Source organism: Moschus berezovskii, chromosome Y, assembly GCF_049115385.1.
Source record: "Moschus berezovskii isolate FMDL1 chromosome Y, NW_MosBer_1.0, whole genome shotgun sequence".
NCBI classification, from domain to species: domain Eukaryota; kingdom Metazoa; phylum Chordata; class Mammalia; order Artiodactyla; family Moschidae; genus Moschus; species Moschus berezovskii.
The window spans coordinates 76,331,581-76,403,669 of record NC_142489.1 but is presented as its reverse complement, the minus strand read 5'-3'; the positions used below and the strand labels follow the sequence as shown (position 1 = coordinate 76,403,669).

Sequence of the window (72,089 nt, the reverse complement as noted above, 5' to 3'; positions counted from 1 at the left end):
TTTTTAAGATTAAAAATTATAAAGAAGAACCAAAATATAGAAATAATGCAACTGATATGAAGAACTGACTCATTGGAAAATATCCTGATTCCGGGAAAGATTGAAGGCAGGAGGAGAAGCGGACTACAGAGCAGATGGTTGGATGGCATCACCAACTCGATGGACGTGAGTCTGAGTAAACTCCGGGAGATGGCGATGGACAGGGAGGCCTGGTGTGCTGCAGTCCATGGGGTCGTAAAGAGTCTGACACGACTGAGCAACTGAACTGAACGCAACAAACAATATTCAGATAAAACGTACTAGACAATTAACAATTCTTTCATTGCAACTTATGCACAATATATTCTTGTTAAAAACTCATACTGCTTGCCCAACATTATTAACGTGTTCAAGTTTCTCCTGTTTTTCAAAAACCAGAAATACATAACCATCATGATGCAAGTCAGATGAAAAAGTCACTGCTTTTGGTAAAATATTGGACGGGTTATTTGCAATATTTCCTTTACAGGGGACAGGGGAGGACAGTGGATATGAAGTCCCCTCCTTTAAGCAGAAAAACAGTGAAAAGTATTCTGGGAAAAAAAAAAAAAGGCTAGATGAGGTGGTCAACCCTGCTGTAGGTAGTGCACAGGGCTAATTCCAGGGAGAGCTCCCTCTACAGTCTGGCTCAGTTCAGTTCAGTTCAGTCGCTCAGTCGTGTCCGACTCTCCGCGACCCCATGAATCACAGCACGCCAGGTCTCCCTGTCCATCACCAACTCCCGGAGTACACTCAAACTCATGTCCACAGAGTCGGTGATGCCATCCAGCCATCTCATTCTCCGTCGTCCCCTTCTCCTCCCGCCCCCAACCTTTCCCAGCATCAGAGTCTTTTCCAGTGAGTCAACTCGTCTCATGAGGTGGCCAAAGTATTGGAGTTTCAGCTTTAGCATCAGTCCCTCCAATGAACATCCAGGATTGATCTCCTTTAGAATGGACTGGTTAGGGGATTGCAAATCCCTGTTAGTCTTTTATTTATTTTTTCTTTTTTTAATGTTGATGGTTTGGAAGTCAGGGAGCTAGGTGCATGTTGGGTTTGTGTGTGGGGAGGGGTTTCCTAAAGTCGAAAGTTGCCAGGTGGGTATTGAATCATCTGCCACTTTTGAGTTCCAAAGGAAAAGTGTCATTCATCTTGTAAACAGAGAAAACCACCTCAGTGATATAGATGGTAACGATATTAAAGGCAGTGATTTATCCTTGGAGAAAAAGTCCCCAAAGTCGTCTGCAAAGATAACGAATTGCAGAAGCATAGCAGCTGGCATGGATAAAAAACTTGCCTATTCCCACGGCAACTGCATACCTTTATCAAGGATCTCTGCATTAAGCCAGCACGTCAATATAGCTTTTGATTAGCAAGCAGAGCTGGTGAACTAGGGCCGCCCGGTGCTATGGATAGGCACAACTCAACTCAGGCAGATGTTTCACGGTTCCCTTGAACGCACACAGGTAAATCAGGAGCTGATTTTGGTGTTACGAAAAGCACCACCTGCTTGGGACTCCAATTCAATACACAACTCTTTTTTTTTTTTTTTTGACCATGTAGGTGATGTAATGATTAGAAATGGATATCTTTATATAGGAAGGACACACTGAAAATCTAACAAACTCAGGAAGGCTCAGAATTCTCTTATCTTGTGACTCAGCTGTCACAGATGAGCATTCTAAGCAGGTGTTGGCTGTAAGCTCAAGGAGCCAAAGTCGTTAATGTTAGTTGACGGGAACATCTTTCGTCTATGATTTCACTCTGACCAATTTCAAGAGAAACATTTCACTTTCCAAGAGCTGCGCTAGTGACTGGCTCATTCCAGGACGATATACCCAAGTGTAAGGAGAAATGCTTGATTACTATTATTGAAGAAGTGTGCTAGAACTTCCCTGGTGGTCCAGTGGCTAAACCCTGGTCAGAAAACCAGGTCCCACACACACCACAACTAAAATTTCATGTGCAGCAACTAAAAAGTTATATCCCACGTGTGGTAAATAAGACCCAGTACAGCCAAAAAAAAACAAAAACAAAAACAAAAACAAAAAAAGTGCCCGCATCCATGGACTCACAGTTGTATTGAACACAGACTTCCTGTGTATCCCCTAAAAGCAAGCCTACTGGCTGAGAAGTATCTGATTTATTCTGGGGTGTGTAGAGTCTGGGCTCCGCAGACCTTAATGACAAAATCAGATGTGACATTGGCTGAGAAAGTCTCAACCAAGAAGATACCATCAAGACCTGTCAGACTCAACTGCAGGTCATATTTTTTTGTTGTTCAATAGCTGTTATGTCCGATTCTTTGTGACCCCATGAACTGTAGCCTACCAGGCTCCTCCATCCATGTGATTCTCCAGAATGAATCCTGGATTCTCCAGACAAGAATACTGGAGTGGGTTGCCATTTCCTTCTCCAGGGGATCTTCCCAACCCAGGGATCGAACCTGGGTCTCCAGCATTGGAGGCAGACTATTTAACCTCTGAACCATTACCCAAACTCATGTCCATTGAGTCAGTGACACCATCCAACCATCTCATCCTCTGTCATCCTCTTCCCCTCCCGCCTTCAATCTTTCCCAGCATCAGGGTCTTTGCCCATGAGTCAACTGTTCACATCAGGCAGCCAAAGTACTGGAACTTCAGTTTCAGCATCAGTCCTTTTAATAAATATTCAGGACTGATTTCCTTTAGGATTGACTGGTTTGATCTCCTTGCTGTCCAAGGGACTCTCAAGAGTCTTCTCCAACACCACAGTTCAAAAGCATCAATTCTTCAGTGCTCAGATTTCTTGGTCAACATCAAATATTCTTTTGGACAAAGGTCTCATAAATGTTGTCATCAGGCATGTCATACCCAGCAGGGTCCACACCGTCCTGCATGATACTCAGAGAAGTAGAATGGAGAAAGTTGGTGAAGCTGTTGACCTGTTTTCAAAATTTAATTCGCTAAGTAACAATTACTAGCATTCATGAGAAGGCAGTTTCAGGATCTGAAACAGTGATGACATGTTCCCTGCATACATGAAGCAGAGGAGATGAGAGACTTCAGTACTGGAAAACTTAAGTTGTCCACGTGGAAACACAGTGTAGTTCTATTTTAAAGAATTTTTACTGTCACAGCAAAAGTAAGGAATTCTCTCAGTTTGGGGACTTACCTAGGGTTCCAGTGGATAAGGTTCTCAATACAGGGGATATGGGTTCAATCCCTGGTCAGGGAACTAAGGTCCCACATGACCTGCAAGGTGGAGCCAAAAAATAAAATAAATTTTAAAAGAAAACTTTGACAAGAGAGAAATTCTCTCATCCTAAGACTCTCAAGAAGAATCATGCTTACTCATATGGTGTTGAACATGACTGCAAAGTAACCCTTGAAAGCCCAAGGAGGGCATTCTACTCAGTTTCCTTTGGAAGGAAAATAGCCCCCCGAAAGTTTCAACTCATCAGCACTGTGTTCAGCTGCTCAGTCACTTCTGACTCTTTGCGACCCCACAGACTGAGCCCACTAGGCTCCTCTGTCCATGGAATTCTCCCGACAAGAACACTGGAGTGAGTTGCCATTCCCTTCTCCAGAGGCTCTTCCCGACCCAGGGACTGAACCCACATCTCCTGTATTGGCATGCAGATTCTTTACCATCTGAGCCACCAGAGGACGGCACAATTTATCACCCAAACCAGGACACCTGAGAGGAGAAGGGGGTGGGCTTATCACCTGGGACCTGGGCAAGGGGTGTTGGCTGTAACCATTCTGGGTAAACAAGAGGCTGCCATGATTATTGATGAGATGATTGGATGGCATCACTGCCTCAAAGGACATGCTGCTGCTGCTAAGTCACTTCAGTCGTGTCCGACTCGATGCAACAGCACAGATAGCAGCCCACCAGGCTCCTGTCCCTGGGATTCTCTGGGCAAGAACACTGGAGTGGGTTACCATTTCCTTCTCCAATGCATGAAAGTGAAAAGTGAAAGTGAAGTCGCTCAGTCATGTCCAGCTCTTTGCGACCCCATGGACTGCAGCCTACCAGGCTACTCCACCCATGGAAATTTCCAGGCAAGAGTACTGGAGTGGGGTACCATTGCCTTCTCCCCAATGGACATGAGTCTGAGTAAATTCTGGGAGTAGCTGATGGACAGGGAGGCCTGGCGTGCTGCAGTCCATGGGGTCACAAAGAGTTGGACACAACTGAGCGACTGAACTGAAGCATGATTATTAGAAAGAAGGTTGTGAGATCTGTTCAGCCATTCTTGCCCCCAACTACACACTAGAATCATCATGGGTGAACAAACACAAGCATAAACCTATATTACATCAGCATACACACATTTACATGTACACACACATATGCGTTTGTGTGTACTGAGATGTCTCATCTCTACTCCAGACCAGTTAAATGAGATTTCTGAAAATGGAATGAATCTTGAGCATAGATTTTTAACAGGTCCCCCAGGCGATATAAATAGGCAAAGGACAGAGAACCACTGACCTGGACACCCTCCGAAGACCTTCCAGCTCTCAAAACTTTGGGATCCTAATTTCTGAGCATGAAGCTCTCACCCTTCCTATGGTCAACTGCAAACTACTCTCCTTTCTAGAACGCAAAAAATTTCACACTAGTACAATAATAACCAAGAGGATAATAATAACCAACATATATTTACGAAGAGTTTACACTTTACCAAGACATTTCCCCTTTACAAAAACACGTTTTCAACATTATCTTTTTTTCTTTGCATTAACGTTGCATAAACTCTATGAGAAAGTCAGGTTGGTTATTATGATTACTGACTTTCGACGGGTGAAGATATTGAGATGTCAGAGATGATGCACACTGGCACAAGGCATCTAACACAAAGAGCCTATGGAGTAATCTCGCCCATGTCTTGATTACAAATGGTATGGGTTAGGAGCACACGCCTGGGGATCCCTGCCACGTGGGTCTGGCTTTCACATCTGTCATTCACTGGCTTGATGAGCTGGGGCAAGTTACATAACCTCTGCATGTATCAGGTCTAAAATTAAAGTTAACACCGACACTTGCTCTGCAGCAGCGGTGTAAGTATTGCATAACATTTCACATGCCACATCTCAGCAGCAGGTCCCAAAAATAGTAACAATGTGATTATTGTTGCTGTTGCTACTGTTACTCCTTCTGTTACTCCCTTCCCCACCTGCTTTTACTGCTATAATTCCCCCTCCTCCTGCTCCCTCCCCCTCCTTCCCCACCAGAAATAATAATAACATTCAGTGCCAAAGGCAGAGCCCTTCAGAGAGACAAGGTTAATCATCGTGAAACCCCCGGAGCTAATCTTTACCGGCCTCTCACACACGCTCCCAAAGAACCAGAAGGCAACGTGACTCATCCTCAGAGAAGACACTCGGTGAAACCGGACACCCCAGACGTGTGTCCGTGTTGAACCCTGAACGTCTCTGGTACAAAGAGCAAACGATCAGTCTCTAGACAGATGCTCAGCTGGATTCAGAAACCGGGGAGAGCGGCCTCAGAGATGCGCAGCTCACATCTGCCTTTGAGGAAGAGCCCATGTTCTGTCCCGTGCAGGGAGGAGGACACCGGGTGACGGGCCTCCAGCGACATCCCCTGGGATCTGCTCCCAGGCTTCGAGAGGCCCCACTCTTTGAGGGAAGGCCCCAGCCAGAGGGAGACCAGACTTATCAGTACAAGCGTCTGGTCATGTCTGCCCCGGAGGTGCCTCCGGACCAGCATTGTAGCCTGTGGTTTTCCCCCTCCATTTCTCCCCCATCCCTCCTTCACAATATCAGATTCTATTGCTGAGTAGAGACTCCTCAATGAAAAATAACACGAAACACCCCCATATGTGTCAAACAACTCTGTCAAGAATGGCACAGTGGTACCTTACTCAACTGAGATGCCGTGAAAACCTTACAAAATGCTTTTTTCCAAACTGTATTACTGCATCACTTTCTAAGAGTTTATTTGGAAGGCTTTATAGAGTTACAAAATATGTCTGACTTGTCTCTCTTTCTGATGAAGTGCCTACAGCGTGAGGCTTAAAAAAAGTGATTATAGATCGTGTTCTAGTCATGTCATCTTTGTTGTGCAAATTAAATTTGTTATGCCACATTAGCTGAAAGATATGAATATTTTAATAACACTCAATCTATAAATGGCAAGGAAAATGAGTTAGAATTTTAAAATATAGTCAATTGCAAGGAACTGGATTTCTTGAGGACACGTTTCATCTAGAGAGGAAAGGTATTCTAAATTACTGCATTTCCAAAGTAACCATTTAATTTCATTCTCATTTTGATAATTCAGGTTTTTCTACATACTGAAAATATTAAAAATAATCAAAACCATTAAAATGGTAGTTGGATCCAGTAATCTAAGTGTTCTTAATGTTAATATTATTACATATAACACTATTAAGTTAAGGATAACAAAAATAATAGTTACTATGTGACAAAAGGTATTCTACACTCTATATATTAACTTATCTGGATTCAGAAATATTTAAAATTTTAAGCATAATAATATTTTCTTATACATATTAACAATTTAGTGATTATCTGGTAAATTAAATATTTCCAATGTTAATATTGTTATGGTGGAAAATAATAACAATGCAATAGTGAAACAGTTCTTACCATGTGACAAACAGAATTCTAGGCTCCTTATACACATTAACTCACTTAGCCTCACACACATTCTATAATTTAGGTGTTAATTACATTGTGTTATCCATAATATATAATGTAAAGAACTGAAAAACAGAGAGGTTAAGTAACCTTCCCAAGGTCACACAGCTATATGTGGCACTTCCTGAATTTGAACCAAACAGTCTGCATGAATGAGGAAAAACAAAATGCTGACTTACCTTAAGCCAGAACCATTAAACTTTCACTCTGTGAGTGGGTGTCTGTGTGTAAAGCTATCAATGTACATGCGAACTGAGTTGCTGTAAATCACACTGATGTGATTTAAATGCACTGGAATTTTAAAATCCGAATATGTATGGTCCTTGCTGAGTACTCACACTGAGTATCAGAAGCACGTTCAGTGGGCTTTGGCAGCCTGCCTCTCTTGTCCAAGGGAGTCTATCATCTCTGAAGAGTTTCTGGAAATGACACAATGAATGAAAAATGCCACTAGTAAAGCTGGGTCAGCACAGGCCTGTCTGTTTTTAGGCCAGCAACAGAACTTTCCAGGTGTACGTCAATCATTTTGTCAGACCTCTCACGCAATTAGCAGCAAATAGTCACTAAGGGCCTACTGTATGCCGTTCCCTTTACCAAATGCCAGAACTTTTAAAAGGTTAAGCATGGGGACTTCCCTGGTGATCCAGTGATTGGGACTCTGCCTACCAATGCAGAGTTGAACCAAGGTTTGATTCCTGGTCTGGGAAGATTCCACATGCCACAGAGCAGCTAAGCCCATGAATCACAACTACTGAAACCTGTGTGCCTAAAGTCACTGCAATGAGAAGCCTGCAAATGAAGAGGAGCCCCTGATAACCACAACCAAAGAAAGTCCACTCAAAAGCCAGCCACGGCCCAGCACAGCCAAAAACAATAAATAAAATGACAAAACAAAATGTTTAAGTATGACTCTAACACTGTTCTCAACTAGCAATACTCATATGAAAAGAATCCAATTTACATGAAATGTTTATCATTTGTCCCTCTAAGGAACAGTCAATAAAATACCCTAAACTTTTGAAGAGAATTCCAAGAGCATCCCGCTTTTACAGCGACTATGATACAGTTATGATAACGTACTTTTTGAGATGTGATTAGAATACAGCACTGTGTAAGTTTGAGATGGAGAATGTAACAATTTGACTCACACGTCATGAAATAACCACATAGGTGATTAACAATGGTGTGTTAGTTTTAGGCGTACAGCAAACGGATTCAGTTCTGCATACACATGTATCTATTGTGTTTCAAATTCTTTTCCCATTTAGGCTGTTAATAATATTGGGCAGAGTTCCCTGTGCTGTCCAGCAGGTCCTTGCTGGTTCTCTATGTTAGATACAGCAGTGTGTGCATGTGCATCCAAAACTCCCTAACTATCCCTCCCCCCATCTTTCCCGCCAAGCCCCCACTGCACACACATAACCATACGTTCATTCTCTAAGTGAGTCTGTTTATGTTTTGTAAGTAAGTCCATCTGTATGATTCCTTTTTAGATTCCAAGTATAAGCAATATGATATCACATGCTATTTCTCTTTCTCTGTCTGACTGACTTCACTCAGTATGACAATCTCTAGGTCTACCCACGCTGTTGCAAATGGAACTACTGATAATGAATGAACTTTTAAACCCTTTACTCATAATCTGGAATTCCAATGGCCAGGATTCACCTTAGGAGTCTTTTTTTTTTTTTTTTAGTTCTACCAGTTTATTGCTACCAACCCATCTCCCTCCACTCTCATGCATGTAACCGCATGGAGTGTAGCCCACCAGGCTCCTCTGTCCATGGACTTTTCCAGGCAAGAATACTGGAATGGGTTGCCATCTCCTTCTCCGAGGAGTCATGTTGTTTTAACAAGTGACCTGACTCCAGGGACTAGGTTGGGTAGGGTTTCACATCATCAGTGCCAACTGAAGGATTACACCCCTGTCTTGCAATGGCTGGGCGCCATCTTTCTTTCTCATGAGACTTTAGCCTACCTGCCTCATTCATTATTACACCCACGAGCCATGAAAAATGTCAAACACAGAGCACTCACAGGCGACACTGCTGAATAAATATATTCATAGATGAAGGAGACGGTTAATCAGTTCTTAACAGGACTGTGTTGAATAAAACACTTACTTGAAAGTATCAGCTCTGATGGGTATGTTAAAAAACTTTATCATGTTACTTAATAGACAGCCTAGATCTTCGTGTATTTAATACTTCTAGCACTGACACCCATGGCAAGTCATAAATTATAAGTTTATTAAAACACAAATTCAGATAGCATGGTTGTAAAAGCCAGTGGGAAGACCCCATTTAAGTGGTGAAAAGCCTAAGCAAATCATTAAACCTCCATATCTAACATAATCTTTCCCCTCTTCACATCATTCACAAGTGGACACTACCAGAAGTTGATATGATGTTCACAAGTCTAGATTATTGATAAGATGTCTGGAAGTGAGATATGCAAAAGGGAGTAATATATACACTTAATGTTAGGCCATTGACTGTATAATCCATCAAGTTACTGGCAGCTATTAGGTTGAAAGTGTTAGTCACTCACTTGTATCCATTCTTTGAGACCCCATGAACTGTACCCTACTAGACTTCTCCATCTGTCCAGGGGATTCTCCAGCCAAGAATACTGGAGTGTGTTGCATTTCCTTCTCCAGGGGATCTTCCTGATCCAGCAATTGAATCTATGTCTCCTGCATTAACAGGCTGATCCTTTACCACTGAGCCACCAGGAAGTTATTAGGTTAGATGATCTCATTTGATGGCTTTTTATATAATGTTTTGTACCAAGTTTGAGATAGAAATTTTTATACAGTAAATTATACATTCCATTTACCTATGAGTGTATGGTATATATATCACATATATTAATTTTTACATGGGTAGTCAATTTTTGTTTCTCTAAATTTGTGTCTGTATTCTCTAAATACTCTAGGAAGAATGTGTTTCTTTAGAAATAAGAAAAATGTTATTTCTTAAAATGTAAACTCGTACAGGAGTACAAATAACTTACACTTCTTCTATGAAATAATGATGCCGTTTTGAGAAAGCTGAGCACCAAAGAATTGATGCTTTTGAACTGTGGTGTTGGAGAAGACTCTTGAGAGTCCTTTGGACTGCAAGGATATCAAACGAGACCATCCTAAAGGAAATCACTCCTGAAAATTCATTGGAAGAACAGATGCTAAAGCTGAAGCTCCAATAATTTGGCCACCTGATGCGAAGAACTGATTCACTGGAAAAGACCTTGATGCTGGGAAAGATTGAGGGCAGGAGAAGGGGACAACAGACGAAGAGATGGTTGGATGGCATTACCAACTCAATAGGTGTGAGTTTGAGAAAGTTCTGGAAATTGGTGATGGATAGGGACACCTGGCATGCTGAAGTACATGGGGTCGCAAAGAGTTGGACATGACTGAGCAACTGCACTGAACTTGAGTGTGAGTTTGTCCATCCACAAACGAAATTCAAAAGTCTACTTTCATGACCTACAAGTTTCCCGCTGTTATTTAGTCACTCAGCTGTGTTTGGCTCTTTGTAAACCCCCTGGACTCTAGCTCACCAGGCTCCTCTGTTACATTAGCAATAGCTCTAATTATGAGAACTCATTAATAGAGAACTACACTCATTAATATATAAGTTAAATTTACTTTAAAAATGGAGTTTTCTTCACTAAAAACATGGTTCATTCCAAAAACTGCAATTTAGGAGGCCTGAAGACCCCTTCCTCAACTGCAGGTATGTGCCATCTCAAGAATGTTTATTGGAACTATAAAGGAGTTAGGATGTAAAGAAAAAAGAAAACACCTTTTCTTCATAAAGATTCTCTGTCTCTTACTACCAATCACTGTCAACAAATGGCTCCAGGTACCTATGACTTAGAAAATTAAATTCAGCAACACATTGGAAGAGACCCTGACGCTGGGAAGGACTGAAGGCATAAGAGAGGGCGCTAGAAGATAAGCTGGTTAGATAGCATCACTGACTCAGTGGACATGACTTTGAGCAAACCCTGGGAGATGCTGAAGGACAGGGAAGCCTGGTGTGCTGCAGACCTTGGGGTAACAAAGAGTTGGACAAGACAGTGACTGAACGCACACACATGATCCAACAATTCCACTTACATGTATATACTCAAAGGAATTGAAAGCAGAGTCTTGAAAAGATATTTGTACACCCATGTATATAATACCATTTTTCACAACAGCTAAAAAAGTGGAAGCTCCCCAAGGATCTATTGACGGATGAATGGAAAAACAAAGTGTGCTATTTGCAGATCAGTTCAGTTCAGTCGCTCAGTCGTGTCAGACACTTTGTGACCCCATGGACCACAGCTTGCCAGGCCTCCCTGTCCATCACCAACTCCCGGAGTTCACTCAAACTCATGTCCATTGAGTTGGTGATGCCATCCAGCCAGATCATTCTCTGTCGTCCCCGTCTCCTCCCACCCACAATCCCTCCTAGCATCAGAGTCTTTTCGAGGGAGTCATCTCGTCGCATGCGGTGGCCAAAGTACTGGAGTTTCAGCTTTAGCATCAGTCCTTTCAATGAACACCCAGGATTGATCTCCTTTAGAATGGACTGGTTGGATCTCCTGGTAGTACAAGTGACTCTCAAGAGTTTTCTCCAGCACCACAGTTCAAAAGCATCGATTCTTCGGCGATCAGCTTTCTTCACAGTCCAACTCTCACATCCATACATGACCACGGGAAAAATCATAGCCTTGACTAGATGGACCTTTGTTGACAAAGTAATGTTTCTGCTTTTTAATATGCTATCTAGGTTGGTCATAACTTTTCTTTCAAGGAGTAAGCGTCTTTTAATTTCCTGGCTGCAATCAGCATCCACAGTGATTTTGGAGCCCCCAAAAATAAAGTCTGACACTGTTTCCACTATTTCCCCATCTATTTCCCATGAAGAGGTGGGACTAGATGCCATGATATTTGCAGATAATTGAACATTATTCACTTAAAAAGAAAGAAATTTTGACATATGTCACAGTGTGGATGTACTGATGCTAGTAAAGTTCAGTTCAGTTCAGTCGCTCAGTCATGTCTGACTCTTTGCGACCCCATGAATCCCAGCACGCCAGGCTTCCCTGTCCATCACCGACTCCCAGAGTTCACTCAAACTCATGTCCATCGAGCTGGTGATGTCATCCAGCCATATAATTCTCTGTCGTCCCTGTCTCCTCCCACCCCCAATCCCTCCCTGAGTCAAATCGTCCAATGAGGTGGCCAAAGTATTGGAGTTTCAGTTTAGCATCAGTCCTTCCAATGAACACCCAGGATTGATCTCCTCTACAATGGATTGGTTGGATCTCCTTGCAGTCCAAGGGACTCTCAAGCGTCTTCTACAGCACCACAGTTCAAACGCATCAATTCTTCGTGATCAGTTTGCTTCACAGTCCAACTCTCACATCCATACATGACTACGGGAAAAACCATAGACTTGACTAGACGGACCTTGGTTGGCAAAGTAATGTCTCTGCTTTTTAATATGCTATCTAGGTTGGTCATAACTTTCCTTCCAAGGAGTGTCTTTTAATTTCCTGGCTGCAATCAGCATCTGCAGTGATTTTGGAGCCCCAAAAAATAAAGTCTGACAGTTTCCACTGATTCCCCATTTATTTACCATGAAGTGATGGGACCAGATGCCATGATTTTTATTTTCTGAATGTTGAGCTTCAAGCCAACATTTTCACTCTCCTCTTTCACTTTCATCAAGAGGCTTTTTAGTTCCTCTTCACTTGCGGCCATAAGGGTGATGTCATCTGAATATCTGAGGTTATTGATATTTCTCCCAGCAGTCTTGATTTCAGCTTGTGCTTCTTCCAGCCCAGCGTTCCTCATGATGTACCCTGCATAGAAGTTAAATAAGACGGGTGACAATATACAACCTTGACGTACTCCTTTTCCTATTTGGAACCAGTCTGTTGTTCCATGTACAGTTCTGACTATTGCTTGCTGATCTGCATACAGGTTTCTCAAGAGCCAGGTCAGGTGGTCTGGGATTCCCATCTCTTTCAGAATGTTCCACAGTTTATTGTGATCCACACAGTCAAAGGCTTTGGCATAGTCAATGAGGCAGAAATAGATGTTTTTCTGGAGCTCTCTTGCTTTCTCCATGATCCAGCGGATGTTGGCTATTTGATCTCTGGTTCCTCTGCCTTTTCTAAAACCTGCTTGAACATCTGGATTTCACCGTTCACATATTGCTGAAGCCTGGCTTGGAGAATTTTGAGCATGACTTTACTAGCGTGTGAGATAAGTCCAACTGTGCAGTAGTTTGAGAATTCTTTGGCCTTGCCTTTCTTTGGGATTGGAATGAAGACTGACATTTTCCGGTCCTGTGGCCACTGCTGAGTTTTCCAAATTTGCTGGCATATTGAGTGCAGCACTTTCACAACATCATTTTTCAGGATATGAAATAGCTCAATTGGAATTCTATCACCTCCACTAGCTTTGTTCATAGTGATGCTCTCTAAGGCCCACTTGACTTCACATTCCAAGATATCTGGCTCCAGGTGAGTGATCATGCCATCGTGATTATCTTGGTTGTGAAGATCTTTTTTGTACAGTTCTTCTGTGTATTCTTGCTAACTCTTCTTAATATCTTCTGCTTCTGTTAGGTCCATATCATTTCTGTCCTTTATTGAGCCCATCTTTGCATGAAATATTCCCTTGATATCTCTAATTTTCTTGAAGAGATCTCTTGTTTTTCCTATTCTGCTGTTTCCCTGTATTTCTTTGCACTGATCGCTGAGGATGGCTTTCTTATCTCTCCTTGCTATTCTTTGGAACTCTGCATTCAGATGCTTATATCTTTCCTTTACTCCGTTGCTTTTCGCTTCCCTTCTTTTCACAGCTATTTGTAAGGCCTCCTCAGACAGCCATTTTGCTTTTTTGTATTTCTTTTCCATGGGAATGGTCTTGGTTCCTGTCTCCTGTACAATGTCACGAACCTCCATCCATAGTTCATCAGGCACTCTATCTATCAGATCTAGTCCCTTAAATCTGTTTCTTACTTCAACTGTATAATCATAAGAGATTTGATTTAGGTCATATCTGAATGTCTAGTGGTTTTCCCTACTTTCTTCAAATTCAGTCTGAATTTGACAATAAGGAGTTCATGATCTGAGCCACAGTCAGCTCCTGGTCTTGTTTTTGCTGACTGTATAGAGCTTCTCCATCTTTGGCTGCAAATAATATAATCAGTCTGATTTCACTGTTGACCATCTGGTGATGTCCTTGTGTATAGTCTTCTCTTGTGTTGTTGGAAGAGGGTGTTTGCTATGCGTTCTCTTGGCAAATGTCTATTAGCCTTTGCCCTGCTTCATTTCATGCTCCAAGGCCAAATTTGCCTGTTACTCCAGGTGTTTCTTGACTTCCTACTTTTGCACTCCAGTCCTCTGTAATGAAAAAGACTTCTTTTTCGGGTATTAGTTCTAAAACTTCTTGTAGGTTTTCATAAAATCATTCAACTTCGGCTTCTTCAGCATTACTGGTTGGCGCACAGACTTGGCTTACTATAATATTGATCGATTTGCCTTGGAAACAAACAGAAATCATTCTGTCGTTTACGTGGGTATAATAACACCTTTAGGGCACATGCTAAGTGAAATAAACTAATCATAAAATGACAAAATAAATAAATAAAAATAAAAACATGGTTCAAACAGTAGACTCAACAAAGTCATGGCTATTTAGAAACTCAGTGACCATTTTAGGTAAGAATAAACAGAATCATTCTAAACAAGTAACATACTCCACAGCCACTTGACTTTTATGCAGAGCAGAACTTAATTCATCAGTACTCTACAGAGTAAACAGCTTTCCTGGTAGCTCAGCTGGTAAAGAATCTGTCTCCAATGCAGGAGACCCCTGCTCGATTCCTGGGTGGGGAAGATCCCCTAGAAAATGGATAGGCTACCCACTCCCAGTATTCTGGGGCTTCCCTGGTGGCTCAGACAGTAAAGAAGGCGCCTGTAATGCGGGAGATGTGGGTTCAATCCTTGGGTAGGAAAGATGCCCTGGAGAAGGGCATGGCAACCCACTCCAATATTAGAATCCCTTGAATAGAGGAGCCTGGTGGGTTGCAGTCTGGGGAGTTGCAAAGAATCAGACACAACTGAGTGACGAAGCACAGCAATCTAAGTCAGGAGTCCCCAACCTCTGGAGACTAATGCTTGATGATCTGAGGTGGAGCTGTTGTCATAATAAAAATAAAATAAAATGAACATTAAATGGAATGTGCTTCAATCAACCGGAAAGCATCCACTTGCACCCCCAGCCCATGGAAAAATTGACTTCCACAAACCACTTCCTGATTTCAAAAAGGTTGGGGACTGCTGGTAAGTCCCACTCTCTAATGGCTGGCCTTATTCTCCCAGCATTTCTAGGACTGTTGTCAAGAAGCTGTGCAGAATCTTTTCTATCTCTTAATGATGAAAAGTGACAGTGAAAGTCTCTCAGTCATGCCTGATTCTTCGCGACCTCATGGACTATAGTCCATGGGACTTCCAGGCCAGAATAATGGAGTGGGTAGCTGTTTCCCTTCTCCAGAGGATCTTCCCTACCCAGGAATGGAATCCAGGTCTCCTGCATTGTGGGTGGAGTCTTTACCAACTGGGCCACCAGGGAAGCCTGATGATGAAGCTGAGGCTTATTTAGCCCTGGCTTTCTATTTAGGCACCTCCCTCTCCCAAACCTGCATTATGGTTCTGGTAACCTTGTGACCCAGCTCCCCTGGTGGCTCCGCAGCAAATAATTTGACTGTCAATCCAATACAGGAGACTGGGGCTCTATCCTTGGTTCGGGAAGGGAATGGCAACCCACGCCAGTATTCTTGCCTGGAGAATCCCATGAACAGATGATCCTAGTGGGCTACAGTCCAGAGGGATCTCAAAAGAGTCAGACACGACTGAGTGCCTGAACCACCACCACCATCACCACCACCCGGGTGGCCACAATGAGAACTTCTCAAAGATCATTCGTGCTCATCCTTGTCTACATCTTAGATTCCCCTGCCTGGAACAGTGGTCTTCAGCCTTGACTCACCTGGGAGCTGTCTGTCTCTTCCTGATGATAGTTTTGATGTCCAACCTCCATCATAGACTGATCAAAAGCAGAAGATTGACGCTGGAAGGTTGTACACCCTACACAGTAGGAGGGTGTCCCAGGTCCCAAGACTGAATATGGGGAAACGGACGTGGTCTGCATTGTCTGCAAACCCCCTCCCAACTTGCATGCAGAACCGGGAAGAGCAGGTGGCTCTTCTACCTCAGCACCCTGTCCTCTCCTTCTCAACTGTGCCCGTGAGCGGGAAGGCCTTCCTCCCTGTACTCGGGCAGTGACTTGCCCTAAATCATGTCCTGAGCCCCCTTCCTCCACAGGATGAAAGAACACCTCTGAGTCTGTCTTGAGAACTCCCGTGCTTAATGGTTTGCTGCAAGACAAGACTCTCATACTGGCTGCTGCAGCTAAGTCGCTTCAGTTGTGTCTGACTTGTTGCGACCCCATGTACTCTAGCCCATCAGGCTCCTCCATCCATGGGATTTTCCAGGCAAGAGGACAGGAGTGGGTTGCCATTTCCTTCTCAAAAGTGAAAAGTTGCTCAGTTATATCCGATTCTGCAACCCCACGGGCTGTATAGTCCAGAATCCTGGGGCCAGAATCCTGGAGTGGGTAGCCTTTTCCCTTCTCCAGGGGATCTTCCCAACCAAGGGATATAACCGAGGTCTCCCACATTGCAGGCTGATTCTTTACCAGCTGAGCTACAAGGGAATCTGCCAAATGCATACATATGACCCCTCCCTGTTAAGCCTTCCTCTCCTCCCCACAAGCCACCACTCTGGGTCATCACAGAGCACCGAGCTGAGCTTCCTGCACTAGACGGCATTTCCCTACCAGCTGTCCACGCTACACAAGTCAGTGTATATAGGTCAGTGCTATTCTTTCAGTGCATTCCACCCTCTCCTTCTCCGTGGGGTCCACATATCCGTTCTCTGCGTCCACGTCTCTATTTCCACCCTGCACACAGGTTCACAAGTACCATTTTTCAAGTTAAACTGCCTTGGAAGTTTGAAGATACTTGAAGCCGAATTTTCTCTTTGCCTTAGCCAGTCAGATACACCAACTAAAGACTGTATCAAACAACCTAAAGATTCATAACTCTTCTAAACAGGTATTACATGTTAACTACGTTCTAGATGCTGGCAGCAACCAGTCCGGACGAGACAGTCCCTACCCCAAATCAACTCTGAACACAGAGGGTGGAGGCTAAACATATCACTCACCAAAATAAGAGGTGATAAATGCTGTCACAATGCCCCATGCCTGGCAGCAAAGAGAAGAGTGGGATTAATATTGACAGAATTTGTTTGACTTTAATCCAAAAGGGCAGCCTGAGACAGAAGGGTTGTTTAGGTCTTGAAGGATAAGTAGAATGTAACAGAACAGACAAATGTGAAAGTACGTTCCAGCAAGAAAAGACAGGGAGATAAAAATGGACAGTTAATCCATCAGGATTTTTTTTTTTTTTTCAAATGCCTACTCCAGTCTTTTTCTTGTATTAGACACTAAATACAGAGAAGTCAATGGCACCGCACTCCAGTACTCTTGCCTGGGAAATCCCATGGACAGAGGAGCTTGGTAGGCTGCAGTCCATGGGTCACGAAGAGTCGGACACAACTGAGCAACTTTACTTTCACTTTTCACTTTCATGCATTGGGGAAGGAAATGGCAACCCACTCCATTGTTCTTGCCTGGAGAATCCCAGGGACAGTGGAGCATGGTGGGCTGCCATCTGTGGGGTCACACAGAGTCGGACATAACTGAAGCGACTTAGCAGCAGCAGCATCAGACACTAAATAAAGTTTATTTAAAGAGTGATGAGAGGCACAAAGAAAAATTGATTCGATACATGGTATATCAGAAAGTAGGACCTTGGCCAAAGACATGACCCGCACTTATAACACCGTTCCTAATGCAAATTTTGTTCTCATTACAATAACCAACTTTACGACACAACTTTCAAGAAAAGCAGTTATCAGGGTTACCACTGTAACTGATAAGTGAAGGAAGGGTTGCTTTCTTTTTTTATATTTATTTATTTATTTTTTATTGGAGGCTACTTACTTTACAATATTATATTAGTTGGTTTTGCCATACATTGACATGAATCCACCCCGGGTGTACATGTGTTCCCATCTTGAAACCCCTCCCACCTCACTCCCCATCCCATCCCTCTGGGTCATCCCCATGCACCAGCCCCGAGCATCCTGTCTCATGCATCGAAACTGGACTAGCGATGCATTTCACATATGATAATATACATGTTTCAATGTCATTCTCCCAAATCATCCCACCCTCGCCCTCTCCCACAGAGTCCAAAAGACTGTTCTACACACCTGTGTCTCTTTTACTGTCTTGCATACAGGGTTATCGTTATCATCTTTCTAAATTGTATATATATGCGTTAGTATACTGTACAGGTGTTTTTCTTTCTGGCTTACTTCACTCTGTATAATAGGCTCCAGTTTCATCCACATCATTAGAACTGATTCAAAAGTATTCTCTTTAATGGCTGATTAATATTCCATGTGTATATGTACCAAAGCTTTATTATCCATTCGTCTGCAGATGGACATCTAGGTTGCTTCCATTTTCTGGCTATTATAAACAGTGTTGCGATGAACATTGGAGTATATGTGATTCTTTCAAATCTGGTTTCTTCACTGTGTATGGCCAGGAGTGTGATTGCTGTGTCGTATGGCAGTTCTATTTCCAGTTTTCTAAGGAGTCTCCTCACTGTTCTCCAAAGTTGCTGTACTAGTCTGCATTCCCACCAACAGTGTAACAGGGTTGCCTTTTCTCCACACCCTCTCCAGCATTTATTGCATGTAGACTTTTGGATAGCAGCCATTCCGACTCGTGTGTAATGGTATCTCATTGTGGTTTTGATTTGCATTTCTCTGATAATGAGGGATGCTGAGCATTTTTTCATGTGTTTATTAGCCATCTGTATGTCTTCTTTGGAGAAATGTCTGTTTAGTTCCTTGGCCCATTTTTTGATTGGGTCTTTTATTTTTGTGGAATTGAGCTGGAGGAGCTGCTTGTATATTTTGGAGATGAATTCTTTGTCAGTTGTTTCATTTGCTATTATTTTATCCCATTCTAAAGGCTGTCTTTTCACCTTGCTTATAGTTTCCTTTGCTGTGCAGAAGCTTTTAACTTTAATTAGGTCCCATTTGTTTAGTTTTGCTTTTATTTCCAATATTCTGGGAGGTGGGTCATGGAGGATCCTGCTGTGATTTATGTCGGAGAGGGTTTTGCCTATGTTCTCCTCTAGGAGTTTTATAGTTTCTGGTCTTACATTTAGATCTTTAATCCATTTTGAGTTTATTTTTGTGTATGGTGTTAGGGAGTGTTCTAGTTTAATTCTTTTACAAGTGGTTGACCAGTTTTCCCAGCACCACTTGTTAAAGAGATTGTCTTTTTTCCATTGAATATTCTTGCATCCCTTGTCAAAGATAAGGTGTCCATAGGTCCGTGGATTTATCTCTGGCTTTCTATTTTGTTCCATTGATCTATATTTCTGTCTTTATGCCAGTACCATACTGTCTTGATGACTGTGGCTTTGTAGTAGATCCTGAAGTCCGGCAGGTTGATTCCCACATTTCCATTCTTCTTCCTCAAGATTGCTTTGGCTATCGAGGTTTTTTATATTTTCATACAAATTGTGAGATTATTTGTTCTAGCTCTGTGAAAAACACCGTTGGTAGCTTGATAGGGATTGCATTGAACTTATAAATTACTTTGCATAATATACTCATTTTCACAATACTTATTCTTCCAATCCACGGACACGGTATATTTCTCCATCTATTATTATTGTCTCTGATTTCTTTCACCAGTGTTTTATAGTTTTCTCTGTACAGGTCTTTTGTATCTTTAGATAGATACATTACAAAGTATTTTATTCTTTTCTTTGCAACAGTGAATGGAATAGTTTCCTTAATTTCTCTTTCTATTTTCTCATTATTAGTGTGTAGGAATGCAAGGGATTTCGGTGTGTTGATTTTATATCCTGCACCTTTGCTGTATTCATTGATTAACTCTAGTAGTTTTCTGGTAGAGACTTTAGGGTTTTCTGTGTATAGGATCATATCATCAGCGAACAGTGAAAGTTTTACTTCTTCTTTTCCAGTTTGGTTTGCTTTTATGTCTTTTTCTGCTCTGATTGCTGTGGCCTAAACTTCCAGAACTATGTTGAACAGTATCGGTGAGAGTGGGCACCCTTGTCTTGTTCCTGAATTTAGGGGAAATGCTTTCAGATTTTCAGCATTGAGGATAATGTTTTCTGTGGGTTTGTCATATATAGCTTTTATTATGTTGAGATATGATCCTTCTATTCCTGCCTTCTGGAGGGTTTTTAACATAAATGGATGTTGAATTTTGTCGAAGGCTTTCTCTGCATCTATTGAGATAATCATATGATTTTTATTTTTCAGTTTGTTAATGTGGTGTATTACCTTAATTGATTTGTGGATATTGAAGAATTCTTGCATCCCTGGGATAAAGCCCACTTGGTCATGGTGTATGATCTTCTTAATGTGTTGTTGGATTCTGATTTCTAGAATTTTGTTAAGGATTTTTGCATCTATGTTCATCAGTGATATTGGCCTATAGTTTTCTTTTTTTTTTTGTGGGATCTTTACCAGGTTTTGGGATTAGGGTGATGGTGGCCTCATAGAATGAGTTTGGAAGTTTCCCTTCCTCAGCAATTTTCTCGAAGAGTTTGAGCAGGAGAGGTGTTAGCTCTTCTCTAAGTTTTTGGTAGAATTCAGCTATGAAGCCATCTGGACCTGGGCTTTATTTTGCTGGAAGATTTCTCATTAGAGATTCAATTTCCATGCTTGTGGTGGGTCTGTTCAGATTTTCTATTTCTTCCTGGTTCAGTTTTGGAAAGTTGTACTTTTCTAAGAATTTGGCCATTTCTTCCAAGTTGTCCATTTTATTGGAATATAATTCCTGGTAGTAGTCTCTTATTATCCTTTGTGTTTCTGTGTTGTCTGCTGTGATCTCTCCATTTTCATTTCTACTTTTATTGATTTAGTTTTTCTTCCTTTGTTTCCCGATGAGTCTGGCTAGTGATTTGTCAATTTTATTCACCCTCTCAAAGAACCAGCTTTTGGTTTTGTTGATTTTTGCCCTGGTCTCTTTTGCTTCTTTTGCATTTATTTCTGCCCTAATTTTTAAGATGTCTTTCCTTATACTCACCCTCGGACTCTTCATTTCTTCCTTTTCTAGTTGCTTTAGGTGTAGAATTAGGTTATTTAGTTGACTTTTTTCTTGTTTATTGAGGTATGCCTGTTTTGCTATGAACCTTCCCCTTAGCACTGCTTTTACAGCGCCCCCCCCGCCCCAGGTTTTGGGTTGTTGCATTTTCATTTTCATTCGTTTCTATGTATATTTTGATTTCTTCTATGAGTCGTTAGTTATTAAGCAATGTGTTGTTCATCCTCCCTATGTTGGCATTTTTAATAGATTTTCTCCTGTAATTGAGATCTAATCTTACTGCATTGTGGTCAGAAAAGATGCTTGGAATGATTTCAAGATTTTTGAATTTACCAAGGCTAGATTTATGGCCCAGGATATGATTTAATCTGGAGAAGGTTCCGTGTGAGCTTGAGAAGAAGGTGAAATTCACTGTTCTGGGGTGAAATGTCCTATCGATATCAATTAGTTCTAGTTGGTCTATTGGATGATTTAACGTTTGTGTTTCCTTGTTAATTTTTTGTTTAACCGATCTATCCATAGTTGTGAGTGGGGTATTAAATTCTCCCAGTATTATTGTGTTATTGTTAACTTCCTCTTTCATACTTGTTAGCATTTGTCTTACATAATGCAGTGCTCCTATGTTGGGTGCATATATGTTTATAATTGTTATATGTTCTTCTTGGATTGATCCTTTGATCATTATATGGTGTCCTTCTTTGTCTCTTTTCACAGCCTTTGTTTTAAAGTCTATCTTATCTGATATGAGCATTGTGACTCCTGCTTTCTTTTGGTCTCTAATAGTGTGGAATATCTTTTTCCAGTTCTTCACTTTCAGTCTGCGTGTGTCCCTCGTTTTGGGGTGGGTCTCTTGTAGGCAACATGTATATTTGTCTTGTTTTGGTATCCTTTCAGCTAGTCTTTGTCTTTAGGTTGGGGCATTCAACCCATTTACTTTTAAGGTGATTATTGATACGTATGATCCCATTGCCATTTACTTTATTGTTTTGGGCTCGAGGTGATACACTGTTTCTGTGTTTCCTGTCTAGAGAAGGTCCTTTAGCATTTGTTGGAGAGCTGGTTTGGTGATGCTGAATTCTCTCAGCTTTTGCTTGTCTGTAAAGCTTTTGATTTCTCCTTCATATTTGATTGAGATCCTTGCTGAATACAGTCATCTGGGCTGTAGGATATTTTCTTTCAACACTTTAGTATGCCCTGCCATTCCCTCCTTGCCTGAAGAGTTTCTATTGAAAGATCATCGGTTATCCTTATGGGGATCCCCTTATGTGTTGTTTGTTGCTTTTCCCTTGTTGCTTTTAACATTTGTTCTTTGTGTTTGATCTTTGTTAATTTGGTTAATGTGTGTCTTGGGGTATTTCACCTTGGGTTTACCCTGGATGGGACTCTCTGGAATTCTTGGACTTGAGAGATTATTTCCTTCCCCATTTTACGGAAGTTTTCAATTATTATTTCCTCAAGTATTTTCTCATGGTCTTTCTTTTTGTCTTCTTCTGGGACTCCTATGATGCGAATGTTGGGGCGTTTAACATGGTACCAGAGGTCTCTGAGATTGTCCTCATTTCTTTTACTTGGTTCTTCTTTTTTCCTCTCTGTTTCATTTCTTTCTACCAATCTATCTTCTAACTCACTTGTCCTATCATTTGCGTCTTTTTTCTACTGTTGGTTCCCTCCACAGTGTTTTTGATCTCATATTGTATTCAGTTCAGTTCAGTTCAGTTCAGTCGCTCAGTCATGTCCGACTCTCCACCACCCCATGAATCAAGCATGCCAGGCCTCCCTGTCCACCACCAACTCCCGGAGTTCACTCAAACTCATGTCCACAGAGTCGGTGATTCCATCCAGTCATCTCATTCTCCGTCGTCCCATTCTCCTCCCGCCCCCAACCTTTCCCAGCATCAGAATCTTTTCCAGGGAGTCAACTCATCACATGAGGTGGCCAAAGTATTGCAGTTTCAACTTTAGCGTCAGTCCTTCCAATGAACACCCAGGATTGATCTCCTTTAAAATGGACTGGTTGGATCTCCTTGCAAAACAAGGGACTCTCAAGAGTCTTGTCCAACACCACGGTTCAAAAGTATCAATTCTTCGGTCATCAGCTTTCTTCACAGTCCAACTCTCACATCCATACATGAACAGGGGAAAAACCATAGCCTTGGCGTAGACGGACCTTTGTTGGCAAAGTAATGTCTCTGCTTTTTAACATACTATCAAGGTTGGTCATAACTTTCTTTCCAAGGAGTAAGCGTCTTTTAATTTCATGGCTGCAATCAGCATCTGCAGTGATTTTGGAGGCCCCCAAAATAAAGTCTGACACTGTTTCCACTGTTTTTCCATCTATTTCCCATGAAGTGATGGGACCAGATGCATGATGTTTGCTTTTTGAATGTTGAGCTTCAAGCCAACCTTTTCACTCTCCTCTTTCAGTTTCATCAAGAGGATTTTTAGTTCCTCCTCACTTTCTGCTATAAGGGTAGTGTCATCTGCATATCTGAGGTTATTGATATTTCTCCCAGCAATCTTGATTCCGGCTTGTGCTTCTTCCAGCCCAGCGTTCCTCAGGATGTACTCTGCATATAATTTAAATAAGCAAGGTGACAATATACAGCCTTGACGTACTCCTTTTCCTATTTGGAACCAGTCTGTTGTATTAAACTCTAAGAGGAGAACATAGGCAAAACACTCTCTGACATAAATCACAGCAGGATCCTCCATGACCCACCTCCCAGCATATTGGAAATAAAAGCAAAAATAAAATAATTGGACCTAATTAAAATGAAAAGCCCTGCTCACCAAAGGAAACTACAAATACGGTGAAAGGACAGCCTTCAGAATGGGAGAAAATAATAGCAAATGAAACAACTGACAAATAATCAATCTCTAAAATATACAAGCAGCTCCTGCAGCTCAACTCCAGAAAAATGAACGACCCAATCAAAAATTGGGCCAAAGAACTAAACAGACATTTCTCCAAAGAAGACATCCAGATATCTAACAAACACGTGAAAAATGCTCAACATCCCTCATAACCAGAGAAATGCAAACCAAAACCACAATGAGATACCATTTCACACCAGTCAGAATGGCTGCTATCCAAAAGTCTACATGCAATAAATGCTGGAGAGGGTGTGGAGAAAAGGGAACCCTCTTACACTGTTGGTGGGAATGCAGACTAGTACAACCACTATGGAGAACAGTGTGTAGATTCCTTAAAAAACTGGAAATAGAACTGCCATAGGATCCAGCAATCACACTCCTGGGCATACACACCGAGGAAACCAGTATTGAAAGAGACACATGTACTCCAATGTTCATCGCAGCACTGATTATTTTAGCAAGGAAATGGAAGCAACCTAGATGTCCATCTGCAGACGAATGGATAAGAAAGCTTTGGTACATATACACAATGGTTATTACTCTCAGTTAAAAAGGATACATTTGAATCAATTCTAATGAGGTGGATGAAACTGGAGCCTATTGTACAGAGTGAATTAAGCCAGAAAGAGAAATACCAATACATCAGTTGAGCTATTTCAAGTCTTGAAAGATGATGCTGTGAAAGTGCTGCACTCAATATGCCAGCAGATTTGGAAAACTCAGCAGTGGCCACAGGACTGGAAGAGGTCAGTCTTCATTCCAATCCCAAAGAAAGGCAATGCCAAAGAATGCTCAAACTACCGCACAATTGCACTCATCTCACACGCTACTAAAGTCATGCTCAAAATTCTCCAAGCCAGGCTTCAGCAGTATGTAAACCGTGAACTCCCAGATGTTCAAGCAGGTTTTAGAAAAGGCAGAGGCACCAGAGATCAAATTGCCAACATCCGCTGGATCATGGAGAAAGCAAGAGAGTTTCAGAAAAACATCTATTTCTGCTTCATTGACTATGCCAAAGCCTTTGACTGTGTGGATCACAATAAACTGTGGAACATTCTGAAAGAGATGGGAATCCCAGCCCACCTGACCTGCCTCTTGAGAAACCTGTATGCAGGTCAGGAAGCAACAGTTAGAACCGGTCATGGAACAACAGACTGGTTCCAAATAGGAAAAGGAGTGCGTCAAGGTTGTATATTGTCACCGTGCTTATTTAACTTATATGCAGAGTACATCATGAGGAACGCTGGGCTGGAAGAAGCACAAGCTGGAATCAAGATTGCTGGGAGAAATATCAATAACCTCAGATATGCAGATGACACTACCCTTATGGCAGAAAGTGAAGAGGAACTCAAAAGCCTCTTGATGAAAGTGAAAGAGGAGAGTGAAAAGGTTGGCTTGAAGCTCAACATTCAGAAAACAAAGATCATGGCATCTGGTCCCATCACTTCATGGGAAATAGATGGAAAAACAGTGGAAACAGTGTCAGACTTTGTTTTTTTGGGCTCCAAAATCACTGCAGATGCTGATTGCAGCCATGAAATTAAAAGACGCTTGCTCCTTGGAAGGAAAGTTATGACCAACCTTGATAGTATATTAAAAAGCAGAGACATTACTTTGCCGACCAAGGTCCGTCTAATCAAGGCAATGGTTTTTCCCGTGGTCATGTATGGATGTGAGAGTTGGACTGTGAAGAAAGCTGATCGCCGAAGAATCGATGCTTTTGAACTGTGGTGTTGGAGAAGACTCTTGAGAGTCCCTTATACTGCAAGGAGATCCAACCAGTCCATTCTAAAGGAGATCAATCCTGGATGTTCATTGGAGGGACTGATGCTAAAGCTGAAACTCCAATACTTTGGCCACCTCATGAGACGAGTTGACTCACTGGAAAAGACTCTGATGCTGGGAAAGGTTGGGGGCGGGAGGAGAAGGGGACGACGGAGAATGAGATGGCTGGATGGCATCACCGACTCTGTGGACATGAGTTTGAGTGAACTCCGGGAGTTGGTGATGGACAGGGAGGCCTGGCGTGCTGTGATTCATGGGGTCGCGGAGAGTCGGACACGACTGAGCGACTGAACTGAACTGAACTGATACTATCGCATCTATGTGGAATTTAGAAAGATGATAATAATAACCCTGTACACGGAACAGCAAAAGAGACACAGATGTACAGAACAGTCTTTTGGTCTCTGTCTGAGTGTGTGAAGGCGGGATGATTTGGGAGAATGGCATTGAAATATGTATAATATCATATGAGAAACGAATCGCCAGTCCAGGTTCAATTCATGATACATAATGGTGTCATGTTATTGGGAAGGATGTGGGAGAGAGGTTCAAGATGGGGAACACATGTACACCCGTGGCGGATTCATGTCAATGTATGGCAAAACCAATACAATATTGTAAAGTAATTAGCCTCCAAATAAAATAAATATTTTTTTAAAGATATTAATCCAACTTCAAAAATGCAAAAAAAATAAAAATTGAAATAAAGTAGGGTCTTCTTTTGGCAAGGTACAAGTAGGTTTAAAAATGAAAATTAAAGGAGTAATAGAGGACTTATAAAAATTTTTAAAATGATAAACATAAATTTATTATCTAGGAACTTCTCTGGAGCTGTTGCAGACAGTGTGGGGTCTGTTCAGTTTCAGATAGTTCCTTGATCCGTGTTATAATTCTCAAGACCTATAGGCCCCTTCCCACGTAGTCGGTGCTAACTGCAGGGTTTTGATCTCTTGCACCTGCCACTTCGAAAGTAGTTCCCTCTGTTTATTTTAGCTTCTCTTTGCTGGTCTCTTCAGTGTCTAACATCCACCCTGACACAACGGGGCAAAAGTGGTCACTTTTTTAGTTTCACTTGTTCAGTCCTGCTGTGGGGAGGGAGTAACACTGCAAACAAGTATCACTGGTGTGTGTGGGGAGTGCTCGCAGTGTTTCAGCCGCACTGGGTTTGTGCTCATGGCATGTGTGCTTTCACGGTCTACCCTTTTTAGTCTCTAGGTTGCTCTGCCAGGAACTGTCTGGGGCGGGCCCTGGGTTGCGTGCACTTCCCAGGTCTAACCTGCTCAGGTTCAGGTTCTCAGGTACTCCACAAAGGTGCAGACTAGGTTGGGCCTGCGTTTTATGCCCTTCCCAGGTCCCAGCAACTGTGGCGACCAGGTTCTTGGTGAGCACAGTCTCCCGCAGGTGTGTGTGTGTGTCTTATCACCTCCCCCATCTCTGTGTGTGTGTGTGTGTGTCTTATCGCCTCCCCCATCCGAGCTGCTTGGGTTTCTGGGTTGCTGTGGGCACATCCCTCTCAGGTGTGCACTGTGTCTCTTCTGGGGAGCTGATCTCTGGCCGCAACCCTCCCAGCAGATGTCAACCGTCCAGAATCCCAAGAAGTCTTGGTTAGCAACGGAACCTATTTTCAGTTTGGTACAGGATGCCTCTCTGGGGTCAAGATTTCCCCTTTCTGGCTCTGGATGACCCCTGCCTGCCTGTCTTCTGACAGCGGATGGGCTGGTCTGAAGCCTGCTAGGTCTCCTCTGGCATTCACTCAGTCCTTTGTTCTGTGTGAAGGCCTGGCAGAGACTGAGGTTAGGGCTTTCACGGGATAATTCTCTGTTTTGTTTTGTTTTTTTCCCTCTCTCTCTCTGGCTATCCCACAGTTTGGGTGGCTATCTCATGTTAGTTCCATCAGATTGCCCTCAGGGCATTCAGGCCTGATCCTTACCCTAAGCAATACAGCCCACGCATCCCTGTTCAGCCCCCATTTGCTGGTGGTGGCTGCGTGTGCCAGGAGTTGCCGTTAGGCACGGCGCAATCTGTAGGTTTTATTTATTTTTCCTCCTGTTTATGCTGCCCTCTGAGATTCCAAAACTCCCCACACACCCGCTAGTGAGAGTGTTTCCTGGTGTTTGGAAATTTCTCCTCTTTTAAGACTCCCTTCCCGGGATGGATCTCCATCCCTACCTCTTTTTTCTCTCTTTTTATCTTTTATATTTTGTCTTACCTCCTTTCGAACACAATGGGCTACTTTACTCGGTCCTGATGTCCTCTGACAGCATTCAGAGGTTGTTTTGTGGAATTTGCTCAGCGTTTAAATGTTTTGTTGTTGTTTTTTTGAAAATGAATTTCTGGGGGAGAAAGTGGTCTCCCCATCCTATTCCCCTGCTATCTTAGGGCCACCTCTCCTGATGACCTTTAGGATGGATTGGTTGGCTCTCCTTGCAGTCCAAGGGACTCTCAAGAGTCTTCCCTAACACGAGAGTTCAAAAGCATCAATTCTTCGCTGCTCAGCTTTCTTTACAGTCCAACTCTCACATCCATACATGACCACTGGAAAAACCATAGCCTTGGCTAGATGGAACTTTGTTGGCAAAATAATGTCTCTGTTTTTTAATACGCTGTCTAGATTCGTCATCACTTTCCTTACTCCCAGGAGTAAGAGTCTTTTAATTTCATGGCTGCAATCAGCATCCGAAGTGATTTTAAGCCTACCCAAAAAGTTAGCCACTGTTTCCCCTTCTGTTTGCCATGAACTGATGGGACCGGATGCCATGATCTTAGTTTTCTGAATGTTGAGCTTTAAGCCAACCTTTTCACTTTCCAGTTCTTCTTCACTTTCTCCCATACTGTATGTAAAAGTTTTGAGCAGGATTTTGGCCCAAAAAATAAAAGTAAAACATCCTAAAAGCAGCTTTATTTTATCTCTGACCTGAAGTTTTGGGTGTGGGCCATAATCACTCACCTGGCATCCCAAAGCCTAACCATTCTGGAAACCATAGGGTATTTTGGGTGAAGGGGAGGAAGTGTATATTTGGGGCCAAATTCATTTGGAAAGAAGAAAATATAAATCCAAGCTGAAGTGATGAAAGTGTGCTGACAGTGTTCAATCATCACCATGGCTATAAACAGGTATGATTTTTGCCCCCTTCCTTTGTCAATGACACAACAGTGCCTGGAGACATTTTGGGTTGTTTCTCACATTCAGAGGGTAGAAGACCAGGAATTCGGCTCAACATCCCAGACGGACAGGACAGCTGTCACCACAGCAAAACATATGGCACCAATGTCAGTAGCTTCAAGGCTGAGAAATCCTCATTTATCAAACACAACAGGAACAACTGTACTGTATTAATGAAGAAATGTTGTATCTAATTGTGGAAGGGAGTTACACTTTACCTCGTTAAAATCTGGAATATTCTGACACGTGATAGTTGCAAGGTTTCAGGTAACTCCACATCAATTAAATAAACAAAAAGAATGAAGCATGGCGACAGGTCAGGGTGAGGGAGAGGAGGTTTTTCTAAAAACAGCATTTGGCCTTGTTGTTTGACATCACCGCATAATCATGAAGATGGTCACATAGCAAAAATATCTAAAGAGATTCATTGATTTCTGTCGGTACCTCCCTGAAATATTTGCATTCACACTTGGGACTCTCTTGGGACTTCCCTGGAGGTCCAGTGGTTAAGCCTCCATGCTCCCAATGCAGAGGACACAGGTTCAGTCGCTGGTCAGGGCACTAGGATACCATATGCTGCTCAGTGTGGCCAAAAAAAAAAAAAAAAGCTGAAGCACACGGTTCGTCGGTTAAGGCCCGTCAGAACATCTTCCTGGAGACGTTCCCCTCTTTTTTCTGGGTGCCAGCCTCACTCTGACTGTCTTCTCACATCAATGGTTCCACTTGGGATTCCCCTCACTTATCCATCACGGCGTTCAGTGCTCTCAACAAGTCCTGCGACTTGTCATTTCCCCTAGAGACCCATTTGAAACTGGCTTGCACTGATATTATCCTAGGAAGAAAATTCAACGAGGCTTTGAAAAAAAATAAGTGGGTCGCTTCAGAACTGGACATTTCAATGTTTTAACCACTCTTTTCTCTAAGTAATCACCTAAATTCAGGAAGCTTGGGATACTACCTCTTGAACACCAAGAGCACTCGAATAAAAAAGTCCAACTTCAGGAGAAGACAAAGCAGCCAATTTTACATGGGACCCAAATAACTGGTTTCTTGGTTTCGCCAGTGGGTCAACCACTCAGGCTCTGGCTTCAGGCGTTTGATTAGAAGTCAAGAGGGAGCACATGTACACCCGGGGTGGATTCATGTCAATGAATGGCAAAACAAATATAATATTGTAATTAGCCTCTAAAAAAAATAAAGAAAGAAAGAAAGAAAAAAGAAAAGAAAAAAAAAAGAAAGAAAGGCATGATGTTGAGAGGGAAATTAGATTAAATAAACATTGTTATCTTCTAAATGTTAAAAAAAAAAAAAAAAAAGAAGTGAGGTGATCACACAGGGCAGGGTGGGTCTCCACAGCAGCAGTTTCCTACCCAAGTGAAGAAATACCCTCAACTGCCACCATCAAGGCAGAGTGAGCCTGGTAACTGGAGCCAGAACCCGACAGCGGTCTCCGGAGAACTTCTTCAGGGGCCTCCACAGCAGCCCAGAGAAAACACCCTTAGCAAACAGGGAATGAAGAATAGGAAGGAAGCTCAAGAGATTGGAGACACATATTTACATACAGCTGGTTGACACTGTTGTACAGCGGAAACTAACACAACATGGTAAAGCAATTTTACTCCAATATTTAAAAACTTAAAAAAAAAAAAAAGTGAAACACTCAAAACAACCACAAAACAAGAATGACAATTGTCATCTCTGACTTCAGCTATTGTGCTACCAGTAGTGTTCTTAGAACACTTACGATTGTTATATAATTCCATCATCATGCATTTTACTGCATCCATCATCTGAGAGATAAACAATTCATGTTATCAACTTCCCTGAGGCTTTTGCTAGGTGACATATATCTAAATCTATCTGTATAAAGCAAAGAAAATCATAAACAAAACAAAAAGACAACCTTCACAATGGGAGAAAAATTTGCAAATGAAACAACCCACAAGGAATTAATCTCCAAAAGGAATTATAAGCTCATGGACATCACCAGATGGTCAACACCGAAATCAAATTGATTATATTCTTTGCAGCCAAAGATGGAGAAGCTGTATACAGTTAGCAAAAACAAGACCAAGAGCTGACTGTGGCTCAGATCATGAACTCCTTATTGCCAAATTCAGACTTAAATTGAAGAAAGTAGGGAAAACCACTAGACCATTCAGATATGACCTAAATCAAATCCCTTATGATTATACAGTGGAAGTGAGAAATAGATTTAAGGGACTAGATCTGATAGATAGAGTGCCTGATGAACTCTGGACGGACGTTCGTGACATTGTACAGGAGACAGGGACCAAGACCATCCCCATGGAAAAGAAATGCAAAAAAGCAAAATGGCTGTCTGAGGAAGCCTTACAAATAGCTGTGAAAAGAAGAGAAGCAAAAAGCAAAGGAGAAAAGGTAAGATATAAGCATCTGAATGCAGAGTTCCAAAGAATAGCAAGGAGAGATAAAAGAGCCTTCCTCAGTGATCAATGCAAAGAAATAGAGGAAAATAACAGAATAGGGAAAACAAGAGATGTCTTGAAGAAAATTAGAGATTCCAAGGGAACATTTCATGCAAAGATGGGCTCGATAAAGGACAGAAATGGTATGGACCTAACAGAAGCAGAAGATATTAAGAAGAGGTGGCAAGAATACACAGAAGAACGGTACAGAAAATATCTTCACGACCAAGATAGTCACGATAACGTGATCACTGACCTAGAGCCAGACATCTTGGAATGTGAAGTCAAGTGGGCCTTAGAAAGCATCACTACGAACCAAGCTAGTGGAGGTGATGGAATTCCAATTGAGCTATTTCAAAACTTGAAAGATGATGCTGTGAAAGTGTTGCACTCAATATGCCAGCAAATTGGGAAAACTCAGCAGTGGCCACAGGACCGGAAAAGGTCAGTCTTCATTCTAATCCCAAAGAAAGGCAATGCCAAAGAATGTTCAAACTACTGCACAATTGCACTCATCTCAAACGTTAGTAAAGTCATGCTCAAAATTCTCCAAGCCAGGCTTCAGCAATATGTGAACCGTGAACTCCCAGATATTCAAGCAGGTTTTAGAAAAGGCAGAATCACCAGAGATCAAATTGCCAACATCCGCTGGATCATGGAGAAAGCAAGAGAGTTCAAGAAAAAAATCTATTTCTGCTTCATTGACTATGCCAAAGCCTTTGACTGTGTGGATCAGAATAAACTGTGGAACATTCTGAAAGAGATGGGACTTCCAGACCACCTGACCTGCCTCTTGAGAAACCTGTATGCAGCTCAGGAAGCAACAGTCAGAACTGTACATGGAACAACAGACTGGTTCCAAATCGGAAAATGAGTGCGTCAAGGCTGTATATTGTCACCTTGCTTATTTAACTTATATACAGAGTACATCATGAGGAACGCCTGGCTGGAAGAAGCACAAGCTGGAATCAAGATTGCTGGGAGAAATATCAATAACCTCAGATATGCAGATGACACTACCCTTATGGCAGAAAGTGAAGAGGAACACAAAAGCCTCTTGTTGAAAGTGAAAGAGGAGAGTGAAAAGGTTGGCTTGAAGCTCAACATTCAGAAAACAAAGATCATGGCATCTGGTCTCATCACTTCATGGAAAATAGATGGAAAGACAGTGGAAACAGTGTCAGACTTTATTTTTTGGGGCTCCAAAATCACTGCAGATGCTGATTGCAGCCAGGAAATTAAAAGACGCTTACTCCTTGGAAGAAAAGTTATGACCAACCTTGATAATATATTGAAAAGCAGAGACATTACTTTGCCAACCAAGGTCCGTCTAGTCAAGGCTATGGTTTTTCCTGTGGTCATGTATGGATGTGAGAGTTGGACTGTGAAGAAAGCTGATCGCCGAAGAATTGATGCTTTTAAAATGTGGTGTTGGAGACGCCTCTTGAGAGTCCCTTGTACCGCCAGGAGATCCAACCAGTCCATTCTAAGGGAGATCGATCCTGGGTGTTCATTGGAAGCACTGATGCTAAAGCTGAAGCTGCAATACTTTGGCCACCTCATGCGACGAGTTGACTCACTGGAAGAGTCCCTGATGCTGGGAAAGGTTGGGGGCGGGAGGAGAAGGGGATGACCGAGAGTGAGATGGCTGGATGGCATCACCGACTCTGTGGACATGAGTTTGAGTGAACTCCGGGATTTGATGATGGACAGGGAGGCCTGGCGTGCTGTGATTCATGGGGTCGCGGAGAGTCAGACACGACTGAGCGACTGAGCTGAACTGAACTGAACTGAACTGAAGCTCAATATATAAAAACAAACAACAACAACAAACAAAAACCAAATAACCCAATCAAAAAATGGGCGGGGGCGGGCGGAGATCTCAATAGACATTTCTCCAAAGAAGACATACAGATGGCCCACAAACACATGAAAAGGTGCTTAACGAAACTAATTATTAGACAAATGCAAATCAAAACTACCGTGAGGAGTCAACCTGACACCAATCAGAATGGCCATCATCAAAAAATCTGAAACTATAAACGCTGGAAACAGTATGAAGAAAAGGGAACCCTCCTAAGTAGTTGGTGCGAATGTAAACTGGTATAGCCACTAAGGAGAACTATATGGATGCTTCTTAAAAACTGAAAATAAGCTACCATGTGACCCAGCAATCCTACTCCTAGGCCTGTATCTGGAGAAAACCATAATTCAAAGGGATGCACGCACCCCAGTGTTCACTGTAGCGCTATTTACAATAACCAGGGCAGGGACAAAACCAAAAATGTAAATTGACAGAGGAATGTATATAGAAGATGTACATATATGCAACAACGTATTGCTCACCCATTACAAGGCATGAAACAGTGCCGTGTGCAGAGATGTGGGTGAATCTGCTGCTGCTGCTATGCCGCTTCAGTCATGTCCGACTCTGTGCCCCACCATAGACAGCAGCCCACCAGGCACCTCCGTCCCTGGGATTCTCTAGGCAAGAACAATGGAGTGGGTTGCCATTTCCTTCTCAATGCATGAAAGTGAAAAGTGAAAGTGAAGTCGTTCGGTCGTGTCTGACTCTTTGAGACCCCATGGACTGCAGCCTACCAGGCTCCTCCGCCCATGGAATTTTCCAGGCAAGAGTACTGGAGTGGGGTGCCATTGCTTTCTCCGTGGGTGAACCTAGAGACTGTCAAACAGAGTGAAGTAAGATAGGAAGAGAAACCATATTATCCAACGTCGCTTATATGTGGAATCCAAAAAGATGGCAGAGATGAGAGTCACAGAAACAGAGTCACAGATGTAGCGAACAAAGTTACGGCTACCAAAGTAGGGGAATGGGGATTGGGGAGATTCAGCTTGGGAGACTGCGACTGACATATGCACATACTGTACATATACACTACTATGTATACAAGCGATAACTTATGAGAACCTACTGTCCAGCACAGGGAACTCTAATCAATGCTCTCCGGTGACCTAAATGGGCACATACCTGCCACCCCCTCCCACATCACAGGAGGGACAGAAGGGGATGGGAGAACAAACCAGGTCTCAGATCTGGCCCAGCCACTGCCAAGACATCGCTGTGCTATGCAGTTTGCTCCAATTCAGCAAGAAAATAGGACAAGGAGCACCCTTGCATCTGATGCCCGAGTTTGTTCCTGCAATTGTATCTTATCATCCACAGCTCTCTCTGAGCCCCATTCATAAAGCAAGAATAATAACAGTGCCCCCTTGTAGGGTGTGCACAAGGATTAAGTGAGAAAAAGAGGAGACCGTGGTTCACAACCTGCTGAGGAGTTCATAAAGAAATACCTGTTTTCTTATTTTCACAAAGGAATTAATTCTCATAAACATGTAATCGCAAAGTTGCTGCCAACCCCCAAAACAGTAACCTCCAAAGAACCCCCAAATAGGCAGAAAATGAATAAAGAAAGTATCTGTTGAAATGTTGCTCCTACCCTTTGTTGCAGAGACCACAGGGGGAGGCTGCCAGCAAAAACACTTTGTGCTTTACGGTCCGTCATACTGCAGGGATCTCCCTGCTCAGGCCCATTTAAAATATTCAAACAAAATGAGAAAACTCTAGAAAGTGGATGAAAGTCAATACTTTACTAATGCCATAGTTACATTTCATTTTAAAGAAATCATGAATTTTTGATCTGACCTTCATTCTCACTTCCAAATGCAGCAAAGAACTCAACATTAATAAAAAAGAGCCCTTCTGCCAAAACACACAACTCTGGGTCACCTCAGACACAAGCAAGTTGCCCAGGTCCAAAACTATGTCTCTGTATTCATTTTCCTAACAGCGATGAAAATGCCTATCCAAAAGCTCATTCCTCAATTTTGTTCCACAAGTAAAGCGGAGGGCTATAGGAGATGGAATAAAAATGGCTACAGGAGAGGAGAACACTGGCTTGGCGTGAACACTAGCCAGAGCTGCGTGGCAGCCTCAGTTTTCTCATCTGTCAATAGATGACTTGGACCAAATCAATGGGAGGCGATACAAGAAGTGCAACCAATGGCAAGCAAACAAGAAGCCATCTGGGGGGACTCCCCTCATGGTCCAGTGGCTAAGATTCTGCACCTCCAATGAAGAGGGCCTGGATTTGATTCCTGGTCAGAGAACTAGATCCCACGTGTGAACTAAGAATTTGCACACAACAACTAAAGACCTGGGTCAGCCAAATAGATAAGCAATTAAAAAATGAAAGCCATTTGGGCAATACCGGACATCTTAAATCAGTTAATTTTAAAAATTACCCTCTTTCAATTCTCTTGTCATTCTACAGCAGCTCTTGTTAGGAAGAAAGGCTCCAAGTGGTACCATTAATTCTTTAATAAATTTTATTTATGCATTTATTTTTGGCTGTGCTGGGTCTTTGCTGCTTTGCAAGGTTTCATCTAGTTGCAGTGAATTGGGGTTACTCTCTAGTTGCAGTTTACGGGCTTCTCAGTGTGGTGGTTTCCCTTGTTGTAGAGCATGGGCTCTAGTCACAGGTTTCAGTAGTTGCAGTTCCCAAGCTCTAGAGCACAGGCTCAGTAGTTGTGGTGCGTGGGTTTACTTGTTCCAGGGCATGAGGGATCTTCCCCAATGAGGGACGGACCCCATATCTCCTGCAGTGGCTGGAGGATTCTTTACCGACAAGCCACCAGGAAAGCTTGTATTAATTCTTTAACACTTGCATGCTAATCACTGGTTTTTAACAGAATGAAGATGGACTTAGGCTTCAAGCCTTGAAGAATAGGATCTGGTGAGTTTAGACTTAATTTTATTTCTGTTAAGTCACTAGAAAAAAAAATATGAAGTCAATCCTAGTTCAAGGTGATGAACAGGTAAGTAAAAAACCTTGAGGCTGCCACTACACCTAATAGTTGAACACTTCTTGTTCTGAAACTCAGGGATTTGATAAAAATTCTTGTTGTGTTCAAAACGGGGGGACAGAAATACTAACTAAGAGACGTAACCCCAAGACTTGGATTTTATCTATTTAGCCACACTGACTCTTAAGCGGGGTGGTTGCTTTAAAAAGCCACATGTAACAACAATCAGTTTGTAGACACCGGACAGCTGTGGTCAGCAGGCCTGGTGTGAATTCACAAGTCAGCTCAAAGCCAGGTCAAGAGGATATTCTAGATGCTGGCTGTTACCATTCAAATGCCAATTAGACATTCACGGATTACGCAACCCTGGACAAGCTGTGTGACCTGGCCAGATCTCAGTATGCTCATCTATAAAATGCGTGTGAGGACATCCCTGGAAGACCAGTGGTTAAGACTTTGCCTTCCAATGTTGGCGGCAGTACAGGTTTGATTCCCTAGTCAGGGAGATAAGGTTCCACATGACTTGTAGTCAAAACACCAAAAGGTTTTAAAAGAAGGACAATAAAGCAATATTACAACAAATTCAGTAAAGACTTTAAAAAATGTTCACACTTAAAGAAAATATATTATTAATAAGAAGCCCAGTGAGAAGTTAGGCAGCAACCTGCTTTCATTCTATGTATACATAGAACATAACTATGTATCAATTGCTGTTCAAGGCACCAGCAGGGAGCAGAAGGGACTCCCCAGAGAGCTGCAATTCTGGTGGTGATTTTCACTCCCTGGGTTCCAAAGACATGAACCTGAACATCACTCGAGAGCGCCCTCATCCGACAGCAAGGATATCTGCAAGGTTTACTTGCCCAAATTCAACAGTGAGCATAAAAGCACTTGGCAAATTAAGAGAGAAGTAGAGAGGAGGGCTGGGGTGGTGGATGGGATACATTGGGAATCTGGGATTAGCAGATGCAAACTATTACACATAGAATAAACAATAAGGTCCTCCTGATAGCACAGGGAACTACAATCAATATCCTGAGATAAACCATAATGGAAAGGGATGTGAAAAAGTATACGTGAATATAACTGAATCATTTTCTTATAGAGTAGAAATTAACAGAACATTGTACACCACCTATACTTCAATATAATAAATTTTAAAAGACAGAAGACAGAACCTAAATGGAGAGTGTGCCCACAAGTGAACACACAGCAGGCAAGCCTGCCCACCACATCCCTAACAAGGAACATGCCAAGAGGACAGGTGAGTTGAGGAGGGACTCCACCACTTCCTGGTCCCCTTTAATTCCTGTAAATATCCAAGGCTGGTCCTCCCCTATCACGCAACTGGCACTCACGTGGCTAGTGTACTTGGTGGTCTCTGCATCGACATCAGCTGAAGCGGTGGTGATGGGCTGCTCTGACAGAGGATGCAAGGGTGCTTGTGGAACCTGAGCTGGTGACCAGGGGAGACAACAAGGTGCTGGTCTCCGGAGTGATGGTGGAGGTGGATGGGTTCTGTGTGATCACTTTCTGCTGGACAGCAGGGAAAGCAAAAGTTCTTGGTCACCCCACTGCCTGGGGAAGGCGGTCCCCGCTCGAAGATGTGGTGGGAGCAGGGCCCAATCCACACTCTTTGAGTTTCTCTGCTTTCAAGGGACAAAGATTCTCCCATTGGCCAAACTTGAGCAAGGCTCCATGGAGTCCTTTCTCAGCAAGGCCTACACCTGGGTCTTTAAGGAGTAACACAGTTTCCAACAGCTCAAGGCTGCATCCCTAGCATGAACCCCACCCCTTTAAAGTCCCCACCTAAGAAAACTCACGATAATCACGATAACGTGATCACTGACCTAGAGCCAGACATCTTGGAATGTGAAGTCAAGCGGGCCTTAGAAAGCATCACTACGAACAAAGCTAGTGGAGGTGATGGAATTCCAATTGAGCTATTTCAAAACTTGAAAGATGATGCTGTGAAAGTGCTGCACTCAACATGCCAGCAAATTTGGAAACCTCAGCAGTGGCCACAGGACCGGAAAAGGTCAGTCTTCATTCCAATCCCAAAGAAAGGCAAGGCCAAAGAATGCTCAAACTACTGCACAATTGGACTTATCTCACATGCTAGTAAAGTCATGCTCAAAATTCTCCAAGCCAGGCTTCAGCAATATGTGAACCGTGAACTCCCAGATGTTTTAGAAAAGGCAGAGGCACCAGAGATCAACTTGCCAACATCCGCTGGATCATGGAGAAAGCAAGAGATTTCCAGTAAAACATCTATTTCTGCTTCATTGACTATGCCAAAGCCTTTGACTGTGTGGATCACAATAAACTGTGGAAACTTCTGAAAGAGATGGGAATACCAGACCACCTGACCTGCCTCTTGAGAAACCTGTATGCAGGTCAAGAAGCAACAGTCAGAACTGGACATGGGTTCCAAATAGGAAAAGGAGTATACAGTATAATGTTGTATACTGTCACCCTGCTTATTTAACTTATATGTAGAGTACATCATGAGGAACGCTGGGCTGGAGGAAGCACAAGCTGGAATCAAGATTGCTGGGAGAAATATCAATATCCTCAGATATTCAGATGACATCACCCTTATGGCAGAAAGTGAAGAGGAACTCAAAAGCCTCTTGATGAAAGTGAAAGAGGAGAGTGAAAAGGTTGGCTTGAAACTCCACATTCAGAAAACAATCATCATGGCATCTGGTCCCATCACTTCATGGGAAATAGATGGGGAATCAGTGGAAACAGTGTCAGACTTTATTTTTGGGGGCTCCAAAATCACTGCGGATGCTGACTGCAGCCAGGAAATTAAAAGACGCTTACTCCTTGGAAGGAAAGTTATAACCAAACCAGATAGTATATTAAAAAGCAGAGACATTACTTTGCCAACCAAGGTCCGTCTAGTCAAGGCTATGGTTTTTCCTGTGGTCATGTATGGATGTGAGACTTGGACTGTGAAGAAAGCTGATCGCCGAAGAATTGATGCTTTTGAACTGTGGTACTGGAGAAGACCCTGTTCCTTGTACTGCAAGGAGATCCAACCAGTCCATTCTAAAGGAGATCAATCCAGGGTGTCCATTGGAAGGACTGATTCTAAAGCTGAAACTGCAACACTTTGGCCACCTCATGCGACAAGTTGACTCACTGGAAAAGACTCCGATGCTGGGAAGGATTGCGGGCGGGAGGAGACGGGGACGACAGAGAATGAGATGGCTGGATGGCATCACCGACTCGATGGACATGAGTTTGAATGAACTCCGGGTGTTGGTGCTGGACAGGGAGGCCTGGCGTGCTGTGATTCATGGGGTTGCAAAGAGTCGGATACGACTGAGCAACTGAAGTGAACTGAAGAAAACTCAAGGCTGCCAATAGAATGGCCTGCTTGATCCAGTCAACACCTAACGATAGGGCCCACTGCCCAGTCTCTATGGGAGGGCAGAAGCCTACCTTTAAGAGGGAACAGAGTTAGCAAACCCAGATATTTCACATGGACCAACACCCCCTTCCCACTTTTTGTAAAACTTTCATTTTCTGACTCTATAGAGTCCCCATGATTCCCACTCCCTATTCCCAAATGCTCCCTTTAAAACTCCAGTGCCCTGTGTACACACTGGAGTTGACTTCAGTTCATGCTGGACATTTTGCCCTATGGCAACAGTAAACAGCAGATTGAAATCTATCCTAACTACTTCATCTAAAGGCCAGTTTTATTTATCTTTAACAGGACAATCTGGGAATTAGGAACCATACCATCAATGAGTTCCTTCTTGCCAACTCCCAAGTTCCCCTGGAAGGATCATTATACTTCAGTTCAGTTCAGTCGCTCAGTCGTGTCTGACTCTTTGCGACCCCATGAATCACAGCACGCCAGGCCTCCCTGTCCATCACCAACTCCTGGAATTCACTCAAACTCAGGTCCATCAAGTCGGTGATGCCATCCAGCCACCTCATTCTCTGTTGTCCCCTTCTCCTCCCGCCCCCAATCCCTGCCAGCATCAGAGTATTTTCCAGTGAGTCAACTCTTTGCATGAGGTGGCCAAAGTATTGGAGCTTCAGCTTTAGCATCAGGCTTTCCAATGAACACCCAGGACTGTTCTTTTTTAGAATGGACTGGTTGTATCCCCTTGCAGTCCAATGTGTATATGCACATACATAAATATATATGCATACATGAATTAGAAAAACATCTTATGGTTAACAATACCTCTGAGAAAGGGTGAAGAATGAAATAGAAAGTCAAAAAATACAGTAGATGTTTGTGCATTCAGGCATCCATTTCACCCCCTTCTAAGAAGACCTGTGTATAGCGTTTATAAAATGAAAAATAAAAAAGAAAAGTACAAAAACAAGCTGCAAAATAATTTTTCAGAATAATGCCAAATGGAATGTATCAGACCTCCAGAATACAGTGGCCAGGCAACCAAGGGTAACTAAATAAATAAAACAAGGACTATTTTTCCCCAGTCCATGCGGGAAAAAAGGAGCGGGTGCCATGGACAGCAGAGCGGGGAGGCACGGTACCTTTCACAGCCTGTCTCTTCTGATATCTCGTCCCCTGGGAAGACTGAGGCTGCTGTTGCTGGCTTTGCTGCTGCTGCTGGCGCTGCATCTTCTGCATGTGCCACTTTTGGGAGGACGTTTGAAACTTACTTAATGAGTTCCACAGAAGCTGCTGCACGGCTGGGGCAGTCTCCTTTGGTAAAATCGGCCTCTGCTTTTTCACCGGGTTACCCGTGGTGCTGGTGGTAGTGGTGGCGGAGGCTGCGGCAGCAGCAGCGGTCGGGCCGTGACCGTGCAGGTGGTGCTGGTGGGGGCCATGACACCAGCCGTGCGAGTTTGGGAGGATGAGCAGGTGAGGACCGGCATTTCCGGCGGAGACTGGCTGCCTGCTGTTGTGGATAGGGGAGCTTTACCTACAATGGAAGCCAACACATGAAAAAACAAAACAGAAAGTAGACGGGACTCAGGCTGACCTGCAGGGTCTCTAGGCCAGTGAGTTCTAGGTGACCACCCCAGGCTACCATGCCAAGGACCTCCCCGTGAATTAGCACATTCTCACTTTATATGCTTAGGCCACTTCTGCAGCATATTCTAGCTTAAAACATCAGTCTCCTTGGGTTAGGTGCTTGCTCACATTTGAGATACTTGCCAAGGCCTCTGGGGGACTGAGGTCAACATGACCCAGCCCCTGGCCTGGAGTTGCCAACCTGCTAGTCCATGACCCAGTGGATGAACAGAATCATTGCAAGTACCTTGTTTTACAAAGTTAGAGTTCAGTCAGCACTTTGAGAAAGACTTAGCCAAAGTCCATCTGGACATTAACAGGAACCCTTTCCTTGGCCAGGACACCTACAGAGCACATATCCCAAGGAATCAGACAGCCTCCCAAAGGCCAAAGCACTGAACAACAATGAATCACCCAGAAAAAAAAAAAAGAGTATTTTCTTCCATCTCTTCTAATTCCTTTCAGAATAGTCTCAGTGTGGTCTCGGTACCTTGACATCTAACGCTCAAGGGAACTCCACACCAAGGGCAGTCTCATCGCCAGGATAATGGTATTTATGGAGAATTTAGAAGCCCTGCTTTTATTTTGACTGCAGTTATCCATAGTGCATCTTTTATGTAGAGCACAAAATACTGTTTACCTACTGCCTTGTAGTCAAGTTTACGTCCAAAATTGAGTTCAATTTAAGAGCTGCTGCTCCAGATAAAAAATATATTAAGGCAGTAATTGTACAAGCAGGTCTTGGGAATGACAAAAATAATGAATACAAGTGACTAGAGTTTGAAAAACGCTGCCGTTCGGAGTGTATCTACTGGGAGGAACTGAGTTATGAGGGTGGAGGGCAGGATTTCAACAGGCAGCAGGGAAAATTTGGAGGAGAACAGTTTTAGCCAAGACATGCCCAGGAATAGACAGAATTTTGGTGCGTGAGGACAGGCAGTGAGAAGGGCTGGCCGGAAGGCAGGTTAGAGCCAGAAGCACTGAACAGAGGAGAAGGGGTGACCACATGAGTATTCATCTGTGAGGGGAAGGGAGTCAGCTGTGACTGCAGGGGCCCCAGGCACAGGAGAGATGAACATGCACCCCCAAAGAGGACCCCCTCGGGTTCACACAAAAAACACTGGTGCCAGTCAGCATCCTTGATCTCAAACAACGTGCCTGGACATCTAACTCTTTTTAATAAGGACTGAAAGTGAAGTCGCTCAGTCGTGTCCAACTCTTTTGCAACCTCATAGACTGTAGCCCGCCAGGCTCCTCTGTCCATGGGATTTCCCAGGCAAGAATGCTGGAGTGGGTTGCCATTTGCTTCCCCAGGGGATCCTCCCGACCCAGCGAAAGAAATCTGGGCCCCCAGGATTGCACGCAGATTCTTTACTATCTGAGCCACCAAGGAAGCCCTTAATGACAACACCTTTTGTAGGGGCCCAGCATGCTTCTGCTGCATGACTCCATGCCTATCATTTTTAGATTTCTATCACCCAGAAAAGACAGGAGTTCTTGATTATTCTAGGGGAAATTTTCAGTTAACTGTCGGTCTGGGAAAACCAAGGAATGTGAAAGGGAAAGAGTGCTGACAGGCTGACTTTTCTTCCTGGGGGTGGGGCTGTCTTGGCGGTTACACAACTGTCTGGCCCTCTTGCTCCTCTGGGGAAGAATTCAGCCAAAGTCCTGGGCAAGAACCCAGGGTGGGGCTGGAAGAAGATCTCTACCTAGAGTGAGGACACCCCTATCCTTGCCTAGGACAACCTTCCAGATATCGGTCACAGCCACTGCCCCTTCCCCTTGAGGGGGCAGAAGTGGCTTTGAGCTTGGCCCTTCTAAAAGGCAGAGATGCCACAGGCAAGGCTTCTCACCTGAAAAAGCAACTTTAGTGCCTCACTTTTCTGACATGTGATTAAAAAGTGTACTTTTCTTGTTGATTAGCTAGTCTGATACCTCCTTGGGCAAAGGACAACCACAAAAAGGTCCTTTCTCTCTCTCATCTTGCAAGAGCAGATAGCTGGCTTTGTAGCTTGTTGCTGCTCTGATAGAGTCCCACCGGAGCTCTTTTCCAAATTAAATCAAACAGACAAACAAACAACAACAACAAGAACAGAAGTATGCAATCTGAAAACATTCCAGGCTTGACACACTCTTGGGGGCTTTTAATTTAGACACGACAACATTCTAATTTCTAAAGGATACTGATGGTTTACTTGGGGCAAGGGGGAGTAAAGGCCATGGGAAATTTCATTTGTCCTAAAAATTTGGAAGGATATAATCACCTGCAGTCTCAAAAAGAAGTGACTTTCTTACAGGTCAACACTCCAAAAGCGACCCCACCCAACTAGCCTACTTATATCCGACTGAGGTTACTGTCTTGTACATTAAAAAAAGGACTTTTTAAGAGAAGGCTGGAAATGACTGATGTGACACAGGTTAAGTGTAGCCAAGGTCCGGAAGTGAGTTCCCTTAGCCTCTACTCTGGGATCTCTAGCTAGAAAAAACAGCTTTCTGTTTGAGGATTCAGACTCTGTGTATAAGCTGCACTCGTAACTGAACATCAGCTGGAGGTCACCAAGCACTCTCCAAAATACCCATCACTTAATAAACTCATGAGTGAAACCACACCTTTGAAAAGATGCTCCACTGCAGTCTGACGTGAAGTCGATTCTTCAAGACCGAAATCACCCTCAGGTGGCTCTGGATTTCAGCCTCTGCGAAAGCCCCACACACTCAGAGGATCCTAGAGAAACTTCCTTCAGATACCAGTGAGAAAAGCTCAGCTTCATGTTATCAACTGGAATGCTTTTCCATTTAGGGGGGAAACACGAGTTCTTTTAAAGCACTCATATGTTTTTCCCTTTTCATTTCGACTGCCAGGAAACTCGGAGCCAAAACTGAAGCCTGACTTTGCTAATTCTGAAGGTTGAAATAGTTATTTTTGTATACAAACTTTCCCCCAGATCTCTCACTATTCTGTTTTCAGCTTTCTCACTGTCATCATTTCCATTTTATCAGTATATCACAGATTCTTTCTGGAAGGGGTGATAAAACCCACAACCAAACAAAAGATCTGTTTCAGAAAGAGCGGGATAGTATAAATGTGTCATTCATAGGAACACTGCCATCTGGGACCCAACAATTCCACAAACTTCATGGAATAAATGCTACTCCTGTTGCTTTCTACAGCATCAGGAGTGGTCCCTCAAACCACAACCCACACAGAATTGCGTGTTTCAGATGCCATTCATAATTTTAAGGGATGGGGTGGTGATCCCTCCTTCCTGACTGACTCAACTGCCTCTCTCTCTTCCTGCCCTGTGTCACTGAGATATTCCATCCTCTTTCAATTAACTGCAGGAACTGAGGTTCTGCAACAGTTCACAATGATACAAACGCAGAGGAAAAATGCTCAAAATCCATCCCCCTCTCCTGCTTTAAGCAGCCAGACTAAGTAAACCCCAGGGGACACAGAACTGAGAAGATAGCTCCTGTCAGAAGCTGTGTGTGTTGTCTGTTTAGTCACTAAGTTGTGTCCAACTCTTTTGTGACCCCATGGACTATATAGCCCACCAGACTCCTCTGTCCATGGAATTCTCCAGGCAAGACTACAGGAGTAGGTTGCCATTTCATTCAACAGGAGATCTTCCCAATCCAAGGATCAAATTCTTGTGTCTTGCATCGGCAGGTGGATCCTTTACCACTGAGCCACATAATTAAACCTGGCTATTCCTCTATGTAGCTCAGAAAGTCCAAGAGGTTTTAAGGGTACAATCTCCGGTTTGTCCTTAGGCCATGTCTCTGCTGGGCCCTTAATTAATGCTTATCTTTCTTGGGCATATCATCACCCACTTGCCAAGCCAGCTGAGAAATTCGCTGACTGCTTCGTCAATGGGCTGAATATCCTTCAAATCACTCCTATATTCCACTGGGGGGTCTGCCAACATGCCTGGGGTGTGGCAGGTTTGAAAGCAGCCACTGCTGGTTCAGTCCCTAATAGCAGCAAAGGGGGAACTACTAAGACTCAGGCAGCAGTTCACAACTAGGGGAGATTTAGCTTTGTCAAGACACTTTTGAAGGCTGCCACTGGGTAGATGCTGCTGACATCCAGTTGGTAGAGGCCAGGGATACTGGTCTTTATAAACATCCTTCAATACCCAGGACAAAGAATTATCCAGCATAAAAAGTCAATAGCGCCAAGGTTGAGACACCTCAAGCCTATGTCACTTAAATGCAAATATGACAGAGTACGGGCTCAGGTGCACATCATACACTGCCCCTTGGATGTCTAGAGACCTAAGGAACTCAGCAGCCTGGTGCCACCGACCCAAAAGGTCTTATATTCTAGTAAGAAAATGTATTTTGAGATGCGTGGGCAGCGTGAGGGGAGGTAAGGGGGAATAAACTCATCAAGGTCTTTGAATCGAACACTTTTATCAGTTTCAGCCCTGTCCAATGTCTTCACATTGACAAACACTTTAGGCATATTGGAAAAGAAACTGCTTAGGTTCAAAATGACTTGACTGCTAGAAGCAACTATTACTTTCTAAGAGACTTCTTTCCCTGTGCTCAAAATCAATCACTTTGGGTATCAACAAGGTAAAAGGTGGGCAGGCACAGCTTAATTCCTTCTCCTGCTCAGTAACTAGCTAGGTGACCAGGAGCTAATCCAAGCTTTGTTGTGCCACACTTCATGATGTCAGAAAGTGACATGACACGTGATACTACAAATGGCAAGATGACATTCTAAAACCAAATCAAGAAACTAGAAACTGGTACAGCCACTCATCCTCCTGCTTGGGAGACAGTTCTTTGGCTTCCTTCCTAGGTTTTTGACCCTCCTATGCAGAATGGTCTTTTCCTAAATTTATGTCAAGTCCGCTCTTTGTGTTGGAGTCCAGGTCCAAATGTACTGTTGAGGATTCCGTCAATTCTTTCCCTTCAGCTTATCCTTTGTGGGATGAGGCAAGGGTTTTGCATTGTCTGAAAAGTCCTTCTCAAGCTGGGGGCTCGTCTTCTCCTAGACTGATCTTGGGTCCACTTTCTCACTGGCTGGTGACATGCTTTCAGCTCCTCTTCCATCTCCACTGGCTTCAGCAGTTTGGGCTTTTCTATTGACAGCAGATGGCTTTTTGCCCATCTGAGCCCCCTCTTTGTCTTCAGCACCTTCTGGCTCATTCTCGGACCTCTGCTTCTCATCACTGATAGAGTCACTTCTGCTACTATCTGACTTCTCATACTCCCCTGAATCACTGTGCTTGACAGCCATATAAACATATTCTGAGAATTCAAGCATGCCCAAATTAAACCAACCAACCAAAAAAAAAAAAAAAAAACCCAGCATGTGGCGTAGTCACAGAATAAAGAGCAGGACCAAAAACCCACAAATATTTTCCATGCTCACTGCTAGAATTAAAAAACAAACAAACAAACAAACCACACATCACATCACAGTGGCCTGGTGGGGTTAGCAGTAGACTTAAGTTGCATCTGACTACACGTGACAAATGGAACTTTCCTGGAGAGGGTTTCAGTTACTGACATTCAAAGATGACATGGGGCCAAACCACATGAATTCCTAATTTATCCAGAGCTAAATCTTGGCCGCACACATAGCACACTGGGACACAGAGAATGGGAGGAATGGAAGTGAATGCTACACAGGAGTTGGTAAAACTGATCCATTTTCAGTTCAGTTCAGTTCACTTCACTTCAGTCGCTCAGTCATGTCCGACTCTTTGTGACCCCATGAACCGCAGCATGCCCAGCCTCCCTGTCTATCACCACCCCCAGAGTTCACCCCAACACATGTCCATTGAGTTGGGTGGTGCCATCCAACCATTTCATCCTCTGTTGTCCCTTTCTCCTCCTGCCGTCAATCTTTCCCAGCATCAGGGTCTTTTCAAATGAGTCAGCTCTTCGCATCAGGTGGCCAAAGAACTGGAGTTTCAGCTTCAACATCAGTCCTTCCAATGAACACCCAGGACTGATCTCCTTGAGGATGGACTGGTTGGATCTCCCTGCAGTCCAAGGGACTCTCAAGAGTCTTCTCCAACACCACAGTTCAAAAGCATCAATTCTTTGGTGCTCAGCTTTCTTTATAGTCCAACTCTCACGTGCATACATGATCACTGGGAAAAACCATAGCCTTGACTAGTTGGACCTTTGTGGTCAAAGTAATGTCTCTGCTTTTTAATATGCTGTCTAGGTTGGTCATAACTTCCCTTCCAAGGAGTAAGTGTCTTTGAATTTCATGGCTGCAGTCACCATCTGCAGTGATTTTGGAGCCCCCCAAAATAAAGTCAGCCACTGTTTCCACTGTTTCCCCATCTATTTGACATGAAGTAATGGGACCGGATGCCATGATCTTAGTTTTCCAAATGTTGAGCAACTTTTTCACTCTCCTCTTTCACTTTCATCAAGAGGCTCTTTAGATCCTCTTCACTTTCTGCCATAAGAGTAGTGTCATCTGCATATATGAGGTTATTGATATTTCTCCCAGCAATCTTGATTCCAGCTTGTGCTTCTATTTTACAGATTGGGGGAGGGGGAAAGAGGCCCTGAGAAATCACTTGTCCTGGGACACAAAGAAAACCGAGACAGAGAGACAAGGCCAGAGACACGGGCTCTTCCCACAAATTCCCAAAGCATTAAGTTTTTTTTTATCAAAGAAACAAGCCAAGCTTTAAAGCAGGTGATGCAAACTCACAGCACATGAGCCACATGGGGCAAGCAGGCGTGTTATTTAGGAAGCAATGTTTTGACCCAATGTGCTCCAGTATTTTGTAATTTGTTGTTTTAAACTTAGCATGTGCTGGCCAATTCACAAATCGGGAAGTTTCACACAGAAAATAAGATGTTAGGCTTGTCTGAAAGGGAAGAAGACCTGGCCATTCTGGGTCACTTGCCTGCAAGACTGGCTTGGGCTGAGAAATACTGGCCCCTTTCAGTTGGGGGAGCACTGTCTCCAGGTGGCCCAGCTGCCCAGCCCCCATCTGGCTCCCTGCCCTGAAGCAGAGTCAACCGCTACTGTGCTTCTACTGTTTTTCTACTTGTATTTGAGTCCAGAGGAAAGTCACCCATTTCCATGTCTCAAGCAAAAGGAAAAATGGTAAAACACCAGGAGTGTCCTCCATATACAAGCAAAAATGGGCAAAAGTCTATTTCTAACAATAATTTCATTTAACCATTTATGTTTTCTGCTCCCTGTAGTGAGTGTCATCCATCTGCTGGTCAATAATCCGATACCCTACACTTTCGAAAAGAGGAAATCCCCATCAACTCTGTATCATCTTCCTTCTAGAGCAATGGTTGCCATGACGGGATCATGGAAGAGAAAATCGTAAAAGGTTACCCACAAACAGCCCAGCAGGATCAGGAGTGAACTACATCCACCTCCTCCAGGGCTCAAATTGGAAGAATCTAAAAACCAAATCTGGTTTAATTTCTGGATGTCAGGGCTTGTGCAGTTGGTAATTAAAGGTTGGACAACAGAATGACAAGCATGGCCACACACGCGTGGATACTGGAGCCCAAAGGAGGTGAATTCGGATCCTGCTCCTCTGCTTCTATTAGTTGTGTGACCCACTACGAGGGAGCTACCTCTCTGAGCCTCCGTTTCTTCCCCTGGACAATGGGTTCGATAACAGTATCAACCTTCCAGGACCATCTACGCACAGTGCAAGGGGCATACGAAGTCCTCCGTAAATCCTTATTAACAATAACAAACCGAGGACCTAGACCAGCTGCCTGCAAGAACCCAAGAAGACTACGAACTGCAAAATTTCATCCACGTCACTCAATGTCCTAACCAAATGGGCGACCCAGGAAGGAATGCTTTTGTTAGACAGCCTGGGTGACTCCCAGAGCACCCAATGACAAAGAAACCTCACCTTGGACTGGCTTTCTCTACTGAGACCCAGCCAGCTCCTATTTCCTTACAAATGCCCTCCTGACTTTATTTACCTCGTCAACAAACATTCTAGAGCATTACTAAGTGTATAAGACCAAGTATCTCGGAGAGGGCAAGTCTTTATAAGATCTTTATAAGACAAACCTCTCTGCCCTCATGGAGCTTCCAGTCTAGATTGGGAGGGATACCCACACACACAAAGGGACCACAGATGTTTTGGAACCATGAAGTACCCCCAGGAGGTGGGCAGACAGGGAGGGCAGTCAAGAAAGACTTCCTGGAGGAGGTGATGCCCAAGCTCAGCCTTAAGGATAGGTTTCGGGTAGGCAATGTAAAACGGCAGGCAGCATGGGGGCGAGGAAAGGAGGCAACAGATACAGAAGCAGGATGTATTTGCCAGGGGAAGGAGTGGGGCAGGGGCGTGGCCCAGCATGGAGGGGAAAGGTTTGTGTTGGACACATTGGACAACTGTGGGATACATGTGACCCTGAAATGAAGACACTGCCGTGTGCAGAAAAGCACACTGTAAAACTCAGGAGGCTCTTTCTGCTTCCAAATTTTCTTATAACTGGCACCTCGAGTCAGCAGGCTGCCACTCTCAAAGATCGTACTCTGACAAACTCAAAATACCCTCTGAACAGTTAACTAGCAAGTCTGAAATATTCTGCCAGGAGAAATATTTTTTGGTTGACCAAATGCGCCAAAGGTAAAACTGCTGCTAAAAAAGGAGCTGGGATTGGGCTTTCATTTCCACCAGGTGGTACCCCTAAAGACAGTAATGATGGTGATAATCATATAAGCGAACCAAGACACAAACCTCTTTGTGCTTTGCAACTCTCTATCGTCTTGCCAAGATTTAGCTGGAATCTGCTGTGAATCTGCCCCTTGGGGGAGAGGAGAGAGACAGGAGCAGACTGCAGCTGGACAGACTCAGCCAGATCCATCAGGTCCATCTCGGCCTTGCTTCAATCTTGAAGACACCACCACCCCCTCGTGAGATCAGGCACTGGAGGGAAATAGCGAATAACGCTTATCACTTGGCTTCTTCTAGAAAACACCTTTTGAGCCCAGGAGGAGAAACCCTTAAATATCTCTATCGTTTACCCCAACAATATTACCTACTCGACAGCCTGGGCTAACTTGGACATAAGAGGCTGAGAGAACATTTGGCGGGTTTCTACTGAACTATCGCCTGGGTCACTTTCAATATGGACAATGCACAACCCCAGCCAGATGGTTGGTTTCCATGAAGCTCAGCATCACTGTGGATCCTCCATAGCCAAAGATTACACTACGTTCAACTTCAACAATAGCAGAAAAATGACACACTGAGTCTGGCCACTTTGCTTTGAACTTCAGGCTCAGATCAGCATGGGCTTGTAGCCTAGAGAGGTGCTGAGCCTCGCAGAGATAAAGCCTCACTGATAAAGATGGGGACCCCAACTCCTCATTTACCTAGAGAATTCATTCTTCGTCAACCTTGTCTGGAGGTCAAATTAAAGAAAGGGAAAATAGGAACTTCCCTGGTGGTACAGAGGTTAAACTCCATACTCCCAATGCAGGGGGCCCAGGTTGGATTTCTAGGCAGGGAACTAGATTCCACTTGCCCCGGCTAATAGTTCACATGCCACCAATGAAGGTCAAAGGTCGCGCGTCTCACAAATAAGACCCCGCCTAACCAAATAAATATTTAAAGAAAGGGAAAACAAGACAGGCAGACACTCCAGCTGGTGTGCTGTACCTCCCTTTGGCTCCTGGTATCTATCTGAGGAATGGGGATCGATTAGTCTTGGACAGGAACCTGTGTCTTCTTGCTCAGGTAAGATGTCAACTCCTCCTCACACCAACTGCGGGCAAAGACCTCTGCTTAATGACTCAGGTCCGAAGGTCCTGCCAGCCCCTACCACCACCCCAACCCCCATGTCTGCGGGGTCTTTGTTTGACCAAGTTGGCCCAGATTCCCAAGGCTCTATGAGCATGCATTTCTTGAATTCCTTCCCCACCTCCTCTGCTGCCACCTCTCAGTTCAGTTCAGTTCAGTCGCTCAGTCGTGTCTGACTCTTTGCGACCCCATGAATCACAGCACGCCAGGCCTCCCTGTCCAGCACCAGCTCCCAGAGTTCACTCAAACTCATGTCCATCGAGTCGGCAATGCCACCCAGCCATCTCATTCTCTGTCATCCCCGTCTCCTCCTGCCCCCAATCCCTCCCAGCATCAGACTCTTTTCCAGTGAGTCAACTCGTCGCATGAGGTGGCCAAAGTATTGGAGTTTCAGTTTTAGCATCAGTCCTTCCAATGAACACCCAGGATGGAGACCCCCAGAACATAACAAGGGAACAAAATGGTGGAAGTAGCAAAGGCCCAGAAAACAGTGAGAGACTCTGCAGGCAGGAAGCACGGTCTTTCATCCTGACATCACCTCCAATAGACCCGAACGCGCTTGGGGTCTGATAAGGGGTGCCAAGTTCCCCTGACTGATCCCCGAAAGCAGGTCAGAAAGGATGTAGGATCCCTCAAGGATCCATCAAGAATAAAGATTAGCCTCCTCTGAGCTGGTTCCACTGGCTATCAGCTCACTATCCGACTTCTCCCATCTCTTTGCTACCCCCACCCAGAATGTCACCTCCAACCACCAACCTGGTACAAAGACCAAGATACAGACCGAGTGCTGGACCGCAGGGCTCCTCCAAAGCCTTCATTCTCCCACTTAACGTGACCATTGCACTCCGCCCAGCACCCAAGAAGGGGGGCTGCTCCTAATACCACACACCAGAGATTTACTCTTTTAAGGGGCCACACGTAGTCACCCCAAAGCCCCATCCAACCCACTCATAGAAGACTGGAGCCACAAATCGCTCAAACTTCATTTATCAGCATAATGAGGGAAGATTAGGAATGGCTCTGTCCCAAGGGCACACTTGGGGTTGGCCACCAGGGATATTCCAAAAGGGAGTTTTCACAGCACACTGGGAAAGCATCCTGTCATTAAAGAAATCGCTCTACGAAAACTGACCCGAGTGTGCACACGTGCACGCATGTCTTTGTCTGGTGTGTGTGCACATATTGATCTGGGGCCCTTCAGAGAGCCTCTCAGGACTAGGAATGAAGATGCTTGCAAGGAGAATGGCTGAATGCTCAACTCCTTTAGAGGGGGAAGAATATTCATTCAATTTTACGGGAGAGGCATTTTTCGAAGTGAACAGACACCACGAAAGAGGGATCAAAGAGCAAAAAAAAAAAAAAAAAACTAGGAGGAGGAGGACTGAGGAACATAGAAAAGAGGAAGATCAAACTAAACAGCAGCTGAAATGAGAACATGACAGTAAAAGGAGAAAGACAGGAGGCCCATCTCATCATTTCTGCTCTCAGAAATGAGGAACCACTGCATTCCAAAGGGAAAACACAGGCAGCCTTTTCATGCATAAAGTTAGAAAAGAAGTTATCACACAAAAATACTTCCCATGAAGTGGAGTAGCAGGAGATGGTGGTGTTGCCCGTGTTACAGCAGGACATCCTGTTCTCTACAACATTCCTATGTGGTTAACAGATTCCACACTTCTGTTACCGAAAAACACAACTGACCATATCAGGTAGGGTTCAACCAATTTTTTCCATAAAGAGCCACAGAGTAAATGAACCTTTGCAGGAGTATAGCCTCTACTCCAAAAGTGCCATAACATAATGCGTGAAATACTGCATTCCAATAAAACTTTATTTACAAAAACAAGTTGGGGGCCAGATTTGGTCCACAGGTTGGAATGTGTGCCAGCCCCTGACTGCTAACCATGCCTTAACATTGAAATCGCTCCCTGTCCAGTCCAGAGGTTTAGAAAAATAACCCTGACTACTTGGCCCCACCTCCAGAGACTGACTTCACAGGCATGAGGGAAGGCTTGAGTGGTGGCCTTAAAAAGGTTCCTCGGGTGTTTCCAATTGGCCAGTAAGGCTGTAAGCCCTGTATTACACAGATGTTGTCTGTGAGTAAAGAAAATGCCTCATGATTTGTCTTAACCCTTGTGCACCTTGTATGAAACCTTGGGGTTCATACAAACAGATCTACACATCACCAAAATAATCAAGTATGAGCATGCGTGTGTACCTGTGTGTGTCTACACTGCATCTTTTGTTTGTTTGGTTTTGCTTTTGTTCTTGCATGTGTGCTCAGTCATGTCTGATTCTTTGCAACCACATGGAGTGCATCCCGCCAGGCTTCTCTGTCCATGAGACCTCCCAGGCTGGAATATTGGAATGGATTGCCATTTCCTTCTCCAGGGGGATCTTCTTGACCCAGGAATCTAACCCACGTCTCTGGCATTGGCAGGCGGAGTCTTTATCACGAAGCCACCTGGAAAGCCTAGAGTGCATGTGGCCTACCCATGTGTGTCTACAGTAAGTGCAATGTCTTAATTTTAGCCTAAAAACTGAATATTCATAATCAAGAGGAATGAAAAATAAAGCACTTCTTTTCACAAAATATGGGGTCAACGTGCTATTGTAATGTTTATTCTAATGAGAAACCACCAAAAGTCAGGGAGGGGATTGCTCTAGGGTCCCTGGGAATGGACCTTTAGGAGTTGAGTGTCACAAACTTTCAACAGTGTATGGACTCAACTGTCCTCCCCAGAGAGAAAAAGATGAGCTTCTCTTTCTCATTTGGCTCCTAGCAGCTTGTGCAGACAGTGTCAGACTTTATTTTTTGGGGGCTCCAAAATCACTGCAGATGCTGATTGCAGCCATGAAATTAAAAGACGCTTACTCCTTGGAAGGAAAGTCATGACCAACCTAGATAGTATATTAAAAAGCAGAGACATTACTTTGCCAACAAAGGTCCGTCTGGTCAAGGCTATGGTTTTTCCCGTGGCCATGTATGGACGTGAGAGTTGGACTATGAAGAAGGCTGATCGCCGAAGAATTGATGCTTTTAAACTGTGGTGCTGGAGAAGACTCTTGAGAGTCCCTTGGACTGTAAGAGATCCAATCAGTCCATTCTAGAGGAGATCAATCCTGGGTGTTCATTGGAGGGACTGATGCTAAAGCTGAAACAGCAATACTTTGGCCACCTCATGCGACGAGTTGACTCACTGGAAAAGACTCTGATGGTGGGAAGGATTGGGAGCGGGAGGAGAAAGGGATGACAGAGAATGAGATGGCTGCATGGCATCACCGACTCTATGGACATGAGTTTGCGTGAACTCCGGGAGTTGGTGCTGGACAGGGAAGCCTGGCGTGCTGTGATTCATGGGGTCGCAAAGAGTCAGACACGACTGAGCGACTGAACTGAACTGAACTGAGATTATCAGGACTCCTTCTGCCCTTCTATATCGGGAATATCTGCAGAATCCAACCTGGCTGTCAACATTTAAACTTCTCAGATGATAGGAAGACAGCTTAGGCTATAAATGCAAACCAGGGACTAAAAGAAAGAAGGAAAGAAAGAAACACACCCACTTTGGAGAAATGAGGCACCAACCTTACCTTGCCGATGGGAACATAAATCAGAACCACCCTTCAGAGGGCAATCTGGCAATATCTCTCCAAATATCAGCAGCACAGAGCCTGTGGCCCACGGCTCCACTTCTAGGACCATATCCTGTGGATTCACTCCCACCTGGGCAGAAGGGTCTTCATCGCAGCTGTTTCCAACAGCAAAAATAGAGAACTACTCAATACGTAAAGTGCCTGGATGAATAAGTTACCATTCACCTTTAAAGGGAAGAAAATACAGCCACTAAAATAACAGCGTGATAGCTCTGTGTGCAGTGAAATGGAAAGCCCATCTGTTTAATGAAAAGGAAAATAGTAAAGGACATTAGCGCTGGTGTAGGGGAGAAAATGAGGAAAGGAAATGCAGATACTAATATATGTGTTCTTGGGCTTCTCAGTGTGGACATTAGTGCCTTGCAGGTGGGAGTAAATGGCCAGGAGCAGTTCTGGCACTGCAAAATGTTTGACAGCAATCATGACCTCCACCCACTAGATGGCAGTAGCACTCACATCCCTGGGACAATAAAGGGTCCAGGGGATTCCCTGGTGGTTCTGTGGTTAAGACTCCATCTTCCAACTGAGGAAGCACAGGTTTGATCCCTGGGAATTAAGATCCCACATGAGACACACGGTGCAGCCCTCCCCTGGACTCCCTGTTCAAAAGTGTCTGGAGAATCCCAGGGATGGGGGATCCTGGTGGGCCGCCATCTGATGGGGTCGCACAGAGTTAAAACTGTCTCAGTTCAGTTCAGTCGCTCAGTCGTGTCCGACTCTCCGCGACCCCATGAATCACAGCACGCCAGGCCTCCCTGTCCATCACCAACTCCCGGAGTACACTCAAACCCATGTCCACAGAGTCAGTGATGCCATCCAGCCATCTCATTCTCGGTCGTCCCCTTCTCCTCCCGCCCCAAACCTTTCCCAGCATCAGAGTCTTCTCCAGTGAGTCAAGTCGTTGCATGAGGTGGCCAAAGTATTGCAGTTTCAGCTTTAGCATCAGTCCCTCCAATGAACATCCAGGATTGATCTCCCTTAGAATGGACTGGTTGGATCTCCTTGCAGTATAAGGAACTCTCAAGAGTCTTCTCCAACACCACAGTTCAAAAGCATCGATCCTTCGGCGATCAGACTTCTTCACAGTCCAACTCTCACCTCCATACATGACCACGGGAAAAACCATTGCCTTGACTAGACGGACCTTGTTTGGCAAAGTAATGTCTCTGTTTTTTAATATACTATCAAGGTTGGTCATAATCTAGACATTGTTAAGTGGGGCCCAGATCACCCAGACTGAGGTCGAAAAGAGCTTTCCAAGGAGACTAAATAGAGCCAACAAGGAAAGAGGATGGACCAAAAAAATAAAAGGCGCCAACACTGGTCACACTATTATTTTCACAGGTGGGGAGTGATAAAGAGGAACAGGTGATCAGAGGTTACAGGTATAGACTGGCTTTTCATTAATCATCTTTCGGTACTTTGACTTGGAGAAGGGGATGGCAATCTATGCCAGTATTCTTCTCTTAAGAATTCCCTGGACAGAAGAGCCTGGCAGGCTACAGACCATGGGATCCTACCTTGACTTCTTGTTCCCTGTGCATTCATTACATAGAAAAACATTTTTTTCTTCAATTGTGTGAATCCTCAAAAATCAGAACACACTAACGAACAGCCAAGCCAGCTTTGATGTATGATGGACTAAAATCCCACTACCTAAGGCTCCAGCCATAAAAGAAACAGCCATCAAAGCAAAATGTTTTAAGGGCACTTCCTATGTGGTCATTGATTAAGACCACGCTTTCACTACAGGGGGCACGGGTTCCATCTCTGGTCAGGGAGCTAAGATGCCATGAGTCACATCCCACCTCCAAAAAGTTTTAAAACAAAAATATAAACACTCCTTTATAAGTTAAAAGAAAAAAAAAACTCCTTTATTCAAAAGACACAGGCAGACTATAAAGAATGGTCTTGCAGGAGGCACAAGTTACTGGCTCCTTCAAACGAATAATATCTTTAAACAAGACACCCTGGAAGATGCTCTTGTCAGTCAGTAAAGCAGATATCTTTCTCACCTCATTCACTCTAAGAAAAAAAAAGAAAAATCAAGACAACAACTGGAAAACTGGGGTACCCAGACCTGCATCCAAGACCTCAAAGAATGCCTGGCTTCCAAAGTCTTGCTTTCTGCAGAGAAAAGCAAGGAGGCTGGTGACATTGACAGTGGAAGAATAAACAAGAAGAAAGTTTTCAGGTCTGAGGATTTCTGTTTTTCTTGAAAATTCAGGGTTGGACAGCACAAATTCAATGGGTGGGAGCTGCCCCCTTGAAAAAAAAAAGTACTTTGTTCTTCATTCCATTGCCATCCAAATCCTTATCTGACCCTTGATTCCTACAGCTGGGCCAACGAACCCTACAGCAGCAAGTGGTGAGAGCTCGTGAAAGTGAAAAGATGCCCTGTCCTGCAGCATTGCAGATCATTTGTCTTGGTTAAAAAGCTACATGGCAGACAGACCCAAATCTAAAGGCAAAACTCAACCACAAGCCATGTGTGATCCTGGGTAGGTAACTTTATTTCTCTGTGCAATGGGGCTATTACCTTACCTTGAAGGTTACTGTATATATTTTTTTAATAGTTTTCCCATACAGAGAGTAAAGTTCACTTTTTGGAGAATCCAGGAATCTTAACACCTGTGCAGATGCAAGTAAACACCAGGACAAAACAAATAGAATGCAGAACTGCCACACATGACTGGCAAAGAGGAAGGGTGACCGTGAGAATGCTTCTGTACAGCTTTCTTTTTGAGGGTGTGGAGGCGGGAGGAGAGTGTGAGAAAGCAAACCACACTGCTGAGAACTAGGAGTGAACCTGAGGGGCCCAGACTGGTCCTTGCCTGTTCAAATAAGGAGCTCCCACCAGCCAACCTGAGCTGGAGCCCCTCAAGCCACTGTCCCATCACTTCTGGGTTGCAAGACCAGGTGACTGTGATAAACAAGGCCTCAGCCTCAGTGGGGACTGAGACTCACTCCAACTCCACCACCTCTGTCTCTACAATCCCATCCCTGGGGCCCCCTCTCCAGTTCTCAGTTCCTCCCTCTGAAAATGGTCTATGCTGATGTCAGATTGATAATATTCTTGGGAGCAATCAAGGGGGAGAAGCTGTATACGATCTGCAAAAACAAGACCCGGAGTTGACTGTGGATCATCATCAGATCATCAGCTTCTCATGGAAAAAATTCAGGCTTAAACTAAACGGGGCAGAGTGGGGTGTGGGTAGAGGGCAGAAACTCTAGGCCAGCCAGGTACAACTTGAATCAAATCCCCTCTGAATATGCGGTGGAGGTGACAAATCGTTTCAAGGGTTTAGATCTAGTAAAAAGAGTGCCTCAAGTACTGTGGAAGGAGATCCAAAATATTGTACAGCGAACAAACCCATCCCAAAGAAAAATAAAAGCACGAAGGCAAAGTGATTGTCTGAGGAGGGTTTACACATAGCTGTGGAAAGGAGAGAAGCAAAAAGCTTGACGAAAACGCAAAGGTACCCCAACTAAGTGCAGAGTTCCAGAGAATAGCAAGGAGAGACAAGCAGGGCTTCTTCAATAAACAATGCAAAGGAATAGAAGAAAACAACAGAAGGGGAAAGACTGGAGCTCTCTTCAAGAAAACTGGAAATATCCAAAGAACATTTCATCCAAAGATAGGCACAAAAAAGGACAGAAACCGTAAAGGCCGAAAAGAAGCAGAAGAGATCAAGATGCGATGGAAAGAATATATAGAGGTGTAGAAAAAAAAGGCCTAAACGACCCAGATAAGCACCCTTCACCTTCCCAGAGCCAGACATTCAGGAGTGTGAAATCAAGTAAGATGATGGAATTCCAGCAGAGCTACTTAAAATCCTAAAAGACAATGGTATCAAGGTGCTGCACTCAAGACGTCAGCAAATCTGGAAAACCTAATAACAGCCACGGGCCTGGAAAAGGTCAATCCTTTTCCCAATTTCCAAGAAGGGTAGGACGAAAGAACGTTCAAACCACGGCACAATTGTGCTCATCTCCCACGCTAATAAAGTTATGCTCAAAATCCTTCATGCTAGGCTTCAGCATTACATGAACTGAGAAATTCCAGATGTTCAAGGTGGGCTTAGGAACATCAGAGGAACCAGATCTCAAGTTGTCACCATTGGCTGGATCACAGAAATAGCAAGTTAACTCCAGAGAAACCTCTACCTCTTTTTCACTGACCACTCTATAAAGTCTTTGGTTGTGTTGATCATAACAGATTGTGGAAAACTCTTAAAGAGGTGGCAATACAGGACCATCTTTACCTGGATCCTGAGAGACCTGTAGGCAGGTCAGGAAGCAACAGTTAGAACCAGGTATGGAACAATTGCTTGGTTCAGGATTGAGAAAGGATGACAAGGCTGTTGATTGTCATCTTGCTTATTGAACTTAAGTTCATGCATAGCACTTCATGAGAAATGCCAGGCTGGATGAGTTGCAACCCCAAATCATGATTGCTGGGAGAAATGTCAACCACCTAAGATATGCATATGAATACCCCTCTAATGACAGTAAACGAACAGGGACTAAAGAACCTCTTCATGGGGGTGAAGGAGGACAGTTCAAACGCAGGCATAAAACTCATTATAAAAACCCAGATCACAGTATCCGATTCCATCACTTCATGGCAAATAGAAGGGGGAAAGGGGAAAGCTGTGCCAGATTTCCTCTTCTTGAGCTCTAAAATCACTGCAGATGGTGACGGAAGCCATCAAATTAGAAAAAACGTATTGGCAGGAAAGCTATGACAAACCTAGACAGTGTGTAAAAAGGCAAAGCTATCACTTTTCTGACAAAGGTCCAAAGAGTCGAAGCTATGGTCTTTCTAGTAGTCACATATGGTTTTCAGAGATGGACCAAAAAGGAGGCAGAACACCAAAGAACTGATGCTTTCTGAACTGTGGGCCTGGAGAACTCCTGACAGTCCCTTGGACAGCAAGGAGACCAAGCCAGTCAATGTTCAAGGAAATCAACCCTAAATACTCATCGGAAGGACTGCTGCTGAAGCTGAAGCTCTAATACTTTGGCCACCCGATGTGAAGAGCCAACTCACTGGAAAAGACCCTGATGCTGGGAAAGACTGAAGGCAGAAGGTGAAGCCGGAGACAAGGATGAGATGGTTGGGTGGCATCACCGATGCAGTGCTTATGAACCTGGACAAACTCCGGGAGATGGTGGAGGACAGGGAGACCTGGCGTGCTGCCATCCACAGCTTCACAAAGTGTCAGACACATCTTGGCCACTGAGCCACCGCAAGGGTGTGTCCTAATTTCATTCTTTTACTTTTAGCTGTCAAGATTTTCCAGTATCACTTTTAAAAGAAATGATCTTTTCTCCCTTGCATATTGCTGCCTCCTTTGTTGTAGATTAGGGGACCATTTGGGCATGAGTTTATCTCCGGGTTTTCTATCGTGTTCCATTGGCCTATATTCCTGTTTCTGTCTCAGTTCCATGCCGCACTGATTACTATCAGTTCAGTTCAGTTCAGTCGCTCAGTCGTGTCCGACTCTCTGCGACTCCATGAATCACAGCAGGCCAGGCCTCCCTGTCCATCACCAACTCCCGGAGTTCACTCAAACTCACGTCCACAGAGTCGGTGATGCCATCCAGCTATCCCATTCTCTGTCGTCCGCTTTTCCTTCCGCTCCCACCCTTTCCCAGCCTGAGTCTTTTCCAGTGAGTCAACCTGTCACATGAGGCGGCCAAAGTACTGCAGTTTCAGCTTTAGCATCAGTCCTTCCAATGAACACCCAGGATTGATCTCCTTTTGTAGTAAAGGCTGAAGTCACGGGGTCTGAATCCTACAGCTCTTCTTTTTCTCTCTCAAGACAGCATGGTTCTTTAAGGGCTTCTCTATTTCCATACAAGTTTGAAAAAATTTTTTTTCTATTATCTGTGAAAAATGCCATTGGTAATTTCATAGGAATGGCACTGAATCTGTAAACTGCATTTTGCGGTGTAGCCCTTTTCATAATATTGATTCTTCCAGTACACGAGAATGGTATATCTCTCCATATCTTTGTGTCACCTTTGTTTCATCCATGCCTTATTATTTTCTGTGCACCAGTCTCTTCCCAGCCTAGGCAGGTTTATTCCCAGGAATTTTACTCTTCTTGTGGCCATGGTGAATGGGATTGCTTCCTTAGTTTCTATTTTTGATGTTTTGTTGTTATTGTATAGGAAAGCAAGAGTTTTCCGTGTGTTAATTTTGTATCCAGCAACTTCCCTAAAGTCCTTAATTAGTTCTAGTCATTTCCTGGTGGCATCTTTGGTTTCTCTGGGCATGGTATCACATCATGGGCAAACAGTGTCAGTTTCACCTCTTTTTCAGTTTGTTTGAAAATGGTTTTCTTCTTTTCCTCTGATTGCTGTCACTCGGAGTCCCAAGACTATACTGAATAACAATGGTGAGAGTGGGCATCTTTGTCTTATTCTAAACCTTAGGGGACATGCTTTTACCATTGGGGATCATGTTTGCAGTGGATTTATCCATATGTGGTAGCCGTTATTAGCATGAAGAAGATTCCCTCTGATCCCACTGCCTGAACAGGTTTTCCCGTACACCCATCATAAATGGGTGTTGGATTTTGTCAAAAGTGTTTGCGTTTTTATCCTAAATAGTTTCAAGAGCTCTCCTTGGAAAACTTAGTTATCTTTCAGTGTTCTTTCTTCCTTTTGCCCCCTGATGCAAAGAGCTGACTCATTAGGAAATGCCCTGATGCTGGGAAAGATTGAAGGTAAAAGGAGAAGTGGTCAGCAGATGATGAGATGGTTCAGTAACATCACCAAACCCAAGGACATGAATCTGAACAAATTCTGGGAGACAGGGAAGGGAGGTCTGGCAGGCTAGAGTCCATGGGGTTCCAAAGAGTTGGGTATGGCTTACTGACTGAACAACAACACAAATTCTCTCCTTCTGTGATTCACTCTTGACTACTTCCTTTCCTAACGCACTTCACCCTATCCATATCTCAATTATGCTAATTTCACTCCTTATCATGCTTTAGATTCAGCCACATATCACTGTCTTTTTTGCCACCCACCTGGCACCAAATGTGGGATTTCTCAACTTCAGATGACTCAGTGGTCTCCTATCCATCCTCTAGCATGCACATATTTCAATCGGACACTGTCTACCTTGCTACAATCAGAGAAAATTGTCACTCACCAGCTAAGCCATGTGACAGGAAGCAAGATCTTGAGAAGAGCCTACGAGGACTCTGGATTCTAACTTATTCTCGATCTTCACGTTGTTCCTTTAACTCTATTCCTCAATCACACTGAACTTTCAGTCTGTGCTCGGTTCTCCTCGGTCTCACCGTCTGTGCCTATGCCATTCCTTCTGCATCCATTGCTTTTTCCTTTTTGTTAATGCCTATGAGACCTTATTTTAACTTCCTCATGCAGCTGTTTCTGACTTTACAGATTGTTAAATAGATCACTACTTCAGATTGACCTGTTCGATGTGCTTTGATAGTCTTCGCTGACTGGAACAGACGGTCATCTCCCAAGTCTATTTCGCTTGGGATTTTATTCGATTCTCTTCTGGAGTAGAGGCCTGTTTTTGAAACATATAACCTAAATAATGGAATCGATAAGAAACATGGTTTTTTTAAACTTACTAATCTTAATAAACTTAATAAACTCTGGACTCAAAGACAGATTATTGAGATCCTATCCCTCCAAAAAAGAAGTATATTGTTTACAAGTTAAAACCAACACCTTTGGGAGGATAGAAGATGGCGGAGGAATAGGATGGGGCGACCACTTTCTCCCCCACAAATTCAGCGAAAGAACATTCGAACGCTGAGTAAATCCCACAAAACAACTTCTGAATGTCCGCAGAAGACATCAGGCACCCAGAAAAGCAGCCCATTGTCTTCTAAAGGAGGTAGGAAAGAGTATAAAAGAAATAAAGAGAGTCAAAAGAGGGAGGGATGGAACTCCATTCCAGGAAGGGAGGCTAAAAAAAAAAAAAGAGAGAGAGAGAGACAGAGAAGTTTCCAAACACCTGGAAACACTCATGGGCGAGTCTGTGGCGAGCCTTGGAACCTCAGAGGGCCACATAACCAGGAGAAAAAAAAAATAAAAAATTAAAACCCACAGACTAAATGCCCAGAGGAAACTCTCAGCGGAGAAGCGGCGCACCTGCCCCGCAACTCCCACTAGCAAGCGGGGGCTGGGCAGAAGGCAGCGCTTAGAGAGAGGACCGAACCTAAATGCCCCGAGGGCAATCTGAGGGCATTAATGGGGAGATAGCTAAGCAGACTGAGGGATAGTGACCCTGCGGAAAGGCGAAAAGCCTGTGAAAAGGTGAAAAGCCTGTGAAAAGGCGAAAAGTCCCAACCTAAGACTCTGCCAGCCCCGCTCACAGAACAAAGGACTGAGCAGAGTGAGCCAGCTGCGGCTGACCCATCCCCCATCCCCCGCCGACACAGGCAGGGAATGCAGCCAGCGCCAGAAGGGGCAAATGCGGCCCCAGTGAGGCCTCCAATACCAAGTGGCAGGCAGGCTTCGTCGCTGACCGAGACTTCTTGGTTTCGGGCTGGTCGATATCCGACTGAGAAGGTGCACCCGTTGTACACCCAGAAAACCGAGTGGCAGGGAGCAGGGAGGCAATAAGTCGCAGTGACTGCGCTTGGCAAATGCCTGGTCACCTGAGCTGCTCGGACCGGGGAAGGTACGAAATGCAAGCCCAGCCAAGTCGCGCCTTTGTGGAGTTCCTGAGGACCTGAACCTGAGCCGCTCAAACCTGGGAGGTGCATACACCAGCGCCAGCCACAGACAGTGCCCGACAGAGCAACCTAGAGCCTGAGCAGCATAAACAGGGAAAGCACACATGTCACCAGCGGGGGCAATCCCAGTGTAGCCGAGACACTGCACGAACTCCCCACAGACGTCAGGGATATTTGCTAGCAGCGTCCCTCACTCCCCACAGCACGACTGAACAGAGAGAAGAAATCCAACCCCACACACAGAGAGGAGACTACATAATTAAGAAAACTCCACAAACTGTCAGAAGACGGAAAGGCCACCCCAAGCACAGCAGGATAAGTAAGATGAAGTGGCAGAATAATACCCAGCAAGTAAAGGAACAGGATAAATGCCCACCAACACAAACAAAAGAGGAAGATATAGGGAACCTACCTGATAAAGAATTTCGAATTTTAAAAGTGAAAATGATTCAAAATCTGGAAAGCAAAACGGAGATACAGATTAATAACTTGGAGAAAAGGATTGAGAAGATGCGAGAAAGTTTTAATAAGGACTTAGAGGAAATAAAAAAGAGTCAGTATACAATGAATAATGCAATAGATGAGATCAGAAACACTCTGGAGGGAACAAACAGTAGAAAAATGGAGGCAGAAGACACGATAAGTGAGCTAGAAGACAGAATTGTAGAAATTAATAAAACAGAGAGGGGAAAAAGAAAAACGAATTAAAAGACATGAGGACAATATTAGAGACCTCTGGGACAATGTTAAACGCCCCAACATTCGAATCATAGGAGTCCCAGAAGAAGAAAACAAAAAGAAGGTCCATGAGAGAATACTTGAGGAGATAATAGTTGAAAACTTCCCTAAAATGGGGAAGGAAATATTCACCCAAGTCCAAGAAACACAGAGAGCCCCTAACAGGATAAACCCAAGGCGAAATACTCCAAGGCACATAGTAATCAAATTAACAAAGATCAAACACAAACAACAAATATTAAAAGCAGCAAGGGAAAAGCAACAAATAACACACAAGGGGATTCCCATAAGGATAACAGCTGATCTTTCAACAGAAACCCTTCAGGCCAGGAGGGAATGGCAGGACATACTTAAAGTGATGAGAGAAAGTAACCTACAGCCCAGATTATTATACCCAGCAAAGATCTCGTTCAAATATGAAGGAGAAGTCAAAAGCTTTACAGCCAAGCAAAAGCTGAGAGAATTCAGCATCAACAAACCAGTTCTCCAACAAATACTAAAGGATCGTCTCTAGACAGGAAACACAGAAAGGGTGTATAAGCTCGAACACACAGCAATAAAGAAAATGGCTACAGGATCATACTTATCAATAATCACCTTAAATGTAAATGTGTTGAATGCCCCAACCAAAAGACAAAGGCTGGCTGAATGGATACAAAAACAAGACCCCCAAATATGTTGTCTACAGGAGACCCACCTCAAAACGAGGGACACATACAGGCTGAAAGTGAAGGACTGGAAAAAGGTATTCCACGCAAATAGAGACCAAAAGAAAGCAGGAGTAGCAATACTCATATCAGATAAAATAGATTTTAAAACAAAGGCTGTGGAAAGAGGCAAAGATGGAAACTACACAATGATCAAAGGCTCAATGCAGGAAGAAGATATAACAATTCTAAATATTCATGCACCCAACATAGGAGCACCGCAATATGTAAGACAATTACTAACAAGTATGAAAGGGGAAATTAACAACAACACAATACTAGTGGGAGACTTCAATACCCCACTCACACCTATGAATAGATCAACTAAACAGAAAATTAACAAGGAAACACAAACTTTAATAGATACAATAGACCAGCTAGACCTAATAGATCTCTATAGGACATTTCAGCCAAAAACAATGAATTTCATTGTTTTCTCAAGCGCACGCAGAACATTTTCCAGGATAGATCACATCCTGGGCCATAAATCTAGCCTTGGTAAATTCAAAAAAAAATTGAAATCATTCCAAGCATCGTTTCTGACCACAATGCAGTAAGATTAGATCTCAATTACAGGAGAAAAACTATTAAAAATGCCAACATATGGAGGCTGAACAACACACTGCTGAATAACCAACAAATCATAGAAGAAATCAAAAGAGAAATAAAAATAGGCATAGAAATGAATGAAAATGAAAACACAACAACCCAAAACCTCTGGGACACTGTAAAAGCAGTGCTAAGGGGAAGGTTCATGGCAATACAGGCACACCTCAACAAACAAGAAAAAAGTCAATTAATTAACCTAACTCTACATCTAAAAAAAAATAGAAAAGGAAGAAATGAAGAACCCCACGGTAAGTAGAAGGAAAGAAATCTTAAAAATTAGGGCAGAAATAAATGCAAAAGAAACAAAAGAGACCAGAGCAAAAATCAACAAAGCCAAAAGCTGGTTCTTTGAGGAGGTAAATAAAACTGACAAAACACTAGTCAGACTCTTCAAGAAACAAAGGGAGAAAAACAAATCAATAAAATTAGAAATGATAATAGAGAGATCACAACCGACAACACAGAAATACAAAGGATTATTAGAGAATACTATCAGCAATTATATGGCAATAAAATGGATAACTTGGAAGAATAGAAAATTTTAACAGACCCATCACAAGCATGGAAATTGAAACTGTAATCAGAAGTCTTCCAGCAAACAAAAGCCCAGGACCAGACGGCATCACAGCTGAATTCTTCCAAAAATTTAGAGAAGAACTAACACCTATTCTACTCAAACTCTTCCAGAAAATTTCTGAGGAAGGGAAACTTCCAAACTCATTCTATGAGGCCACCATCACCCTAATCCCAAAACCTGGTGAAGATACCACAAAAAAAGAAAACTACAGGCCAGTATCAATGATGAACATAGATACAAAAATCCTTAACAAAACTCTAGCAATCACAATCCAACAACACATTAAGAAGATCACACATCATGACCAAGTGGGCTTTAGCCCAGGAATGCAAGGATTCTTCAATATCTGCAAATCAATCAATGTAATACACCATATTAACAAACTGATAAATAAAAATTATATGATTATCTCAATAGATGAAGAGAAAGCCTTCAACAAAATCCAACATCCATTTATTATAAAACCCTCCAGAAGATGGGAATAGAAGGGACAAACCTCAACATAATAAAAGCTATATATGACAAATCCACAGCAAACATTATCGTCAATGGTGAAAAACTGAAAGCATTTCCCCTAAAGTCAGGAACAAGACAAGGGTGCCCACTCTCACCACCACTGTTCAACATAGTTCTGGAAGTTTTGGCCACAGCAATCAGAGCAGAAAAAGACATAAAAGAATCCATATTGGAGAAGAAGAAGTACAACTTTCACTGTTCACTGATGACATGATCCTATACACAGAAAACCCTAAAGACTATACCAGAAAACTACTAGAGCTAATCAATGAACAGAGTAAAGTAGCAGGATATAAAATCAACACACAGAAATCCCTTGCATTCCTACACACTAATAATGAGAAAATAGAGAAATTAAGGAAATGATACCATTCACTGTTGCAATGAAAAGAATTAAATACTTAGGAATATATCTACCTAAGGAAACAAAAGACCTGTACATAGAAAACTATAAAACACTGCTGAAAGTAGTCAAAGAGGACACTGATAGATGGAGAAATATACCATGTTCGTGGATTGGAAGGATAAATATTGTGAAAATGAGTATACTACCCAAAGTAATTTATACATTGAATGCAATCCCTATCAAGCTACCAATGGCATTTTCACAGAGCTAGAACAAATAATCTCACAATTTGTATGGAAATACAAAAAACCTCGAATAGCCAAAGCAATCTTGAGGAAGAAGAATGGAACTGGGGGAATCAACCCTTCAGACGTCAGGCTCTACTACAAAGCCACAGTCATCAAGACGGTATGGTACTGGCATAAAGACAGAAATATAGATCAATGGAACAAAATAGAAAGCCCAGAGATAAATCCACGCACCTATGGACACCTTATCTTCGACAAAGGAGGCAAAAATATAAAATGGAGAAAAGACAGTCTCTTTAAAAAGTGGTGCTGGGAAAACTGGTCAGTCACTTGTAAAAGAATGAAAATAGATCACTTCCTAACACCATACACAAAAATAAACTCAAAATGGATTAGAGAGCTAAATGGAAGACCAGAAACTATAAAACTCCTACAGGAGAACATAGGCACAACACTCTCTGACATAAATCACATCAGGATCCTCCATGACCCACCTCGCATTATACTGGAAATAAAAGCAGAAATTAAAAAAAAAATGGGACGTAATTAAAAATAAAAGCTTCTGCACAGCAAAGGAAACTATAAGCAAGGTGAAAAGACAGCCTGCAGAATGGGAGAAAATAATAGCAAATGAAGAAACTGACAAAGAAAGAAACTCCAAAATATACAAGCAGCTCCTACAGCTCAATTCCACAAAACTAAACGACGCAATCAAAAAATGGGCCAAAGATAAACAGATATTTCTCCAAAGAAGACCTACAGATGGCTAACAAACACATGAAAAAATGCTCAACATCCCTCATAATCAGAGAAATGCAAACCAAAACCACAATGAGATACCATTTCACACCAGTCAGAATGGCTGCTATCCAACAGTCAACACGCAATAAATGCTGGAGAGGGTGTGGAGGAAAGGGAACCCTCTTACACTGTTGGTGGGAATGCAAACTAGTACAGCCACTATGGAGAACAGTGTGGAGATTCCTTGAAAAACTGGAGATAGTACTGCCATATGATCCAGCAATCGCACTCCTGGGCATACACACCGGGGAAACCAGAATTGAAAGAGACACATGTACTCCAATGTTCATTGCAGCACTGTTTAGATTAGCAAGGAAATGGAAGCAACCTAGATGTCCATCTGCCGACGAATGGATAAGAAAGCTTTGGTAGATATATACAATGGAGTATTATTCAGCCATTAAAAAGAATATATTTGAATCAGTTCTAATGAGGTTAATGAAACTGGAGCCTATTATACAGAGTGAAGTAAGCCAGAAAGAAAAACAACAATACAGTATACTAACGCATAGAGACGCCGGCCCCGGCGGCGCAGACGCGACGCGAGAGACGCCGGGCCCCGGCGCAACGAACCACGCAAAGAGGTGCGGCCGTGAGGAGCTACCCCACACCTGAGGCCAGGGCCGGCGGCCGAGAGGAGCTACCCCACGTCCAACAGGCGGTGGCTGCGCGGGCCAGGAGGGCTGAGAGGAGCTACTCCACGTTCAAGGTCAGGAGGGGCGGCCTTGAGGAGATACCCCTCCTCCAAGGTAAGGTACAGCGGCTGCACTTTGCTGGAGCGGCTGTGAAGAGATTTTCCACGACCAAGGTAAGAGAAACCCAAATAAGATGGTAAGTATTGCTAGGGGGCACCAGAGGGCAGACACACTGAAATCATAATCACGGGAAACTAGCCGATCTGATCACATGGACCACAGCCGAATGAGGTCCACTGGAGAAGGGAATGGCAAACCACTTCAGTATACTTGCCTTGAGAACCCCATGAACAGTAACAAAGGGCAAAATGATAGGATACTGAATGAGGAATTCCCCAGGTCGGTAGGTGCCCAGTATGTTACTGGAGCTCAGTGGAGAAATAACTATAGAAGGAATAAAGGGATGGAGCAAAAGCAAGACCAATACCCAGTTGTGGATGTGACCAGTGATAGAAGAAAGGTCCGGTGCTGTAAAGAGCAATATTGCATAGGAACCTGGAAAGTTAGGTCCATGAATCAAGGCAAATTGGAAGTAGTCAAACAGGAGATGGCAAGTGTGAACGTCGACATTCTAGGAATCAGTGAATTAAAATGGACTGGAATGGGTGAATTTAACTCGATGACCATTATATCTACTACTGTGGGCAGGAATCCCTTAGAAGAAATGGAGTAGCCATCATGGTCAACAAAAGAGTCCGAAATGCAGTACTTGGATGCAATCTTAAAAATGACAGAATGATTTCTGTTCGTTTCCAAGGCAAACCATTCAATATTACAGTAATCCAGGCCTATGCCCCAACCAGTAATGCTGAAGAAGCCGAAGTTAAACGGTTTTATGAAGACCTACAAGACCTTTTAGAACTAGCACCCAAAAAAGATGTCCTTTTCATTATAGGGGATTGGAATGCAAAAGTAGGAAGTCAAGAAACACCTGGAATAACTGGCAAATTTGGCCTTGGAGCACGGAATGAAGCAGGGCAAAGGCTAATAGAGTTTTGTCAAGAGAATGCACTGGTCATAGCAAACACCCTCTTCCAACAACACAAGAGAAGACTCTACACATGGACATCACTAGATGGTCAACACCGAAATCAGATTGATTATATTCTTTGCAACCAAAGATGGAGAAGCTGTATACAGTTAGCGAAAACAAGACCAGGAGCTGACTGTGGCTCAGATCATGAACTCCTTATTGCCAAATTCAGACTTAAATTGAAGAAAGTAGGGAAAACCACTAGACCATTCAGATATGACCTCAATCAAATCCCTTATGATTATACAGTGGAAGTGAGAAATTGAGGGACTAGATCTGATAGATAGAGTGCCTGATGAACTCTGGACGGAGTTTCGTGACATTGTACAGCAGACAGGGACGAAGACCATCCCCATGGAAAAGAAATGCAAAAGAGTGAAATGGCTGTCTGAGGAGGCCTTACAAGTAGCTGTGAAAAGAAGAGAGGCGAAAAGCAAAGGAGAAAAGGAAAGTTATAAGCATCTGAATGCAGAGTTCCAAAAAATAGCAAGGAGAGATAAGAAAGACTTCCTCAGTGTCAATGCAAAGAAATAGAGGAAAACAACTGATTAAGAAAAACAAGAGATCTCTTCAAGAAAATTAGAGATTCCAAGGGAATATTTCATGCAAACATGGGCTCGATAAAGGACAGAAATGGTATGGACCTAACAGAAGCAGAAGATAGTAAGAAGAGGTGGCAGGAATACACCGAAGAACTGTACAAAAAAGATCTTCACGACCAAGATAGTCACGATAACGTGATCACTGACCTCGAGCCAGACATCTTGGAATGTGAAGTCAAGTGGTCCTTAGCATCACTATGAACAAAGCTAGTGGAGGTGATGGATTTCCAGTTGAGCTATTTCAACTCTTAAAAGATGATGCTGTGAAAGTGCTGCACTCAATATGCCAGCAGATTTGGAAAACTCAGCAGTGGCCACAGGACTGGAAGAGGTCAGTCTTCATTCCAATCCCAAAGAAAGGCAATGCCAAAGAATGCTCAAACTACCGCACAATTGCACTCATCTCACACGCTACTAAAGTCATGCTCAAAATTCTCCAAGCCAGGCTTCAGCAGTATGTAAACCGTGAACTCCCAGATGTTCAAGCAGGTTTTAGAAAAGGCAGAGGCACCAGAGATCAAATTGCCAACATCCGCTGGATCACGGAGAAAGCAAGAGAGTTTCAGAAAAACATGTATTTCTGCTTCATTGACTAAGCCAAAGCCTTTGACTGTGTCGATCACAATAAACTGTGTAACATTCTGAAAGAGATGGGAATCCCAGACCACCTGACCTGCCTCTTGAGAAACCTGTATGCAGCTCAGGAAGTAACAGTTAGAACTGGATATGGAACAACAGACTGGTTCCAAATAGGAAAAGGTGTACGTCAAGGTTGTATATTGTCACCTTGCTTATTTAACTTATATGCAGAGTACATCATGAGGAACGCTGGGCTGGAAGAAGCACAAGCTGGAATCAAGATTGCTGGGAGAAATATCAATAACCTCAGATACGCAGATGACACTACCCTTATGGCAGAAAGTGAAGAGGAACTCGAAAGCCTCTTGATGAAAGTGAAAGAGGAGAGTGAAAATGTTGGCTTGAAGCTCAACATTCAGAAAACAAAGATCATGGCATCTGGTCCCATCACTTCATGGGAAATACATGGAAAAACAGTGGAAACAGTGTCAGACTTTATTTTTGGAGGCCCCAAAATCACTGCAGATGCTGATTGCAGCCATGAAATTAAAAGACGCTTGCTCCTTGGAAGGAAAGTTATGACCAACCTTGATAGTATATTAAAAAGCAGAGCTATGACTTTGCCAACCAAGGTCTGTCTAGTCAAGGCTATGGTTTTTCCATTGGCCAAGTATGGATGTGAGAGTTGGACTCTGAAGAAAGCTGATCACCGAAGAATCATGCGTTTGAACTGTGGTGTTGGAGAAGATTCTTGAGAGTCCCTTGGACTGCAAGGAGATCCAAACAGTCCATTCGAAAGGAGATCAGTCCTGGGTGTTCATTGGAAAGACAGACGCTAAACCTGAAGCTCCAATACTTTGGCCAACTCATGCGGCGGGTTGACACACTGGAAACGACTCTGATGCTGGGAGGGATTGGGGGCAAGCGGAGAAGGGGACGACAGAGAATGAGATGGTTGGATGGCATCACCAACTCGATGGACATGAGTCTGAGTGAACTCCGGGAGTTGGTGATGAACAGAGAGGCCTGGCGTGTTGTGATTCATGGGGTTGTAAAGAGTCGGATATGACTGAGAGACTGAACTGAACTGAACTGATGAATAAATGTGCTCAAGTGCTGTTCACACTATTTTACACCTTAGTCTAAATAGAAGTGATAGTCAAAACCGATTGTAATGAGCATATGTACTACATATTAATGTATGCACAGACACCAGCCAGACTACAGGTCCTGATACTTTTGTTGAAGCTTCTAGATGTTTCTGGAAGCTTCTGAAGATGAAATTACATGTGATTTAGACCTGTAAATATGATCAGGACTTGGTAGCCGAGACCGGAAAAGAAGGGAAGGGAAATTCAGCCACAAGGAAGAA

The 72,089-nt window shown here is 43.5% G+C and overlaps 1 pseudogene; it reads right to left on the bottom strand.

Moving 5' to 3' along the window:
- Positions 1-16,623: 16,623 nt before the first annotated feature.
- Positions 16,624-49,951, bottom strand: LOC129557910 (MYND-type zinc finger-containing chromatin reader ZMYND8-like; annotated as a pseudogene).
- Positions 49,952-72,089: the final 22,138 nt, after the last annotated feature.